Source organism: Rosa chinensis, chromosome 3 (genome assembly GCF_002994745.2).
Source record: "Rosa chinensis cultivar Old Blush chromosome 3, RchiOBHm-V2, whole genome shotgun sequence".
NCBI classification, from domain to species: Eukaryota; Viridiplantae; Streptophyta; class Magnoliopsida; order Rosales; family Rosaceae; genus Rosa; species Rosa chinensis.
This window is the reverse complement of record NC_037090.1, coordinates 1,465,868-1,536,823: the sequence shown is the minus strand read 5'-3', so window position 1 is coordinate 1,536,823 and position 70,956 is coordinate 1,465,868. Positions and strand designations below refer to the sequence as shown.

Here is a 70,956-nt window from a genome sequence, read left to right as displayed (position 1 = left end):
TGGAGATTTTATAAATTACTGTAAACTAGGGAATCTGTTGGAGTTGGAGAAGAAAAATAGGCTAAAGGTTTGACTTTTACTTCTCTATAATATAAAAATTATGGGGAAGCTGTTGGAGTTGCTCTTAGAGGGCTCCGATCAAAAAGTTAAATTAAAAGAGAGGTTAGCCGCCATTAATTACTCTATTAATGGAGTGTGCATCCCACAAGCCTAGTAATTACTCTATATTCTTTTGTTTTGTCTTTTAGCCTTGTCTTACGTCATTACTCCACAAGGCAGTGAAGATGGTGCAAATCCCAAATTTTGTGGGTCCCCCGTATCTGAGGAGAGCAGTAGATTCAGGTAGAAGAAGATTAAAAATTGGAAATTATATTAAAAATAAAGTTAACTACCACCGTAACCATTTTATTACAATAATTACTGCAGAAACCCTTAAAACTATTTGCTTATTAAATAGAGAGTAATTTTTTTTTTTTTAAAGCTTGGATAGGTGAGGAAGAGATCCTTCCTATCCTCTTAAATTAAGAAAAGGAAAACAAAGTACAAAGGAGGGGGACCAAAACAAAAACCTCCTAAATAAATCAAAAAAAAGAAACATGAAACTAACGAAAACGAAAGTTCGGAAGACCCAAGTGGTCTCTGTTACAATGTGCAAGAATAATTTCCACCGTAACTATAAGCAAAAAGTTTAAATTAAAAAAGATAGGCGTGTGCTTCCCACAAGCCTATTAATTACTCCATATTATTTTTCTTTGTCTTGTAGCCTTTTCTTACGTCATCACTCCGGAATGCAGAGAAGATTGTGCAAATCCCCAAATTTTGTGGGTCCCCCGTATCTAGGAGAGCAGCAAATTCAGGTAGAAGAAGATAAAATAAAACTGCCCCCGTAACAACATTATTACAATAGTTACTGCAGAAACTCTTAAAACTATTTGCTTATTAATTAGAGAGTAATTTAAAACTACTCCTGGCCTGTTCCAAATATTCATCCTCTCTAGCTCACTATTCTCTTGGTAGTGTCGGCTAAACCTTTTTTATTTTGAATTTTTTTATCAGAACTCCAAATCTAACGGTGTTGACGAGTTCTTGTAATTAATGATAATCCTAATATTTTTTTTTTAGATATAGTAAATTTTTTGTGAGTTAATTTGGTAAAGCTCAGCCGGAACTTGCTTGTCTCTTCACAACAAACTTTGCTTGCTTTCAACTCGACACCCTTATGTAGAAAGGGGAAAAAAAGAGAAGAAAATTAAAAAAAAAACCTCGATGGCCATTGGCCTAGACGTCATTACTACTGCTAACAGGAGATTGATCTTCGAAGTGCTAATTTGGTAATATTAAACCTGACGAAGGTTTGGTCTATTTTAGGCCTCATTATAATCCATATATACCCCAATAACCCAATTATGTGTGGTCTTATTAAGTACGGACGTGACACAATTAAATTGACATGGTTTGTTAACTATAATGCAGGCAATAGATGCTGCATGCTTGTAATCAGAACATATGGCACCTTGTGAATTTGCAATCCACTGAGGAGTTGAGCTCACACATGGTACTAACATTTCATTTTCTTTGCGGTCTTTTATATCACTTTTTGCAGGAGTATATCTATGAGCTTAATCGAGACACATGGACAAATGAAGATGTCTCTCACATTATTATTATTATTATTAGAGGTGTATGACAATACAAATGAAGGCATTTTGGTCACATACCACCGGCCAGTTCTAATCTATACCTGGAGACTCAAACATGAACCCCCTCACTGTCCAATTAAAGTGCTTATTGTATGGAATGGCTGGACAGAAGGATAAGAAGAACTTCTTCTTGGTAGCTTGTGTTCTAGTGCATCACCTTGTTTTGCGATTTATGCATAATCCTGATCATTGGTATCTATCAACTGGAGGAAGTTAGCAACTTAGGATGTTGCTCTTTCGTCCTTAATCGTGATCAGTTTACTCGTATCCTACTTTATCCTAATGTTGATAGGGAGGGTGTGCATTATTTGTATTTGTATTCTAAAAAAGAAAAAAACAAAAACAAAAACCCAATTATGTGTAGTTGGTACTAATCTAGTAATCTTCAACAAAACAAGGTAGGTACAAAAATAGAAAAAACAGAACTTGTTTCTACAAAGATGGAAAATTAGTCCCAAAGAATATGAGATTTTCACTTTCTCTCTCTCTCTTTTTCCCCCTCTAGCTCTTTGTTCCAAGATCTATTTATAGGCCTCAAACTCGTGCGCTATATAAAGGGTGGGATCTGACTAATTTAGGCGTCTAATTGATTATTGATGGTGTATTTTAACTGTTAAAAAAAAAAAAAAAACTTTGGTCTTAAGTTGCTGAAATTCTTTTGATCATTCATATTTATGGAATGAAGTAATTACTAAATCACGCGGCAAATGATTTTTCCCACCAAGAGTGTTGTCAACCCTTTGGTCCAACTACCTATCTTTTCGGTAAGAATATCAACTAACTGTCCTCACACGTGTAAGGATTAAGGAAGAAGATGTACTTCCTACTTGAAATCCATGAGGTCTTTTGCCCCATTAGGAGTCATCATGGCCGAATCAGGGCCGACCTTACCTTCATTTTAGAGCTTAAGAGCTAAATGATGACCTCTAGCACCATGATGAGATCGAAAAGATTTGTTTTGAGAACATCTAGATCCAAGGGTGAACTCCGTAGCTGTAGCTGGTGTTTCTTTACAAAATGTGATTTAGGTTTGTTTTAGATAAATTAATAACTATTTTGAATAGGGAAAGAACTTGTGAGTTTCTTAAAAATAGAGTTTAGGAATTACGTCACAATCTCGATCTACTTCCGTCGAGGGCCACCACTAGGGCTTCCCCTCACTATCCTATCCGCCTGCATTGGGATAACTCTTTTGCTGCGTAACCAAAGAAATGTATCATTTCAAATCGTTTCTCAAATTGGTATTTTATTGCTAAGATTATTCTCTAATTCCTGCAACTATTTGCATTCAGAGGGAATGTAAATTTCCATGACTGTTGATACATATATGAGTTACGAACTCATCAGCTTAATGTACATGATGCAACAATCAGTTAGCATCTACCTGATATGGAAATTAGGAAGTATATATATTACATATGTAACCTAATATGTGCTGCAGCTATCCATGAATCCACAACTCTGGTGTGTGACAACGAGAAGTATAAAATTATATATAAGCCTAATTTTCTAAAGAGGTATAGGGTTTATACATCAACACTCAACAAGAAAGGTTAAAAAAAACTCATATATATTTTTTTTAATCAATCTACACCCAATCTACGTATGTAGACATCATATTTTGTAGAGTGTTGATGTATAATTAATATTTACCCTTAGGCAAATTTTTTTTTTTTGAGAGTTTGGGCAACCTTCTTTGTAGGGTGTTGATATATAATTATAGTGTTTTGAAAGTATGTGATTTACGGCTTAATCCGTGCATGCTTTAGATTCAAATTTTCATTGAGGACAACTTTTATATATAACACTATGATTTCAAGCTATCCAGTATCTGTTTTAGTTCTTATAGACCGTAAGAAAGAAGCTCAAATTTGTTGTTGTGGACTTGTATATCACCTATGCATTCGTGATCGTATTCCATATTCTCTTTCTAATTTTTGGTTTTCAAAAGTATGGTATCTACCAATAAGATATGTTATTCTTGAGATTTAGTTTTTCAAATCTTTTCTTCGTCATCATGGTGTCATGAATTTTCTTATGTAAAGTATCTTGTTCTAGGTATATTCTCATACCTAGAAACTAGATAATTTTTTAAGGGTGCGGCTATTGCCACCCTACCATTTTCTTTGTTCACCTTACTAGCTTATTACACCCTATATTTTAATTTCAATTATTAAATTTTCTTATCTAACCCATTTCTCTTTCCAAGTATATCCTTATATGACATATCCAATTGAAAAAAGTGTTTTTAACGAAAATCTTTCTTTTAATTTATACTAATAAAAAAATAAAAAATATTAAAATTTCCTAATAAAATCATAATCTATTTCAAAAAATTAAATCATAATCTAATTTACCTTCATTTTTCTAATTTTTTTTTTCAATTTCATCATTCTCTATTTCAATCCATGTAAAAAGATTTGTACGTTTCTTAAAAAAAAAAAATTTAGTAAGTCTAGAACTATGAGCAATGAAGATGAGATTGATTATTTTATTTTTTTTAATTTTTACTTTCGGTGTTCACAAATAGTATTACAAAGATTTTGATAAAGTTAACACTAATGGCTTTGTGAATTGAATAACGAATTAACGATGAGGAGGCAAAAAAAAGACAAACAAAAGAAGTAATAAATTCAAATTTGGGTGGAGAAAATAAAGATTAATGTTAACCAATGAGAAATTAAGTAATCTTTGTATTTAATTAATTACTTATATATTTATTTTTCCTCACATTTTTGGATTTTAGAAAATTAGTGTACTTATTAGTCAATTTGCACTTGGGTAATATAGTCTTTCAATAATTTAAATATTTATAGGGTGAACTAAGAAAATTGTAGGGACGCAATAGCCACGCCCTTTTTTTTTTTGAACTTTTGCTTTTGTATATTGTCATATTAATTTGATGGTTGTTCATTCTCAACTGTTACCTAATAGATAGGTATATCCCAGGCCCAATAACCATTAGCCCAGCAAGGAACAAACAGGATTCCAGCCCAATCCAGAGACACCACAGCCCCACTAACTCCGCCACCACCACGCCTCTGCCTTGTCCCGACTCTATCCAGAGCCCAGCCACCCTAATAGGAAGATCGCCAACCGATCTGAACCCAAGAAGCGAAAACACAAACAAAGAAGAAGAAACACCAGAACCACAGATCGACGTCGTAGTTGCAACAACGCTAAACCACAACCTTATCCCTTCAAACCGCCTGGCCCCATCCATCCCATGCCAAGCACTGCAACCTATCCGGCCATCCAACCTACTCAACTTGGGATCCGATTGGGATTGAGTGATTCAGCCTCTACAGCGGCCTAAACCCGGCCACCACTATCCTCGTCATCTGATAGAAACATCACCATGAAGGCCAGAGCCCGTCCGGCTGCACTCGCCATGCACCGAAGAGGCCAAAGGCCCACGCCGAAGAGGGTGCGTCGTCGGATGAGGAAATTTTTGATGGGGAAACCTTAGTTTTTATAGAGAAAACAAGAGAGATTGTTAGGCTTAGAAGAATTGGAAATGGAAATCAATCCCAAAAAAAAAAAAGAGCTGGAAATGATCTTTAAACATATCTATACTATTATTAAGAGAGGAAAGTTTGTTAACAAAAATCTAAAATTTGGACAGAATTGACCCTAGAAGATTAATAAACTTTGAGAATTAATTAAATCACAAGAATAATTAAGACATTTACAAAATGTATTTTTATTAAAAAAATTATAAAAAAAAAGTAACCACAAGTCCACAACCCACTTTTCTCTCTCCCATTTTTTTATATTTGCAATAACCAATTCTTTTCTTTTTTATTTTCTGAAGAAAAAAAATAATAATAACTCGTACACATGTAAAACATGTGTGAAGAAATGCTAGTTTATCTTTATAGAATGCGTAGAGTATCAGATCAAAAACTTTAAATTTTCAGCCGCTGCTACCAAGGCACGTGGTCTGATAAAGAGTGTGCTTCCCACAAGCCTATTAGCCGTTCTTGCGTCATTATAGAAGTCAACATTCCTCACCAAATCCGAATACGTGGGTCCCCCATATTTGCGGCAGGCGTGAATTCAGGGTAGAAGAAGAAAAAAAACAAAGTCAACCGCCCCCTTAACAATTTATTACAATAGTTACTCCAGATTTTTTTTAAAATTTATTTACTTATTTATTTATTTTTTTTGAGAATACATAAACTCTTAACACAATTTGCAGTCATCGTGAAACCTAGCATAAGGTATTCGCATCTCTCTCTCTCTCTCTCTCTCTCTCTCTCTCTCTCTCTCTCTCTCTCTCTCTCTCTCTCTCTCTCTCTCTCTCTCTCTCTCTCTCTCTCTCTCTCTCTCTCTCGCAAATTGATAGTCCTAGTTCAAGTCAAAATACCTTTTATTTCATAGTCCTAGTCGTAGTAGAGGTCGAATTGTCCTAAAATTCGTAGTCTCGACGGAGTTGACATGATTATTATTATTGTTATTTTTTTTTGTCAAAGACATGATTATTATTGAGGCAGACGAGAAATATCATGATTATTATTCAGGGAGACGAGAAATATCTTTGCAAACAAGTTCTGCAAGTCATGTACTCTCCTTCTCAGTTTGAAATGATGGATCGAGATTGGAAAAATTTGCCTAAACACCTTTTAAATTCGGATGTACAGCGATGAGTGTCACCATCCGACTATTTACGATTCATTGTTGTGTGTAAGTCATGGCATGGTGTAGCAAAAGATAATCAAACCCAATTCTCAAAAAGGGTCGTTCCAATGCTCTTGATTGCCGCTGACCAAGAAGATACATGGGAAGTGTACAATGTGATAGAGAATAAGGTCCTTAATATGCAAATTAGGATGCCCAAAAAACGATATTCTGGGTGTTCAAAGGGGTGGTTAGTAACGGTGGAGAAAGATTTTTCAGTAACCCTGATAAATCCGTTCTATAGTGTTCAAGGGAGTAGCAAGAAAGAAAATTCGATCATTCGCCTTCCTCCATTGCCAGTTTCAAAACCGTGGAGATGGTCATGGAAATATGACTATTATGTGTTCAAATCTATAATTTCATCAGACCCAATATTAGATGCAAATGACTACATTGTTGTCCTCGTGTACGAGGAATTTCGTGGAATGGCTTTTATTAGGCTTGGCAAAGACGAAACATGGTTTAATTGATAACAAGCGGCTGGTAAATGAAGAAGTCATTCACTTTGAAGGCAGATTTTACGCTGTTGATATCTTGAATAAGCTTTCATGTTTTGAGATTACTTCGCAATGCAGCCCAGAGATAAAATTGTTTGAACACAATATTGGAATGGCCAAAGAGAAGAAATAACTTGTGATTTCAAATGACAAGAAAGTATTGATGGTTAAAAGGTACTGTGAATATGTAGATGAAGATGAAGATTCAGAAGAATTTATACGTGTGACAACTGGATTCAAAATTTTTGGAATTAATTTTGACAAATGTGAGTGGATAGAGAAAAGCTCTTTAGGTGATGTTGCACTTTTCATTGGGGACAACTCTTCAGTATCTATGCCGGTTTCAATCTTTTCTGATTTTCAGTCGGATTGCATATATTTCAACCATGATATTACCCATGATTCTGCACTAGATGAGCGGCCAGGCATAGAAAATCATCATTCTTCAGATTTTGGTGTTTATAATGTCAAGACTCAAGGCACTTCACAGCCTTACAGGGGGCATGCTACCAGTCTGGTGAAGAATACTAAATGCCCTCCCGATGTGGATTGTGCCAACTTTTCAACTACATTGGTGTATTTGAGATCGATCAATTTGCTCGGAGCTTAGAGAGAGAGAGGTCGACTGATTGGGGCTTCGCAATTTGGTGATGAGAGAGAGAGAGAGAGAGAGAGAGAGAGAGTTTGAATCAGATTAGAATATCAGACTATAGAGATCGTTTGTTAGTTGAGGCGGTAAAATCGTCATAGATGAAATATTTGAAGATAAAAGTGACTTTATGTGTAAAAAAAAAAATTTAAGTGGTCTTGTGGCTAATTAAAGTTTCAAAATAACACTTGTGAGTAATTTTATATAAATACTATAGGAATTGAGTCTATAATGAATTTTCTTTCCCATAAATAAACTGATGCGTTCCAAGTTATCAATTAAAACATCTGAAGTTGCATAGATTTTATAGGAATTGAGTCTATAATGATTTTTTTCATAAAATAAACTAAGCTATCAGTTAGAACATCTGAAGCTGCATGTGCCTACCCAAATAAACCATTTCAGGCAGTGATTAGAAAAACTAGTGAGGCTCTGACACAAGCCACTCTTTTGAACAATGTTCGCCAATGTAAATCTTAGATTTGTCCTTGATTCCATAATCTGCAAGCCACTTGTCATCATCTTCTAAAACTCGCCCATCAAAATGTAGTTCATGCTGCCCAGGCCCTTTCTTCTCTTCAATTTTTTGTTTCAATTGCTTAACATTACTTAAGCAACCTACCTTAATAGTAAAGATGTCTACACTAATCACAGTGATATTTAGGTACTCCTCGTGGTAGTTTAGTCTTTTTGGAATTGGTGTTGGCCACCATGGGATCACATTGTGGAAAATCTGCTCAGGGGCCCAAGCGTATCCAGGACTATTCTCAAATGGAATTTTTGTAGCTATCTCTAATGTTCTTTCGCGAACATTGCACGTGACTATGTATCTTGGCTCACTATATATATCGTTATTTTGTAAGTACACTATATCCCCATGAACTGGGTGGAAATCTACGATTGCAAAATGTAAAGTGATGAAAGGTTGTTTTGCAACCATCTCTGACAGGGAAGATATTTGATGAAGTAAACACCATTCTGGTTTCCCATCCACTTGGTTTTCTTTCAACTCCCAAATAGTTATAGGATAACTAGCAGAACAATAAAAGAAAAACGGGCACATCCGCAAACGCCCTTGACAAAGACCCATATGCCAACATAAATTATGTGCATCTGGGGTCGGTGCATCAATGAAACGACATTTATCAATAACATCGCCAGTACAAATATTGAACGGATCCAACTCAAAAACAGAGCCTTGGTCATTCAGCCAATACAGCTTTCCATTGCAAGCAACGCTTGGACACCCAAAAGTAGTATAGGATCGTTGTTGGCATAATATCTTAGACGATGGATACTCCCTCCATTCACCAGTCTCGGAAGAATATATCTCCACATCAAATCCCTTGTAATCTTGGTTAGGAAGTATTCGCACAATCCTGCACCTATACTCGGCATTAACCTTGATGATAGCGCTGTTGCTACTAGTATCGTCTTCCTTAATATTGCAGTAGGGATCACAAATGAATCCTGCCGATACTGCTAAATCATCAGAATAATGTCTATAACGGGGGGAGGAAGACGAATCCATTCCTTGGTGTAGGAGTTGCATATGTAGTAATCAAGTTGAGCAGTTTTAGTTGGCGAGCACAAGACCAAGTCATTATAAGTCCCTGTCACATATAGCTTATCGCCCTTCTCGGCATATTCATGGCCTTGAAAACAAGGGAGGAAAGAGAAAATGCTTGATATGCTGGCTTCTAACAGAGGAGGAGGAGGAGGCTCGGATGACATGGTGAGGACCAAAGTCTTATGCTTTGCATACCTATAGGGAATCATATAACTAACATAATCATTCAGAAAGGGGTTATGCTGATCATGTTGGATGCATAGAAAGCGGTTAACAAAATAAGGATCAGAGAGGAGGGAGCGCCAACGCTTGGACACGAGCTTGCATCGAAAAATAAGTTTTTTGTGAGGGAGTCGACAAAGGATTTCGACCAATACAAGGTCAGGGAGATTATTAATCGAGGATTTTGATGGCGGTGGTTGTGCCATGCGGCTTCTTTTGATCATAGTGCTGGAAACTTTTTGTTTCACACAATCGATATTCGGTCAGTGGAGACCTTTTGCCTTTGCCCTAGCCTGTGCATTGTTACATATGTACTAGTACAGATATATATACACCAATTTCAATTTCATGGCCAACCAGGAAAAGTATAATAGTAGGGAAACCGATACTGATTAGGAATAAATGCGTAATCAAAACTTAATAATAATAATAATAATAAGAATTATTTAACAAACAATAAAATTAAAAATTACAAAATTGGTCAGGGCCAACTGCCCAAGCCATAACGATACTCAAGATGAAATGATGATTGACAATTTGCCATTAACCATCATCAACCAAGATAACTGTTTGGGTTTGTTTTTACTGTCCGCGTTATGACCCAAGCTCCGGTTTGGAGAAATCATTGGTCGGGTAATTATGCGTAAGTCGGTATATCACGTGTTATCCACATGCCAATGATTTGCAGTTGATCTTCCATTTAGGCATTTACACATGCATAGTTTTTTCAATTCTTTTGCACTTTATATTCGATCACCCACGTGAATGAAAATATTCCATTGATAACAGACTGTAGACAAAAAATTTAATGAAAATAAAATTTATTAAATGAATTGGTCAATTTTTGAAATTGTGACTAATTGAGTTTGGCTGACATGTGGTCTCACAAATGATAACACGTAACTCATGGCGTCATCAAATATATGTACACTCGGAGAGTGATACATGTCGAGATATGAAAAGGTTCAACAAGCAGAATCCAACAGAGAGTGACCTACCTAAACTTTTGACTAGAAAGTGACACGTGGAACTACAACAAGCTTTAATTAGCTTGTCTTAGTCTGTTTTTCTTCTCTTCCTTCACGCCTCTTTCTCTCCCCTCTGCTCTTTTTCATGAGTCTATCTGAGACTGAACAAGAAGAAAAAAATAGCTTGAAATATTGAGTATTTGCAGGCTAATATGCTGGGAACTGATGAGTTTCAATATACAAGATGAAGATAGCATCATTCATGGACTTTCTCTTTCTCCCCCCTCTGTCCTTCTTTTAGGCCTCGTTTGGTTCATGAAAATAAGCATCTGGAAAGAAGAATTGTTCATTTCTTGCTTTTAGAATACAAAAGGAAAGGAAATACTTTCCTGCAGCAAGGAAAAATAGGAGAGAAAATGCTTTCCTGAGTCATTATCTAAACTCTCATGCCCGCCAAAACATTAGAAAAAACTCCCACCGGTAGGGGCCTGACCTATGCTGGTTATGTAATGAAGTTTGATTAGTCTAATTTACATAATTTAATATTAATGTAGTGTGAATTACTCAATTCCTTTTATGAAATTGTTGGCAAGGTATTAAATTTTTCATATTGTTTTTATTGTGTTCAAGTAAAACCCTAATTTGTGTTTTGCCAAAACTCTAGGTTACTTGACCTAGTGGTAATAGAGATTATCTTTCTTTGTATGATTCAGACTCTATGCATTGTAATCCTTTATATAAAGAGGCCCCTATTATCAATGAGAACACAACGATTTCCTCTCAAATATCGTTTCCCTAAAACACGTTATCAGCACGAAGCCTTAACCCTGAAATCCTAAATTCGTAGCCTTCAAATCCGCAGCCCACCTTGAAGCTCTCACCTTTAGGAGCCCAGAACAGGCAGTTCTGCCCCCAGAACCGGTCGGAATAGACCTAAACCTGCTGCCGGAAGTAATCAAACCGGCCTCCCAAGAAGAATCCGAAGATCTGCTGCCTGGTTCGCCATATTCCCGTCCTCCCTTCACTGCCACCTTTTGTCAGTAGTTGCAACTCATCCCCAGCTTCCAGGAACCTGAAAAATCATCACTAGAACCGGCCTAGAAATACCCAAACCGCCTGCCTGAAGCACCTGCACCCTAAACCAGCCGGCAACCCTTCCTATTTCATGCCCCCATTCTGTTCCGAGCCCAATCTAGCCCAAGCCCAGAAGCAAGGTGCCGGGCCCAAGTGCAGCAGCCTACAGTTAGACCCACGACCAGCCTCGGCCCAGAAGAAAGCAAAGACTCAGGCCCAGAAGCAAAGAAGCAGATCGGCCCAATAGCAGAAGGAGCAGGCTCGGCCCAGTGACACAGCCCACTGACATCAGCCTGAGCCACGTCATCGTCTAGTCATCATCCAGTCAGCATCAGAAGTGACCGACAACCACGTTAGCACCGGTCACTGTTTCGGTCGCCGCCGACCACTTTTCCGGTGACTTTCCGAGGATTTTTTCAGGCCATTTCTGCCACTTTCCGACGACTTTTTTGAGTCAAATTTTCTTGCGACCTATTTCTAGGTATTTTTTTACTAAACATTCCCCTTTTTTTTTAGAGTTTTTAAATTCAATTTCTCTTCTTTTCTCGAGGACTTGCAACCTCCCATCTTCGACCCCCCTTTCTTCATCATAGGGGAGACCAAATTAAGCCGAACTATGGGGGTTCGTGTTCAATCCAAGCTTAGAGTTTGTTGAGATCTCCAAACTCAGAGTTTGTAGAGAATTTATGATCGACCACTTACGTCATTGTTTCTATCTAATCCAATACCTCTTGGAATTTAATTTCTTGTAAGCGATTACGCTAAGAAATTCCTAATTTCTTAGAAGCAATTACGCTCGGAAATTTTATATGTTTTCGTGGTAGCCTTTTATGCTCCGAAACTAACCCTTTTTCTTGCTCTCTTTCAGTATGAGTAACCTGAACAAATTGGACTTTGCTCCATTAGGAACAACTGGCTCTGGATATCACTGGTGGGTTCGTCATGTTCGCCAGCATCTCAAGGACGATGGAATTCTAGATACGATTCTCGAGCCTAGCCAGGACGTGTTAACTGTTGAGCAAGTTCAAGCTTTGGAAGTAAATAGAGCAGCCTTAGAGGCAAATAAAGCAAAAGCTATTATCCTAATGACTCGTCATATGGATGATTCGCTCAAGTACGAAAGTATGAATGAAGAAGACCCCAGAAGGCTGTGGGTCTCACTCGAAGAAAAATTTAGCAACGTCCATGACTCACTGCTTCCTGACCTAGAAGTGAGATGACATAGCCTACTCTTCTGTGATTTCAAGTTAGTTCTTGACTACAACTCGGAAGCACTTCGCATTAAATCCTTAATAGAATCTTTGGTAAAGAGATCACAAATGCGATGTTGATTGAGAAGACACTCTCTACCTTCCCCGTCTCTGCATTGATGGTTGCTAAGAACTATCGAATTGATGTTACTGCAGGATGGATCATAAGGTTTCATGAGCTCATTGGAGCTATGAATGTCGATGAAAAGCATGAAAACATCCTTGTGAAGAACTATAATTCGAGATCCGTGGAAATAGAGCATATTCCGGAATCCAATTATAGTCGTGCCCCTAAGAGAAGGCGGTAAGAGAAAAACCCTAACCTTAGGGATACTTCTGGACCTTCTGGTCTATATAATAGCTCTACTTGGGAAGGTAATCGCCAAAATAGGCGAACATGGAACAGAAGAGGTCAACGTGGAAAGAGAGAGGGAGGCAACTGATGCGCTTTGAGCAAGCGCATAATTTAACCCTGAAATGTCGTTAGTAATATAAGTAAATAGGGATCGTTCTATTCCGGGGATTGAGGGTACACCTGTAATTGTGTAACAAATAAAGAAAAGTATTATTTACAAAAATAAAATAAAGAATATAAATATATACAATTGTATAAACAAATAAAGAATTAAAATAATAAAGTATTATTTACAAAAATAAAATAAAGAATAGAAATATATACAAGTAACAAAATAAAAAGGGAGGGGGGTTTAAGAATTATAGAATTGAAAATTAAGATAAATAAAATAAAGAAAATGTAAAAACATATATACAAGGGTGGATCGCAAGGAACAAAGATCAAAACCACATCCATATGCAATAAATCCAATTACAATTCTTATAGTTGATTTTAAATGTCATGAGAGAGGAGTTGATCATGTGAAACATTCGAAAGCAAATGATTTCCCATATTTTACTTTTCAATGCTAATTAACCTAAGCGAAAGCACCTAGATTAATCCTATCAAACATGCAATCAAGCCCTAGAAAGCTAGTCAATCATGACATGTTCAACGCATTAGACATAGAGAAAGGCTATCAACTCAAGTGTACAACTTAGTATGGAAAAGTCCACCTAATTGCAATCCTCTTTAATTAAATTCGGTCTTTGCACAAAACCTTTACTACTTTGATTCAAGTTTACACAAAACGAAAAGTCGATTTCATGTTCTTAAACCTAGCACCAATTATATCAAAACCCTAAGTGTTTGCAACCACATAAGATTAAAATACAAAAGTTTTCTATCATGCAAATTTAATTAAACAAACCCACATAAGCAACATAAAAATCAACATATAGAAATCACAACTTTATCTCAAAACATATAAACGGGCTTTAAACTTTGCCCTTAACATTATTTGTTAACTAGAATTCATAGTTTTACAAAATCAAACAAAGAAAACAAGAGAAAGGATATAATACACCTTGAAAGATGAATGATAAAGCCTTGAGACGAAGAACTTGAAGATCCTTGAAAGCAAGCAATCTTCTAGGGACGACACAAGGGTGGATGGCGGTTGGGAAATTGATGTATTGCATGGCTTCTCTTTCTCTTGGCTTGAAAATGAAGAACAAGAAAACTAGAGAATGGAAAAGAAATATGGAGAGGAAATGGAGAGACAAGGAGATGGAATGGATGAAGGAATGTGTTTTAGAATGAGAGGAGAAGGTGTTTATATAGGGAAGAAAAACAAGAGTGAAATGATGAGTGGAAGAAAAATAATGAAAGTGGAGTATGAAAGTGATTTGTAAAATATGGAAAAGAAAGAGAAATGATGAAATGAAAGCAAAGCATGAAGGTGCAGCAACATGGAAGTGATGATGATCTATTAAAGAGATTGTAGAAAAAATATATCCAAGGAAAAAGAGAAAAGCATCTAGCTTTCTTCATGTGGGTGGGAAACATGAATATGTGGTGTTGAGCTGTTTTCAGGTCAGTTTCTTCCCCTTTATTCCTTCAATTATTTCTCCAACAAGGCTTCATTATATTCCTTCGACTTCTTCATATGAAATGTTCCACTATGAGTGTAGATCATCATGACAAAATTTCAGAGCTTCAATCCATGTGGTTGGGCCGGAAATGCTGCTGGACCTCTTACAGGTCCAGTTTTCCGGTTTTGCTTCTGTAGAAAATTGGGCTGATTGTTTGAAGGCCTTCCACTCATATTTTTCTCTGGCACTCTTCATAAGAAATGATCCTTTGGGTGTCTAGAATGGATCTGGAAGGTTTCAGCTCATTTGAAGTTCATTTGGTCAGGCGGCCGCTCCTTCTTCTTTGCTTGGCTTGGTTTCTCCTAGCGGGAGTAGGAATATGTGTAAAATTGATCTTTTAGTATATTTCCATTTTTCTTCATCATTTCCAGGTAATTATGGACCTAACGCTCATTTCACCTTCATTTACTCCAATGTACCTAAATATAGAAATTGAATTAAAAATCGATTCAGTTAAGGAATTAACTAAGCAAAATGTGAGGAATTAACTATTAAAATATCACATTAAAATGCTCCTATCAAATTCCCCCACACTTAGCTTTTGCTAGTCCCTTAGCAAAACAAAACAAAAAAAATCCAAAACAGAACAAACACTTGACAAAAAGCAAGTAAATGACTCTATTGCTCCTAACTGTTGTCTCAGAGACTCCAAACTCATGGCTTTCACGTTAAACACTTAATCAAAATCACAAAGATAATTCCATGGTTAATAAACCTGTGACATTCATATGACTAAGCAAGATATGGAGAACTTAAGTTATACAGTGAATGATAGCATGTTTTGAACAAGTCCAATCCAAACTCACAGGGCATACTCTCGATTTTTCTCTCAGAAATGGCTATGCTTAACAGCTTCACACTCAAGTATATGCAAGAGAACAAATTGTAAGGCAACAAACAGCTTGCATATTTCATCAATAAACACATTTTGTGAAGAATTTTTAAAGACCTCATGAAATGACTGAGTGCACAAATGGACCTAAACCATAAGCTCGACTGCGTAACTGACTCCACTAACCAAAGACTGCCCATCTCAAGGATCAAGTCAGCACTTAAAACAGGTTGTAATGGGGCTAAGCTAGGGTTTTCGAAATGAAGATTAAGGATACAAAAAAATCCTAAGGACCTAGCAGAGCATATAAGGACCACCTTATGTCATTATTTTTGTAGACCAAATATCATTGTTTTGGGCCAAACCTTCACTCTAACCAACATGAGAATGGACAAAGGCATAATTTTCAACTTTGAGCCTTCTACAAATTTGCAAGTCCAAAACCACACTTCAACATTTTCCCAAGAGTTTTCTTTTCAATTTTTCTTCTCTTTTGCCGCTTTTCTTTCTTTCTTTCTTTATTTTTTTATTTTTTTTTCAAAGCAAATTTTTTTTTTCTTGGATTTTTCCCACCCCATACTTGTCTTTCATCGTCACCCCTACATACTATGTCATGCTCTACTAAGTCCTTAAGACAAGGGTAGAGATATCCTGTACTAAGCTCATGGTAGGGTAGTGAGGGTGATGAAACAAAGGTTTTCAACGTAGGCTCAAAGGGGTTCATTCTAAGGAGTCCCACGACGGGCACAATTGGGGACACATGCTTGTTTGGCTTTGGTGGTTACCCTAATGCCTTCTATCCTATCCATGATCAGTGCATATTATGGCATATAAGTTTTGACAGTCACAACAGTCGAGTTCTAGTATTCTCTAGTCCATTAAAATCTATGGCACATGATCATTGGATTTTCAAAGAAAGATGAGGTTTTGCAAATACAGCCATGAAATTCTGAAATTATCAGTAAGCACTCAAAAAAAGAAAGTATTTTAGCTCAACAGCTCACTTGGGTCAAATGAATCAGACTTAATCCTAGCATGCTTAATGAACCAAGTTACAATCCTATCTCAAATCTTCATACAAGCATCACAATGTCGATTAACCACAGAATTCAATTAAGTCCTATTTTGATTGTGAAAACCTTCAGCCATGAACTCGGAGACATGTTCATCCTAGACGTTAGGAGCATCCTAAGACTCAAACACTCTAAAACCAACATTTTTTTTTTTTTTTTTTTTTTACAATTTAATTTAATTTCAACACTTAGGTACGGGAACATGGAGTCTCGATGTGCAATGGGACTGAAACAGCTACCCTTTTTCAAGACTATGTTTAATCCAATATACCTTAGTGTATCACAACATCAATTAAAAACACAAAAAACACAATCCAACATCAACTATTTTTCATTTTTTTTTTTTTTTATATACTAACTACTAAAAACACAATAAAGCAATAACCCTTCCCCCATACTTAATTCATGCATTGTCCTCAATGTATAAACAAATATAAATCATGCAAAGCATAAATCAAGCATAGAAGAGAAAATGAACACAACGAAACCTAAAACAACTTAAAATTTAAGAAAATAAAATAGAAGGAAGAGTTCAAGAAAGCAAATCTGCGTTTGATGGCTCCTCCACAGCTACAGTTGAAATGGGTTGCCTCCCATGCAGCGCTTAATGTTTAAAGTCTTTCAGCCTAGACTTGTACCTCCATTTACTCCTTTGGAGGAGCGGTATGCTGGCGAGTGGCAGCCCTTTTGCTGGTTTCAGCCTCCTGAGGAGGGTTCTCATGGTGTGATGCAGTAGTGTCCTTGCGAGGAAACCCAGGAGGATAACTCTGCAAGTTATTGACTTCCTGAGCAAGCTTGTTTATTGCAGTGTGACAGCGGATCAAAGAGCAGTTCATCTCAGAGATGTAATCGATCATGCAATTGACTCTCCAATCTGTCACCATAATACCATCGCGGAGAGAGGAGCGCAAATCATCAATCGAATCCGACAAGCTTTCCAGGGTGGCCATAGGGCGAGGAGCACGAGCAGCTGGTGAGGAAGAAGACTCTCCGGGATGCAGTCTGGGAGAGCGACGAGGCAGAGGAGGGGACTGCGGGTACGCTCACGGATAGGACGATGGTCCCATGGACGAGTAAGCCCAGCTCTAGTGGCCGCTTGACGACCTTCTTCTTCCAAAGAGAGAACACGGCGTTGATTGACGCCCCTGCGAGGGGTAACCTTGGTTCGAGCCATGAGGAAGTAGAAGGAATTTGAAACTGCACGCTTAGACAAACCTTAGTAAAATCTGGAGGAGACAAAAAATGATGTATATGTAAAGCACAAAATAGGGTAGAAATCTCAACAAGCACAGGGTTTTAACAAAGCTTCTCCGGGAAGGAGAAGAGTTATGACAGTTCACGGCCCAAGAAACTCCCCCACGTGTAAATATTCCTTTCTTTTCCTGGATTTATGGCATGCTTTCGGCTATAGCTTGTCTGTCACGGATCCTCGAGATTCGTTTGATTCCCCCACGCGTCCTTTCTTTTCCTTGATTCACGGCAATTAAACCTGCTTTCGGCTGTAGCTTATCTGTCACAGCTCCTCGAGATCAGTTTGGTTCCCCCACGTGTCCTTCACGAGCCAACAGCTTTTCCGTGTTTTCGGGTGACTTTAATCCAACGCGTAGATTTAATCTCAGAGATCGTCGATCCAACGGTGGAGATCTGCTCACTCGTTCTATAAATAGGTGCATTCTGAGCGACTGTTCACTCCAAAAGAAAATTCTTCCGAGTTCCAGTCTTTCTCTCTCAACCTTTCAGCCTTTCTTTCGAAACTCAAATCCTTTCTTCATCAACATGGATCCACGAACTCTGCAACTAATGGAGTTACAAACCCAGCAACAAATGGAATTACAAGCCCAGCAACCAACCGAGGAGGGAGGAAGCATCCAAGCAGCCGGGAGTAGTAACCGGTGGGCTCCCACACCGCCTCAACTTAGAATCCTCAAGGGCCTTTACTATGATAAGGGTTTTAAGTACCCAACTCCAGAGCAGAATCAAGAGATCTGCCTTCATCTGAAACAGTATGGGCAGATCGAGGACAAGAACTTCTTCTTTTGGTTCCAGAACCTCAAGGCTCGTGAGAGGCAGAAGTTGAAGGAATTTCGGAACGTTCGGGTTGGTGGCTCTCTCGATCTCAATTTTGGATCCACTAGTTCTACTGATGATGGTAGGTCCATTGATCTAAACTTTGGTTCCACTGGTTCTACTAGTACTGACAGATCCATTGATCTAAATTTTGGGTCACGTGTCGGCTATGGTGTTGATGGATCGATCATGGAACAACGAGGAGAATATCACCAGGAGATTGAAACCCTTCCACTATTCCCCATGCATGGTGAGGACATCTTTGGCAACATGAAGACTACTTCTGAGGGAGGTAGCGGTTATGGTGGTGGCTCTCGCATTTCCCTTGAGCTCAGCCTCAACTCCTACGGAGATGCAGACATGGCTTAGTATAGTGTATTATTATTATTATTATTATTATTTTTTGTAAATAGCTTAATTTAATAAGACAGAATGAATGCAGTTTTTTTTTTTTTTTTAATTAATTTTTTTTTATATATAAAAAGGACTAAAAAATAAAAGACAAATATATATATAAGACTCAAAATGAAAGACAAAAATATAAATCCCTTCCCCCACACTTAAATATTGCATTATCCTCAATGTAATCAATTAAAAGCATGCAATGAAATAAGTAAGCATAGATAGAAGACATTTACGAAAACAAATCCTAAAATAAAAACTAAAGAGAAAAATTGAAAAATAAAAAGAAATTGGGAAAGAGAAAGCAAATCTGATTATAATCTGAATTGGGTTGCCTCCCAAGTAGCGCTTGTATTTTACGTCTTGCAGCCAGACAGTACCTACATTAAATAAAGTTAGTAACTATAATTAACAAAGAAATACAAAATAAAAACAAGTATAACTATTAATTACAAACTACAAGTATTAACAAGTATATTGTACATAAGACACAAGTTAAGTACACAAGTGAGTATAAAACGTGAAAAGTATTTTTACAAGTATAATGTGTGAAACAAAATAATTTACATGTATAGAGTATTCACAAGTATTTCTTTTGTTATAAACATTATTGATATCGAATCAAATTTCAAGCGGTAAATCAAGTGGACGTGCGGCCCAAGTATAATCGCCTAGACACAAACTCCCTTTCAAATCGTTTGGGCAACCTTACTGAAATGGCCAGGTGGGGGAGGACGAACACGAGAGGAAAAATCCATTTTGGCATGAGCTACTCCCACATAGTGGTTTAGGCCCATTTGCAAGCACTTCTGGATTCAAAAACCCGTCATGAACGTTGTCCCCTTCCTAGACACCATTCCACATAGGCTATACTTACTAAGATGAAAAAGTTCATAAGTGTGAAGACAGTTCAACAAGTGTTAATAAAGGCCGCCCTCAACCTTAAGGGACCTGAGCTAGGTACCAATAAGGGGTTTAGGCCAATATTAACAAAAGAGACTTCACCTATTCCTCTCAATTTACAACCTACAATTAAAATTCGTGTTCAATAATATAAATAACATCATAGTTAATTTAAACTAAGTTTCAAACAATTTTTAAACAACAAATATATACAATAAATGACACAATTTAACAAGTGATTTTTCAATCCCCGGCAACGGCGCCAAAAATTGATGCGCTTTGAGCAAGCGCATAATTTAACCCTGAAATGTCGTTAGTAATATAAGTAAATAGGGATCGTTCTATTCCGGGGATTGAGGGTACACCTGTAATTGTGTAACAAATAAAGAAAAGTATTATTTACAAAAATAAAATAAAGAATATAAATATATACAATTGTATAAACAAATAAAGAATTAAAATAATAAAGTATTATTTACAAAAATAAAATAAAGAGTAGAAATATATACAAGTAACAAAATAAAAAGGGAGGGGGGTTTAAGAATTATAGAATTGAAAATTAAGATAAATAAAATAAAGAAAATGTAAAAACATATATACAAGGGTGGATCGCAAGGAACAAAGATCAAAACCACATCCATATGCAATAAATCCAATTACAATTCTTATAGTTGATTTTAAATGTCATGAGAGAGGAGTTGATCATGTGAAACATTCGAAAGCAAATGATTTCCCATATTTTACTTTTCAATGCTAATTAACCTAAGCGAAAGCACCTAGATTAATCCTATCAAACATGCAATCAAGCCCTAGAAAGCTAGTCAATCATGACATGTTCAACGCATTAGACATAGAGAAAGGCTATCAACTCAAGTGTACAACTTAGTATGGAAAAGTCCACCTAATTGCAATCCTCTTTAATTAAATTCGGTCTTTGCACAAAACCTTTACTACTTTGATTCAAGTTTACACAAAACGAAAAGTCGATTTCATGTTCTTAAACCTAGCACCAATTATATCAAAACCCTAAGTGTTTGCAACCACATAAGATTAAAATACAAAAGTTTTCTATCATGCAAATTTAATTAAACAAACCCACATAAGCAACATAAAAATCAACATATAGAAATCACAACTTTATCTCAAAACATATAAACGGGCTTTAAACTTTGCCCTTAACATTATTTGTTAACTAGAATTCATAGTTTTACAAAATCAAACAAAGAAAACAAGAGAAAAGATATAATACACCTTGAAAGATGAATGATAAAGCCTTGAGACGAAGAACTTGAAGATCCTTGAAAGCAAGCAATCTTCTAGGGACGACACAAGGGTGGATGGCGGTTGGGAAATTGATGTATTGCATGGCTTCTCTTTCTCTTGGCTTGAAAATGAAGAACAAGAAAACTAGAGAATGGAAAAGAAATATGGAGAGGAAATGGAGAGACAAGGAGATGGAATGGATGAAGGAATGTGTTTTAGAATGAGAGGAGAAGGTGTTTATATAGGGAAGAAAAACAAGAGTGAAATGATGAGTGGAAGAAAAATAATGAAAGTGAAGTATGAAAGTGATTTGTAAAATATGGAAAAGAAAGAGAAATGATGAAATGAAAGCAAAGCATGAAGGTGCAGCAACATGGAAGTGATGATGATCTATTGAAGAGATTGTAGAAAAAATATATCCAAGGAAAAAGAGAAAAGCATCTAGCTTTCTTCATGTGGGTGGGAAACATGAATATGTGGTGTTGAGCTGTTTTCAGGTCAGTTTCTTCCCCTTTATTCCTTCAATTATTTCTCCAACAAGGCTTCATTATATTCCTTCGACTTCTTCATATGAAATGTTCCACTATGAGTGTAGATCATCATGACAAAATTTCAGAGCTTCAATCCATGTGGTTGGGCCGGAAATGCTGCTGGACCTCTTACAGGTCCAGTTTTCCGGTTTTGCTTCTGTAGAAAATTGGGCTGATTGTTTGAAGGCCTTCCACTCATATTTTTCTCTGGCACTCTTCATAAGAAATGATCCTTTGGGTGTCTAGAATGGATCTGGAAGGTTTCAGCTCATTTGAAGTTCATTTGGTCAGGCGGCCGCTCCTTCTTCTTTGCTTGGCTTGGTTTCTCCTAGCGGGAGTAGGAATATGTGTAAAATTGATCTTTTAGTACATTTCCATTTTTCGTCATCATTTCCAGGTAATTCTGGACCTAACGCTCATTTCACCTTCATTTACTCCAATGTACCTAAATATAGAAATTGAATTAAAAATCGATTCAGTTAAGGAATTAACTAAGCAAAATGTGAGGAATTAACTATTAAAATATCACATTAAAATGCTCCTATCAGCAACGCCTCTGGCCATGTTGGTGGCGCTACCAACACTATGAGCCATCTAAAGGACGCTTTCAAAACTCCTCAATCAATGGAGTATGAGCAAAGAGATGTATGTTCTCGATGTGGAGTGTCCGATCATTGGGCACACATTTGTGGAGCTCGTGAAGAACTTGTCACCGCCTACAAAACATATTGTGAAGCAAGAGAAGCTCACTATGTGGAACAAGATGATCTAGAGTGAAGGGTTGAAGACTACAAATCTGGCTGAGATCAATAGATCGCCAATTCTGTTTATATCTTTAGTTTTTCCAAGAGATGTAATAGGCAATTGCCATATATTTTTGTAGTAAATGCCAATGGTTTAGTATTTCTTCAAAGTAGGCTCACCCAAAGTAAGTGTGATGTCTAGGAAGGTTTTGAGATTAGTGGTACTTAAGCGAGCTTTGCTCCACAGACATCTCTCTACTCACCTAGTCACATTTATTTTGGAATTACCGAAAGAAGTTAGACGACTATTATTGTTTTGCATTAGCAAGTATTTTGGATTAGATTTTCTTTGATCAAAGAGACAATGTTGTAACTCTGTTGGCTTATGAATAAAATTTCGAGTTCTTTTCATTATGACTCAATTTTGATTCTGAGCATATTACTTTGTGACTACGATGGTTGGGCCATCAGTATTAATTCAAGGACATGGAATAGCCCAAGTTCCACTTGCCAAATGACATCTTGATTACTGTCACAGAAACTCTCTATGCTCTAAGGGCAAATCGTACCCTATGAATATCCAACGGATTCCATGCGAAAATGCATGTGGAGAACGAAAATGAGTTCCTTTGCAATACCTCTAATGATTGCGAACAAAGGCGCATCTTAGAGAAGTTTATGTGTCTCTCTAGTGGACTCTATGTCATTATTCAAGCTATTAATTCAATAAAAGTTATGAGAGAAGATCTCTTAGATTTAGACATATATTGACTTTGTCACGACATGATAGATCATCCTAGTCATGATATGATGATCCGTCTACAAAAGACTTCACATGGACATTCTATCTCTCGAGAGAAATGAAGCATGAATCAAAAGTTGATTCCTGGATTAAGTGCGACCGACGCTGCTGCCTAGGGCACCGCCTCAGTCCACCACCAGCCTAGGGCTGGCGTAGTTCTCATCCATGACGCCATAGATGGCGTCCATCATAGTGATGGCTCCCCAGGTGATGCTGCAATCACCAACTTGCTTCAAATAAAGTTTCAGACGCTCAGGCCTAACCAAAATTCTCATTGGTTGCTTCTAAAGCCTCTCGCTCATTCTACAAAGCCCGTTCCTTAGGAAAACTAGGACTGAGATCATCCTATGCAAATGATATGATGCCTTTGCAAACAAAAAATATTATCTTTGTTCTGCAAGTTCTGCAAGTCATGTACTCTCTTTCTCAGTTTGAAATGATGGATCGAGATTGGAAAAATTTGCCTAAACACCTTTTAAATTCGGTTGTACAACTATTAGGGTCACTGTCTGACTATTTACGATTTAGTGTTGTGTGTAAGTCGTGGCATGGTGTAGCAAAAGATAATCAAACCCAATTCTCAAAAAGGGTAGTTCCAATGCTCTTGATTGCCGCTGACCAAGAAGATACATGGAAAGTGTACAATGTAATAGAGAATAAGGCCCTTAATATGCAAATTAGGATGCCCAAAAAACGATATTCTGGGTGTTCAAAGGGGTGGTTAGTAACGGTGGAGAAAGATTTTTCAGTAACCTTGATAAATCCATTCTATAGTGTTGAAGGGAGTAGCAAGAAAGAAAATTCGATAATTCGCCTTCCTTCATTGCCAGTTTCAAAACCGTGGAGTTGGTCAGGGAAATATGACTATTATGTGCTCAAATCTATAATTTCATCGGACCCAATATTAGATGCAAATGAGTGCGTTGTTGTCCTCATATACTAGGAATTTCGTCAAATGGCTTTTATAAGGCTTGGCAAAGACAAAACATGGACTTTAACTGATTGCTGGGGGTAAATGAAGAAATCACTCACTTTCATGATAGATTTTACGCTATTGATATCCGGAATAAGCTTTCATGTTTTGAGATTACTTCACAATGCAGCCCAGAGATGAAATTGTTTGAACAGGATATTGGAATGGCCAGAGAGAAGAAATATCTTGTGATTTCAAATGACAAGGAAGTATTGATGGTTAAAAGGTACTATGAATATGTAGATGAAGATGAAGATTTAGAAGAATTTGTACGTGTAACAACTGGATTCAAAATTTTTGGAATTAATTTTGATAAATGTGAGTGGATAGAGAAAAGCTCTTTAGGTGATGTTGCACTTAATTTTCATTGGGGACAACTCTTCAGTATTTGTGCCGGTTTCAATCTTTTCTGATCTTCAGTCGGATTGCATATATTTCAACCATGATATTAGCCATGATGCTGCACTAGTGGCCAGGCATATAAAATCATCATTCTTCAGATTTTGGTGTTTATAATGTCAAGACTCAAAGCATTTCACAGCCTTACATTGGGCATGCTACCAATCTGGTGAAGAATACTAAATGCCCCCCGATGTGGATTGTGCCACCTTTTCAACTATGAAAGATAATGTTTTGCTCTAAACCTTTCAATTATTTTATCTTGAACAATAAGTACTATAATTCATTGACGTATTTGAGGTCCTGAAAGATCATACCTCTCAGAAAATTTTGTTGTTCGATTTGGAATCACATGGCGGTTAATTGCCGCCTCTTGTGAAGATCCAGTTCTGGCTCTCTAGCTAGGTTAGTTTCATCTGAAACCAAAGTGGTGTTGAACTAAACTAATTCAGTGCCCAACATAAACCCAGTCAATATATGTTTCATTGTTTCTAAGTAGCTAGCTGGTTCGATTGCAATTCTACCAAATACCGTGACTGTTAACTTCTTCTGAATTGACTCAAATTTCCCAAGTACTCCTTGTAATTGTAATTGTTTGTCAAACCATACATTGAATTTTGATAGAGCCGAGTGTTTCAACTTCAACTTCAAGTGTAACACCTAAATAGGTTTGCAGATTCAAGAACGCACCCCTATTGAATTTTAACTAGTGATCAATGCATAAATACATAATGACTTGATGATCTAGAGTACTGAAACTTATTTGTCTCGGTTTTTGTTATGAGTAATGATTGCACACTTGCATTAACCCCACTTCTAGAAAATCTAGAAGCAGAAACTTTCTATGCTCTTCTAGGAACTAATAGTAGGTATAAGTGTTAGAGTTCATCCCCGAGCAATAAGTATAGTAAAAAATTCACTTCAAATAAATATCTAAAATTGTGTCGAACAATAATTAGGAGAAAATATGATGAACCATCTGTTTATTTATAACATACGAAGGGCTAAACAACATCGACCATGAAGTGAATGCAAGAGAACCCTTGCTATGCAACCCTCGTCGGTTACAAAATTGTGAAATCATCCTAGCAATTCAAGTATGAGATATATATAGAACTTGATGTTGTGTAAACCATAAGTAGTCATACACGTGTCATGTGTGTATAGTGAATTTACGGGAATTCACTTCTACATTTTAATAATTGGTCTTTGGTGAGTCACATATGGAGTTATGGACTGGGCTTTTGTTCCCAAACATTGGATTCATATACCCGACCCGACCCATTTACCCGAAAGAGGCCCAGAGAACCCTAATACTTGAACCATTTCTCCTCCTCTTTCCTTCTTCTTCTTCAGTTTCTCACTCTCTCTCACCGTCGGAAAGTCTCACTCGCCGATCAAATCTCCGATCTTGGTTCGCCGATTAGCTCCGAACGGCCGAAAGGTACTTCTTCTAGCTTTTCTACTGCTCTAAGCTTTCTACACTTTGAGAATTTAGAACCAGTAAGAATTACGAAACGTCGCCGTTTCAATCCAAAGCTTGAAACTTTACTGCAATTTCTTCCAATCAAAGACAATCTCTGTGTTTTTAGCTTGAATTTGTTGTTGTACTTACAAATAGAGGAAGAATCCGTTGCTCTGTAATTTGATGCTGCTATTTGAAACTAGGTTAATACTTAGAAAACCCTAAATTGAACGGCTTTTTGGAACTATACTATTGATTTTGTTACAAATTTCAATTTTTTTTATCAGTTGTTTGATTCAGTTGAGATTGGTAGTTAGGTTTCTTGTGAAATTCGATTGTTTAGTGCAGAAAGTTTAATGCTTGATATGTGTTTAAAGCCGGTTCGTTTTCGTTAATTATTTAGTTAAACAACTGTTGTAGGGATAATAATTAGAGTTATGGCTATGAGTCACGCGAGATCGTTGAGGAGCGTTATCAATTCCATGGAATTGGAAGCAGTAGGGCGACGAGCATTTTCTGCGAAGGCAAAGAAGGGTGGCAAAGGTGGTGCTGGTGATGCACCGAAGGCGTCAATTTTAGACAAGGAAGTTAAGTCTACGACTGTGGTTGGAGCTAATATACTCAAGGATGGGACGGATCCTAAAATCTTACCAGATTCCGAGTACCCTGAATGGCTTTGGCATCTGATTGATAAGCGTCCTGCATTGAGTGAACTGAGAAGGAAGAACATTGAAACTCTCCCCTACGAAGATCTCAAGCGATTTGTTAAGCTGGATAACCGGGCAAGGATCAAGGAGAACAACTCGCTAAAGGCCAAGAACTAGTTGTATTCTCACATTTGTGACAATCAGTAGTCTGGCATTATGGGTAACACTGCTCCTAAGTTCCTATATGAGTCTCAGGTTTGCTTGAGTGACTGTTGACTTCTCTTCATACTTGGAAACATAATGGCTCTTGTATTTTCATTTTGGCAAGTCAATTCTTCTGCTTTGATTTCAATTTTGAATTCAACTGAATGAATCTTGTTGTGCTGGTTACCAAAACTTCAGAAGAGCTTGTCAAGTTATGATATATTGGTCATGGATGATTCAATCTTAGCATTATCTCTTCTTTCCCCTCTGTCTTCATAATTGCTAACATTATTAGTGGTATACTTGAATTATATCATTTCCCTATAGCTTCTTAGGAATATGATATTTGTGTCTGTTAATCGTGATGTGAAAGTGTTGCTCATATTGCATGGAACAAGTGCTTCAGAGGCTTGGTGCATAATTCACGCTAGATTCACAGCCCTATTTGCTAGCTAGTACTTGTCTGCGCCTTTATGTGCATATTTTGAGAAGCCAGGGCCGAAAGCATGCTTAGTAGTTCAGTAATCTAGTACGGTTTATGGCCAGGGAGCCAGATAATTAGAAGTTAACTAAGACATCTTGCTGGCAAGAGTGAAACACCAAAGAGAACTAACCAAAGTAAAGTTATGAGAAGATAAATAGTGGAGATCAGGATTTATAGAGAACTTTGGGAAAAAGATGGGATTGTCTAGTTCAATTCAGAATTCCCGATCTTTTGAGATTGATAAAGCATAAGTACAAATTACATATAATTCCTCTAGCTACTGAAACCTGTGATATAAGTTTATATAAGCGCTCTCACTGTAGAAACCACATGCCTGGTCTTGCTGCTTCAATCAAATTGCCATAATTCTTTAGGGAAACCATACTTCCTGTATAACTGAATATACTTTGTTCGTATTGCTCTGCGGTCCAAAGATTGTAATTCATGATGCTGGGAGGCAGTTTTACTCCTTTCATGGAACCACGTCTGAGATCCACAAAGTAGCAGACACCACTTTGAATGGTAAAAATGCCATTTTCCCATTCACCCCATTTCAATAACGTGCCCCTAGGCCGTCCTACAAACGTTTTCATGTTTATTGTGTAATCTAGCGCCCACTCTTTTTTGTCATAATTTTTCAGCACCCATATCTTAATATACTCTTCCGGATATGAACAATAATCCATGATGGCTAAAGATCCTTTGAGATTAAGCAAATGAAAATCATACCAAAATCTGTGAGAAGAAGAAGCCTGCAAGTCGGGATGGTGAGTCCAATAGAATTCATCTTTTCTGAAATCGAAGGAAACAATAAAATTATTGGGGCTTTTATCACCTTCAACCAACCAATGCCTGTCACCATACGCATATACACTCTTGTTGCTGAAATGACACAGAGGAACTGATTGTATCGGTCGCCATGATCTTGTTCCCATCGCATAAACTCGGGCGGCTATGTCGCTGGAAATTTCATAGGCATATTCGGAAATATGAACAATCTTGTAGGTACTACTTACATGATCAAATCCCATTCCGTACCGGTCATGAATGCATGGATCATATCCATTATAGTTTGGAGCTTTGACATCACTTCTCGGGAGCTCTAGGACTTCTCCCCTAAGAGGATTGACCAAGTAGCACAGCTCTCTATTAACACTCAGTCTCCTACTAATTCCAAACAAATTGCTGAAGACAAATTCTACCTCGTACCTATACCAATCGTTCATGAAAACGATATCAGCAAAATTGGTCTTCGTCGAGCAGCTAGTGCCATTGTACTTCAATGACTGCAAATTTATTGCACAATGCTGCAGATTAGAGTATCGTGCAAGAAGCATAAGTTGAGGCACTTCAACTGCAGAAGACGAGTTCAATAAACGTCGAGTGTGCTGTGCAGCAAACTGAGGGCTGCCCACTATGTTCAAAGAGGTCTTAGAGACACACTCGAGGCAACAAAGTGATTTTACCGGCAGTCTCATAAGGATGTCGATGGTGACATCTTCCGGTAAGTTCGTCAATGTTAAAGTCTTTCCCTCGTTCTCATTATCACGTCTTTTTATCGAAAACGTACAAGCCTTCAACAACCATAGAAGATTGCTGCATATGTTTGAAAAAAAATTTCCCAACACCATACCAAATCTTTTCTTACAGACCAGAGATTTGTTATCAAACCTCGTTTTGTCCGAAATCATAAAAAAAAAAACACATATTACCTAGTACATATATAATTTCGTATTCCTAGTCTACTTAAATTTCCTACTCCTAATTGGTTTAGGATTTGCTTTGTAGATAATAAAAGGTGGTTGGGTAACGGGTAAAAGCCCAAAGGCCCAAAGCAAACTAGATTAATACTAAGAGGGAAAGCACAAACCTCTCAATTTCTCCGACCTAAAATGAAGAACAGAGGATGCCGAACCTCTCAATTCCTCCCTAACAAGGTACACACTTGCTTTTACAATACGAAATTCTCAAATTTTGCATCTAAATTCTGTATAAAATGTCAAAACTATCATAAAGATTGCACCTTTTTTTGTTTTTAATCATGCCCAGATAACCAATCGGTAGAAAGATTACATCTTTTTTGTTCCCCAGATAACTAACTTGTAGAGAATTGGAAGGCTTTTATGTTATGTATGTGTTTTGGGTTTGCTTTGTTTGTTTTTTTGAATCATTGTTATGTTATTAATTTGTAACATAAATTTGATAAATTTAATGGAATCATAAAACTTAAGTGAGAAGATTACCCAGTAACAATCCCAATTATCAGCCCTTTACTCATTGTTTATCATGTTTGTTATTGACTTATTGGTGATGTTGGTCGATTAATCTATCAGAAGCATGAGAAAAGAAGCAAGACGAAGAAAAAAGAAAACTTGGGAAGGAAACAGAAAGATAAGGGTGAGTTCAGCTCTGGGGATCGAAATGGTGGGGTCGGCTATGTGGATAGAATCAGTGACTTGCCGGATGGCATTCTTGTTAGTATCTTGTCTTGCTTGCTTTTCAATGAAGCAGCAGCTACTAGTGTCCTTTCAAGGCGGTGGCGGGATCTGTGGGCATCTACTATGAATCTCAACTTTGAAGATGAGAAAAATTCGAGGGATTTCATGGAAGTGAAGCCAAATATACAACACAGGAAGCGCCGTAGTTTTGTCAGTTTGGTGGATCGCGCGGTGCAACAGCATATGGGTCCATTGATTGAACGGTTCAGGGCTTGCTTTTTTCTAGATCGTCGCTTTGCACGATCCATTGATGGATGGATTGAGTTTGCAATAAAAAAGAGGGTTCAAATACTTGAGCTGGAGTTTTCAGCAGCTAATGTTAAGGATAACTATATATTTCCCCATGAACTACTAGGTCTTGAAACAGGGTCTACTCGAAAGGACTTACATTCTAGCATCCCAAGTCGACACTTTTCTGAATGCAGTATGGGTTTCAAGTCACTAAAAATTCTTAATTTGCGACATGTTAATGTGGATGGAGAAGTTCTTGAGTACTTATTAATGAACTGTCCAGTCGAAAGAATATCAGTGGTGGCAGCCAAAAATCTGGTTGATTTAAGAGTTGTTAGTCCATCCATTGGATGGAAGTATTTGGCAATAGAAAATTGTCCTGACCTCAAAACCATTGAGATCTGTAACGCAGACATTGTTTCATTTACTTACATTGGAGTTGCTATAAACCTGCTTCTGAGTAATGTACCTTTGCTTGCTGAGGTATCCATTACTGAGCTCGAGATTGAGAGCAACAACTTTTTCGATTCTATAACTATATCCGTAGAGCTTCCCTTCACCCAACTCTCATGCTATCTTTCTCAGCTGAAGTATCTCACCATGGATATCAGTGAAGCGGTAAGTATATATGTAATTACTATGTGCTATGATTTTTTTTTTTCCCTTCTTTCTGGAATATCATGTTCCTTACTGTTGTTTGACTTTCAGGTCTACAATCAGGATTATGTGTTTCCTATATTAGCAAATCTCAAGTATTTGGAATTAATATGTGAACCACATTATGCGTCCTCTCTTCGTTATTTGACTTCTTTCATGAAGGCATCTCCTTACTTGCAGAGACTTGTGTTGAAGGTATTTCTATCGCTGCTATTCATACTTTGTAGATTTTGTTCTTCTTTTGTTCACACCAATTTTGAAGAAACATAAGTATAAACACAAAACAAAATGGTCAACTTTGGGATGCAATTGATAATGCTAATGGTCAACTTTTCTGTACATTAATTTGTTTCCTTGATGCAGATGAATATCATCACATCGTGGTTGGAGGAGATGGGAATAGGAAAAACAGACATGGAGGAGATTGTGACAACAGAGCAAATGGAGACTCTTGCCAAATGCCCTCATCATGAGCTCAGAGTAATAGAAATAGTTGGGTATCGTGCTCGTAGATTTGCTGCTAAACATGTCATGCTTTTATTAAAGAATGCTGTTGCACTGGAGAAATTTGTTATTGATCCTGTCCGGTATCGGTCTCGTGGGCCGAGTATGGTGAAGGAAGATATTGATGAGGAAATGAAGGCGAGAAATCATGCTATGAAACACCTTAAGAAAATTGTTCCTTCAACTGTAAACTTTGTATGCCTGTAGTAATTAAGTGTATTGTCTAAATGGTGTTTGTATTCCAAACATTATGGTTTGTGCAAACAAGCTCGAGTTGAGAATATATGGTCTTTCATTAGAAAATAAAATGGATCTATTCTCTGTCTCATGCTTATTTTTCTTTTTCTTTTGTTGAATATGAGATTCTAAACATTTATAAAATCTGGATCAAGTACATTCTTCTGCTGTGATTTGTTCTCTTGTGTGAGAAAGGGGAACCAGCAGTTTGATGAATCTGCTTTATGTTTGTAATGTCCAACTTAAAATCAATGGTGTCCTCATATGCTTTATAATCAAGCATAAAAATTGTACTACCTGAGGCTTTGAGAGCTTGGACATGCATGAAACGTACGTTAGAATCCGAAAAAGAGCATGGAAGGCAAATCGAAATCGAAACGGCGTTTGAAAGTAGATGGAGTTTCCTTACACCAGATGGTAAGCAATTCGAGAGAACCTTCAATCGTTGGACTCTAAGGGTTATAAACCACGCAAATTGACGCATTGTTATGTGCAACCTTCGTACAAGTGCGCTAGGGATACTCAAAAAGCTGCCGGATAGTCTCCATTTTCCAATTGTGGAGAGGACATTTATCAATTTATGCTCCCATGCATGGTTGCGCACACCAGTTCCAGGATCTAATCACTATCTAACCAATGTCAACATGCCTAGGTAGGGCAATCATCTTATTGTTAATTTTCTTTTTCTTACAATGAGCGATATTGAGGAAAGCAATTCAAAATTGACCTCAAATAAATGTATAGATTTCTTTTACCACCTTTAATTGAGTAATAATTAATTTTTCGGATTCGAATTTTTATCTTGAATGCCTTTAACTGACTTTGGTCATGCATCTCAACATTTTGATGGTATTAGTTTGATTAAAGCTAAACGAATTGTAACAACTGACCAGAAACCTACTTAATAACAAATTTATTTACAGGAATTGATTCAAGTACTCTTCTGAGTGTGAGGGAATCACAGTAGTACAACAGAGCTCGGCTTTAATCTCTTATGAAAATCGAGCGGAAATGTGTCTACGAAAGCTTAGAGATTAAACGTTACATATTCGATCTAAAACGGCGTATAGGAACTATTGTTGATGGTCATGTCATATTACATCGAGTTATTCGTAAACTAGGTCTACAATTATTACAAAATCTATATATCTTCATTGATGTATCTTGTAATTGTCTCCGGATGCTTCAATTGCATCAAGATAACCAGGTCGAACAGACAGTGAAATAAAGAATTTCTCGGCGGGAACACACATCTTGAAGATGTTCGATTATCGAATAGCCACTATTAAGGACAACTGCCCGTGCTCGCACTAAATCTCAGAATAGATCAGTATCATATAATAACCTTTTTTGTTGATTACTAACCCCCAAAAAAAACACAAAAAAAATGATGGTAACTGTTTGGCTCCAAAACCAGCTGGTGTGCAAACAGTCTCTTTTGAGCGAGTGATTGCGCAGGCGTGCCAGCACCGCGGGGTGCAGTCGTTGGGGGAGTCCCATGACCTGACTTCTTCTTCAAGCGCTGTGGACGGGGAGAGCACCAACCTCGTCACAGGGTTCTTTTCTTGCCTTTCGGAAAAGGTCTTCTTTACCTTACGCGGGTAAGGGCTTTGGTTGTGATCTCTTTGCGTTCACCGAATCGATACTTAGTGTTGTAAACTAAGCAGAGCAATCACTGGGAAGTTGAGAGAAGCACGGGTTTGCTAAAGCGTGACTTTAGCTTCGCTGGGTTGCGAGGGCGTTACCCTTGCTTCGCTGGAAGTAACAGTGGTGGTTGTGCTCGCAGTCGGCTCCTGGGGAGACTGGGACTGGAAGTACGGTCGCCGGGTTGATCTGGTGAGGCTGACAGTCGGCTCGCGAGGAGACTAGGACTGGCGGGCGGTCACCGGGTTTCAACAAGGTTGAGGGTTTGCTCCGAGGAGGCTTTGTAATCGCTGGGATTGATTGATTCGAGAGAGGTCATTTTCTGTGTCGTCTTTAGCCTCTATATATAGGCTACTGTAGATTCACTTTCCTAATATGAATGAAATACTATATCTTAGGCCACAGTTATTGGCCTTGAATCAAATCAAAACTCTTAATAGTTTTGATATTATCGTAGGCGATAATTAATAATTATCCGCCTCTGTCGCCGCTATAATGTAGGCAAGGGTTACTTGCCTCTGAGAACAACTTCTGGACATGCACGTACATCTCCTTAAGGATAATTGCCATCCGTTCACGTCCAACATGCCGTACCACAGTAATCATTGATTACTTGTTTGCATGCATATGTATATATAGCCCACGTGCATGAGCTCGCATAATTGACTTATATATATATATATATATATATATATATATATATATCCTTTGTTGACCTTCGCGAGCAAGCCTTAATTACAATATATGTGTAGGCTTGATTCTTGTGCCATGCATGCATCACGTCCTCCTCTTTCCTTAATTGATTAAAGCCATGATCTTGTTGATCTTTCCTAACCAACTACAACCACGATGCCATCTTTAATACAAAGATCTTCCCATATGACCGGTCTTCGCAATCAAGTAAACCACTATTAATTATCAAATATCTTGATTATTAATAGTAAACCGATAAGGTTACGATTTACCTTAATATTACTTGGTCTTCAAGTAGGCTTTATTTAGCCTCTAAATAATATATTCCGAGCTTATCGCAAATATATGGCTTGGGCCACAGATATTGGCCCGGTCTTCTTCAAGTCCCCCATGTCGGGAAAAACATTTATATTGGGCTCAAACAGTAACATAATCCCACTATCTGTATCATGGAAGCCAAGTGACTTCAGTCGGTCTCGAATACTCTTGGAAGTGGCGTGGGCAACCATGGGAGCGTAAATGGGTAGATATGCTCACTCCTCGTAAACCAGATATCAGATGGCAACTTTGCAAATAAATGTAACTTTCTTGTACAAAGGTTACACATGGCAATATTGCTAGAAAACTCGATGTACAAGATATCCTCATTCTGTGGGTGGAAACGTCGAGGTTTGCCATGGATTGTTGGGTGTTGGAAATTGGAATTGCGAAAAATCTCAACTAGGGAAACTTTGTCAACTATCAAACGCCATTTCGATTTGCCTTTACTCTCTTCTTCCAATTCCCAAACCCTTATGTTATCGGTAATCTTTGATTGACAAGCCCGCAGGCGCCCTTGACAAACACCAAAAACTAGATGTCCCTAACCAGGAAGGTCTCGCGGAAACAGATGCCTCCAATCAGGTTGGTCTTCGTCAAACTCTGACGGAGGGTCGATCAAATGGCATTTATCAACAAAATCATTACTGGTAGTGCACTGAGCGCATCCAACTCAAAAGTAGAGGGAGTCTGCTCCCAATATAGCCTTCCATTCAAAATCACTAGTAATACTTGGGTAGCCGACTCTATCCATTCACCCTTCTCGGAAGAGAACAGCTCCACGTGCAAGTTCGGAGGTAATAGCACAACCCCTAAACCTGAACTCACTATATATTAAGAACGATAGAACTAGTAGACTTAGGGCTGGGTTCGGTACGGTATCGGGCCTTCAAGTCTAAAACCACCTACCGTATCAGAGCTTATTGGTACACAAAATGAAGTACCATTACTGATACCAAGACTTCGGTTACCAACTTCTCGGTATCGGTTGGTATCGGTTGGTTGGGCCTCCAACCGAGTTTAAGATTGGGCCACGATCTGGCCAGAGCCCAAGAATTGAGCCTGCTAGGCAAGGCAAGCCCAGATCTTGCAGAGTCAACCCCAACCCGACGCCGCCACCACCACTGCCATCCCTCCACCACCACCCAGATCGCACCGACTCCACTGCCATCCCTCCAGCACCGCCCATATCGCGCCGACTCCCCCAAACTGCAGGTCGAGATCTGTTTCAATATCCTCGAAACAAATTGATGGTAAGTACTACTGACTACTGAGCAAACAACTAGAGTTGTAGAGAAGCTAGCTATCAGCTTTCTTATATCGTAGAGTTTGTAGAACAAAAGCTTTCTTATACCACATAGAGTTTGCAGGACAAAGTTGTAGTACATGAAACTTTGCTACTAAAAAGAAATGGCCAAATAGAAAAACATTACAATATTTGAAGATAAATAGGAAAATGTTTAACTAACAAGGTGTCAAGCTGCATAATAGAACTTCAAGTCTTTAACTTTCATGAAGTTTTGGACGACACAATTAAGAAGCTCTCTGAAGGTAGGATTATCTCAAACTGGTTCAAGACCTTGATCTGGCGCACCTTCGGTTTATTGATTTTAGGAACTGGTGTAGGCCACCCTGGAAGCACATATGGATAAATATTTGTAGGGCGATCAAATGAAAACCACTCTTCGTCAACATTGCGACTGAAATCAAATTGAATGTTTGTATGGGGATCAATTGGACTCTTCTCTAACGTCTTTTTGCGAAGATTGCACATGATTATATGCCCAGGAAATTTCAAATACACGACATCCTCATTGCTTGGGTGGAAACCGAGCACGTCCAATTTGCCCGATTTTTCTTTAGTGATCTTAGGATCTTGGGAAACCATATCCAACATAGGAACTCTGTCAAATTTCAAACACCATTCCAAGTTGCCTAAATTTTCTTTCAGTTCCCAAATACTAATAGTTTCTATTATGGAAAATGGGTACATCCGCAAACGCCCTTGGCACACACCTAGATGGAAGCACTTTCTCGGCGTTTTAGTGAAACGACATTTGTCAATAATAGCACCAGAAGTAAAACCGCTAGTACTAATATTGAACGGATCCAACTCAAAAGTAAAGCCACCGTCATTGTACCAATATAACTTGCCATTGCAAGCAACACCAGGCCTCCAAGCAATGAACCAGCCAAACTTTTTTATTAGATTAGGCAACTGATACTCTCTCCATTCACCTGTCTCAGAAGAGAAGATCTCCACATAGAAACCCAGTTCTGGTTGACATATTGTATTTGGGAGTATTCGCACAACCCTGCACCTATACCCGGGATTAAGCGTCATGATAGAGCTGCTACTACTTCCGGCATTATTTTGTTCCTCTCTTCCATGATCACAGTAGGGTTCACAAATGAACCCCACTGGTACTTTCAACTCGATGACTTGAGGGACGGGGGGAAGAGAAACCCATTGCTTAGTGAGTGGATTGCAGATATAGTAATAGTATTGATAATTCTTGGTTGCGCAGCACAAGACCAAGTCATCAAAAATTGCTTCCACAATTGGCTCATTATCTTGGTTAGGAGATTCAAAACAAGGGAGGAAACTCAATGACAAAGAGCTTGGAAGAATGGAAGACGAGGTAAGGGGTACAATTTTGTTATCCTTGTAAGGGAACATAACATAATTAGTAGTCGCGAAAAACTTTTGTTGCCTATGATGCTGACATAAAAATCGGGTAATGAAGTATGAATTAGAGATGAGAGTAAACCAGCGCCTAGACACACACTTGCATTGAAAAACAAGCTTAACATTGTAAAGAAGTCGACAAAGGATTTCGACCAGTACAAAGTCAGGGAGATCATCAATCGTGGTTTCCAATGATGGTGGTGAATTAGTTACAGAGTCTGATGATCTCCTGGATTTTTTAAGGGGTTTTGTCCATTTACCCCATTTCTATGGATTTTTTTCTCCCTTAGCCCATTAAGTTTTTTTTATTCTCTCTTACCCAATACACTCTAAGAGAGTCTTCCCTAATACCCCATTAAGATTTTTTTTTTGTTTTTAATTTTTTTTTAATACCATTTTACCCCTCACCCCTTTGTTACTTAGAGAGAGAGAGAGAAAATGGAAGAGAGAGAAACTATAGGAGACTTCGCCGGAGCCCGTCACCGGCCGCCAGAATCCGGTCACCGGCCGCCGGAATCCGGTCACCGATTGCCGGAATCCTGCCAACTTTCGCTGGAATCCGGTCACCGGATTCCGGTCACTGGTTGCCGCCCACCGGAAATTGCTGAAAATCTCACCGGAAAGTTTTTTTGCCCCCAATAGACATCTATTGCCCCCCAATAGATGACTATCAGCCATGTATTGCCCCCCAATAGACGACTATCAGCCGTGTTTTGCCCCCCAGTAGACATCTATTGCCCCCCAATAGACATATATTGCCTCTCAATAGACGTCTTGATTACCGAAATGGGAACCAATCTTTTTAAAATTATACAAATAAAACTTTGATTAAAGAAAAAAAATGAGGAGATTACATCAATTCAAAACGTCTATTGCCCCCCAATAGACATATATTACCCCCCGATAGACGTTTCGGTTACCGAAATGAGAACTAATTTTCCTAAAATTACACAAATAAAACTTTGATTAAAGAAAAAAAATCAGAGATTGCATCAATTTAAACGTCTATTGCCTCCCAATAGACATGTATTGCCCTCCAATAGACTTTTATCAGACATCTATTGGGGGGCAATACACGTCTATTGAAAGTACAGGATGCTATGGAATAGTTCGAAATAGTTCACTACACATAACATAAAGCATCTCTACATGTCAAAGTTACCTTGTTTTCTTAGGAGCATCTTCACTAATTCATGCCCAATCTGATACTATACCCTTTTCCTTTCCAAGTCTACATTGAGAATCAATATAAATCAGCCAAGTCGCAGAAAAGCTACTGAAGTAACACACAGCAAGCCCCTCCTTTTAAGTTGTTATACATTGAGACACAAGTAGTCAACACAAAAACCAAAAGAAAGGCAAACCATGAATAGAACATAAACCATAAATGTCCAGAGGAAGAAGATAACACCCAAAACAAAACCATTACAATGGCAAATGCACCATTTCAAAAATCAAAGACAAAATTCTGATCGGTGGCTATTTCTATTTCATACCCAATTAACCTTCACTCATTTCGACTCTTCATCTTTGATAAGAAATCAAAGCGCCGAGTCAACTCAGACCTAGTTCACCGAAGAGAACGCCTGCGAGCTCTTAGGCGTTTCAGAGACGAGCTCATTCGCCGAAATCAAAGCGTCGTTCCACAAAATTGGCGAAACAGACTCACCCGAACCTCGTTCAGTCCAATAACGATTCCGATGCTTCTCGCCGATTCGTTCAAATCCTTGCCGACGCTTCTCCCCGGCTGGATAAAAAACATCGTCCTTCTGTACGGGCACAAAACTCCGATCTGATCTCGGCAAGAACTCGCCGTTGAAGTAAATCGATGTCACGCCGGAGGTGGTGATTGGGGAGAGAGAGAGAGACGCACAGAGGAGAGAGTGATCGGTCTGCATAGAGATAGAGGAGAGAGAGTCTGAAGCTGTAATTTTTTAATTAATTGAAGGTTAAAATTGTCATTTCGATTTATATTGGGTAAGTGAGAATAAAAATCTCTTGCTAGGGTAAGTGAGATAACTTTGGCTCATTTTGGGGCTTTTGGTCAAGGACCCATTTTTTAAAGACAGACTGATATATACTAGTAGTAGTACCTCTTTTTTGTCTTCTTGTGGTAGCATTCCCACCACTAGGCACGGCGGAGGAGGCGGCGGCGGAAACTTTCTGGTGAGACATGAGGGCAGAAACAAAGGTAATGTTAAAAAAAAAAGGTAATGAATAGTAGTCTCTTGGTAATTGGTTTGCGAAAGATGGCGGAAGGCTAGAAGCTATGAACTATTTATATATTATAGCATATAAGACTTATATTCTGTGATGCGAAGTAGTTGAGCTCATATTGACTTGACGAATCAATTTGGAGAGACATTCGGTTATCATGAGGTTGAGCCACACAGGATACTTCTTCATCTATATCCGTACCCTACACCAATAAGGTAAAGGAAACTAAATTTCCCATTTAGATTAGAATAACGCGTAGAATAACGCGTCAAAGCATTTTTCAATTTTATTTTTAGGTCAAAGCACAAAAATTGGACAAAATTATCTCACTTACTCCAGCAATATATTTTTATTCCCACTGACGCAAATAAAACAAGGCAATGCAACAAGGCTTAATGTGTGTCCAGAAAAAAGATGGCTAACTTGAGGGCAACAAGGCTTTATGCAAACAGACCTTCAAGAGGAAGGCCTCCAAAATCTAGTAGTGCAAATACAGGACCAAGGCATCCAACTACCCCAAATACCTCTACAACATCAAGACCCATACAAGTTACATCTGCCAGCATCAGTTCAAAGCCTATACAGCCTTCTGGGGCATCAAGAGACAAGGTTGCAACACCATCAAGGTCTTCACAAAGGATCAAGAACAATTCAGGTAAACGAGATGGAAATTAGTTATTGAAATGGAAGATTAGTTGAGTTGCCCAGCAAATGAATTAGACATCCTCTTGTTTTGGGCAACCTTGTGTTGTGTCACTTGGTTGCTAGCTCTAATATTTTGATAAGATGATTAGAGCTATGTTAGTTTTCTGAACCATTGAGGATGTAATGCTCTTATTTTTGTTTTTGGTAAATTAGAGCTTTGTTTTAGGGCTAGATTATGTTGCAAAACCTTTGTATTTTTGGGACCATTATGAATGAAGGAAAGTTGCTGGTTTCATTGTACTTTTTGACTATTTTTGGTATCGTTTTGATTTTAATCAATATTTCTGTTACAATGTGTCCAGATTTTTCTTTGGGATCAAACTTTGGTTTCTTTTTGGCTGCTTCCTATATGTTTTGGTGGGAATTTGGGATCAAGAAGGGTGAAACTAGGCCATGGGTAATTTGGACATTTTATACTAATGTGGCAAGCATCCAGCAGAGCTGGCAACGCAGTATTTGCCATGTTGGCAACTTAACAGACTTTACAGTTTTTCAGTGAAAAGTATGAGGAGTAACAAGTATTTAATCATCATCATCATCATCATCATCATCATCATCATCATCATCATCATCATCATCATCATCATCATCATCATCATCATCATCATCATCATCATCATCATCATCATCATCATCATCATCATCATCATCATCATCATCATCATCATCATCATCATCATCATCATCATCATCATCAAGCTGGTATTGCCAAAATAGTGATAGAGAGATGAAAATCATGTACAAGAATGCACCCTGTATAAGCAATAGAAATAGTTGCTACTTTGAAGGGCATTTTATAATTGGTTAAATGGTTTGAGATTTATTCTTCTACAAACAACATTAGTAAAGGAACAGTGTGGCAAGTGATTCAGAGTGCGCAACTATTTTATTTCTTTTATAGGAAGCAATGTCATTCGACTACTAACCTAGCCTGAAGAAATCGTATAAGAAATCATCCTGAAGTTGCCCATAAAATCTTTACTCCGACGCACCACAACGTGCAAGTCTTGGGTTTCCCTGATCAAAAGTTCTAGTTTCATTGGCATCCACCTCCACAACCAAAACGACCTTCCCTACCTCCCCCGATCTATTCGCTTCATGCAAGGAATGCGTGTATTGCTATCAGCATTTCTCATTGCACTAGGATAACGAAGATTGAGGTTTCCTTAGCACATAAGTATGCGTGCATTTGATGAGCACGACCTTATACATCTAACGGAAGCTAACAGCTTTGTCTGTGGAAAGGGCACAGTATGTTGGTTTGATGTGGTTGGAAGTTGTAATGAGCTAGTATGCCTTACTGGCATTGGATTTGGTGAGGATCATTGGGAGGATATTATAGCAATAATAAGTTGGAACCTTCTATTAAAAGGTTTGTGATCTTACCTTATCTTAGTGTGTCCTTCAAGAAGGGTTTTGGCTTTGCAGCCTTTGGTTATGATCCTTCTACCAATAACTACAAACTTTTGAGAAGCGTGGTTCATTATTCTAATCAAATCCCATGTGAAGTTGAGGTTTGGTCATTAGCCCGATCGAGGCTCACGGAAAAGTCTTAGTCCTGATATTATTCCTGCAAACTTTAGACCTAGAGAGCCTGATTTGCATGATCGTGGAAGACATGATTATGGAAAGCATGTTTTTGTCAGTGGTGCATGCCTTGCATTGGAGAGATCCTAAACCTTGAACCTGTAACATAAACGGGCACAAATCCATTGTGTTGTTTACTATGTCCTCCAAATCATTTGGAGAGATTGCAATGCCTGAAGTTCTGAGGAAAGATTTGCACGATTGCTATACGTCAAGAATCAAGATACAGTGAGCCACTTGCCTTCTTGTTTAAGGATTTCGACAGTTACAATTGTGTTCGATCACTTGTGGGTGCTGAAGGAGTATGGTGTGGCAGAATCGTGGACTAAGCTAACAACGCTAGGGGTGCATTTGGAACTTTTTGTCAAGCCATATTGTTTTCAAAAGAATGGTGAACTATTGTTCAAGGTTTCATCTTATGGAGGTTGGAGATGCTGGGGCTTTAACTTCGGGCTAGAAAAATGTATTAAAAATGATGACTGCGATTACAACTTTATGGATTCTTTTATAGAAACCATTGTTTTACTTGACCTATGTACCCAACTTTATTTCTTACTAAATACAGAATAGGTTGGAAACAAATTATTGCTACTAGTACTCTGGTCACTCATTCTCCAATACTCGCTATTGGTCCCAAAATTTTCACTTGATGCTTTCTTTCGATGGCTATTCAGTTAGATTACCTACGAGGCGTTGCTATGTAGTTTTTTTTTTTTGGGTACAATTGGGGCCAAAGTGCTCTTGTGGTGCACTATTTCAAGTCTCCTGACTTGGTTCCTTGGAAGTAGAAAGTAGCGTGGTTAAATTGCATGGTTTTCATCTCTTTTATACATTTTAAGGTAACGATCATATCTACAGAAAATGTAATGCTTTTGTTGACAAGCTTGCGGATTGTGGTGCTACTAACATTGGTTTTATTTGGTGGCAAGAGTTGCCTAGCTTTGTTATTGGGATTTATAGGAGAGAGATTTGTATGCTTACTACTTATCGCTTTAATTTGTATTTTTATTTTTTTTAGCAAAATTGTTGATTATAGTTGGGCTCTGTATTTGTTCTCCCTTTGTTTTTTTTTTGTTTTTCCCATGGAAGTGGTTTTGACCTAGTCCCCCAATTCCTTTTGTACTTATTTTTCTTCTATCAATAAAATTTAAAATAAGGGCGATGAATTAGCCCTTATTTCGCTTTAACAAAGAAAAAAAAAACTAATAGAACTTGCAGGTTGAGTAACTCCAATTATGTTATCCCGAAGAATATCAGTCAGGAAGGTTGGAGGCCTTCAAAGAGTGCATATCCCAGGTGAATTTGAGACACTAGCCTTGGCAAGGACATCAGCAACCACGTTCCTTTTGCTGAAAGAAATGTCGGCAATTTCTAAACAAAATTTTGAGACGATGTAGGTCAATCTCACCGCATTGAATTAACTTAAAAAACAGAAGAATCACTCTCCACAACCAATTTAGTTATTTAGTGATTGAAAGATCAAGGGCAACCTTTAAACCATAATGTAAACCCCAAGCTGGCTTTGCTAAATATGTTGTTAGTTCTAGTTTTTCACTAAAAAAAATAAAAAATAAAAACTTGCAAGTTGCAACTCTCAGTTTATAGTATTTAGTATTTCGCCCCGTTAGGTTTCGCGGCATTGTAATTTCCACTCTGTTATCCAAATAACGAACTCCAACCCCAATATTCCCATCTTTGATCTCAAAGCTCAAACCTTTATAAACCCTAAACCCAGTAATCCAAAACCCACCTCAATTCTCTACAAAGCCAATGGCTTTAGCAATTTCCCATGCTCTTCTCTGCCCCAAATTACAGTTTCCCCAAAGGAATTTCCGCCCTAAAGCTCCAGCCCTGAGTTTCTCACCTCCCAATTTCAGGTACTCTAATCACTTTTGCAAAGTTGAGTTTTTTATGTTCTGGGTTTTTTTCAAAATTGTCAAATTCTGGGGCTTTATGTCAAAATGTGGTTGTTGTTAGAGTTTGAGTTGATGGGTTTGTGAGTTACGAGTTTACTACAATCATACAACTACTTTGAATGTTAACCTATGTGGTTGTTAATGGTAATCTGTATGTAATAAGAGTTGTTGGTAGAGGTAGAGTTAATGGGTTTGTGAGGTAAATGTTAGTACTATTACACAAGAGCTTTGTTCAGCTTATTGGTTTGTTTATGCTTATAATGGTTAAGTATAGCAACAGGGTGTTAAACTTATCATGTTTCCTAGAGCAATTCCACAGAATAGAAGGATAGTGTTGGCCGCTGCATCTGCAGCTGGAAGTTCTAATTCAGACAGTGGTTTGAATCCGTATGAGGTGATTTGAGTTTGTATATTGTAGACCCTTGAAATTGATTTTGCAAGTGAGTGAGGGAATTGGATTGATCCTTGTGTATTTGTGATTTCTTATGTTTACCAGGTTCTCGGTGTGAACCCGATTGAGGGGTTTGACATGGTCAAGGCAGCGTATAAGAAAAAACACAAGGAGGCTGTAAGCAATGGTGATGAAGAAGCTGCTGCTAGAGTAGGTTTCAACTCTCTCTCTCTCTCTCTCTCTCTCTCTCTCTCTCTCTATCTGTATACATATCACAATATTTTGCGAACATCACAATAACATATTCATTATGCAGCTGGAGAAAGCATATGACAAACTTATGATGGCACAACTAACAAACAGGAAGAAAGGCTTGACATTTGGTTCTTTTAAGGTACATGCAGTGAAGTCAAATTTTCTAGTTCTGATTCTGTTGCGGTTGAATTTAATTATCAATACAGAAATCAAGTGGATGTTACTGCATACATTTGAATTTTCACAACTGGCCTAGTATTCTATAATATGGGCAGTGGCTATCACTTTCTAGGATTAGCTATCATAACATGTTGGAGTTTCTCTAGTTCTTCATTTTAAGATATTTGCCTTACCAAAGGTACCAGCATATCGGAATAGATAGGGAACTGGATCTGGAAGAGATATTGAATACCAATCACTGATACACACACACACACACACAAAGTTGGTAGTGGAATGCTAATAAAGATTTATAAACGTGGGCAACTTTATCTTATGCAGAAACATGTATGGTATTCATTTTAAATCTGATTTGGGTCAGTTAGAAATAAGATACAATGGTGAAGTAAGAGCTCAACGTTATCATTGTTTTGTTTTTGCTTGGTAAGATCAAACTAGGAACTAATTAGTTACCATAGTACCCTAATAGTCAAAACGCTCTACTAAATTTATATTGAAAAACTTTTAAGAACTACATTTTGCTTGTTTCAGATATCACTTGTTTTAGAAAGAGCACATTTTTGATGTTCTTTCCATTTGGATGCATTTAGAATATGCTCTGTAAATGGCTTTCAATTCTTTCTTCAAATATCCATATTATCGTAATAAATGAAAGTTGCGGTTATCATGTTAGCCACAATGTATGAGAAAAAGATTGTTATATCTGCCTTAGATTGAATACTTATATCATTTTGCCTTTAAATTGCAGGTTTCAAAGGATATAAAATATGCCGATAAGCAACCGATTGTACCATGGGGGCCTAGGTTCGTCTATTCTTCATCACGTAATTGCTAATAAAGTAATAAGTAGCATAACCAAAGTGTGCTGCTGAGTATATGGATCGTTAATGTCTTCTGATTCTTGTTCTTCTGTTAAGCTTGTATTCTATTGAATGAAGCATAGACTTAGGTGGCTTACCTTCAATCTAGTGGCAGTAGAAAGTGGATGGACCTGGGGCACACTACATCCATCTCATAGCTTGATAGATTAGTCCTCTGTTGCCCATTTGTTTTGGATACTGCACCTTTTATGTGCTGTCTTCAGATTCCGTCCAGTTCTCACTGTACTGGACTGGATTCAGATCCTTCCTCACTAACCAGACCAGATGAAGTTGACAAGACTGATTTGCATAGTTGCTTTTGGAGACCTTGGGTTCTGCCTTATACAGGCTGGCGCTTTTGCATTGTAAATGTTAATGTGCCAATACAAGTCACTAGTTAGATACTTAGAATATGTTAATGCTGGTTATCTTTCCAGACCAAAAAATGAATTAATAAGGATGACTTCAATGCATATGTTATGAACATAAAGGCTTCCTTTTCATTCTGCATTGGCATTTGTCTAAGCATGACTGGCTGCAGTTTATTTCTCCGTTAAAATCTGAAAATCAGCGCTCTTGCGTTTCCTCCATCTATGATGCACCGACTGTTTTAAAAGGATATATGTAGTCTTGTGGTGGCTTTGTGTGCTAATACTTCGACTTCTTATATGTTTACAGGTTCACCAAATCCAGTGTACAAGATATGCGTATCAATCTGGCAATCTCTGCCGTATTTGTAAGTTTTCAACCAACGTCTGTGTGTCTGCATTCTTCTCTCTTTTATCTTTTTGTTGGAATATTCTGCAGTGAATTAGATGGTGGCAATGCTTTATGTACCAACTCACATAAGATGCATAGTTCCCTCAATAACTAATGTAATTGTACTCTCTGTTCAACAGAACAGAATCATGCTTTCACTAGGTTCAACCTTTGTTTACTTTTATCTCTTACCAATAAATGTACATGGGACCTTTTTCGCAATTACTCTATCCATAACTAATGTTACTGTGGTAAGCTTTGATTAGCACAAAAAGAATGTGTGGTGGCATGCATCTACAAACCATGGATGGTTTGAAACTTTATTCATGTGATTTTGCAGACGCGTATGAGAACTCTCATGATTGGAGTTTCCAGTTAATAGACCATCTCATCTAGGGAAATTAATCTACACTATGTTAGAATAGGATCCGAGTTCAAATCCTGTGGATGAAATTCTGATTTTATGTAGTGGTTTAATCTTGTTATGCAACATTGAGGTCAGGAGCTGAGGGTTACCTATTGCATATGGTTTGATACGTATGGTCGTATTTCTGCGTTGATAGGCAGAATTATATGGTCTAAGCACAAGTTATATAATGCAATAATCTAATTGTTCATGTTTTTGTCATTCTTTTACTTCATTCTACATTTTTTTTTCTTGCCCCTCATCTTTTGCTTATTTTCTATTTTCCAGGTAGCTTGGCTTGTTATTGTGCAAAACGCTGACTATAAACCCCTCCAATTTTTATCCTTTGCATTCGTTTATCGCATTTTTGAGAAGTTGAAGACCTTTGAAAAACCTGTAACTCCAACATACACAGTGAGTCATGTTGCAAAACATAGATTGCCTTTCCCCATTTTCATTTTTCTGACACCATTTGCAGAAGTTATGAGAAGCTATATCTTGAAAGTCTTACAAATTACTTCATGGTGCAGGAAGATGGTGAGGAAGTGGGGAAGGGACTGCAGATGGGAAAACGGCTGCTACGTGCTCTTGGACTAGTCTTTGGCTGTATTGCTGTGGCTTCTCTGGTACATTATCTTGTTTCAATTTTTGGTGCCTTTAGAATTAGTTGATAGGTTAAAAACATCAGAAGCCTTAATAATGTTGATGTTATCATTAAGCGCTCAACAATCTGTGGTATCATACCGAGCTGCTGAACCAAATTATTTGACAGTCTTTAGTAATATCCATAGGAAAACTTCTAGGTAGAATGTTATAGAATATGTTGATATACACAATTATAGCATGCAGTCACAATTCCAATAGGGTAAGGCCATGTCAGTAAAACATGGCTCCTCTCCCCTGCAATGGTCACCTGCAGGAATTGATCCTATGATTCCACGATACGGATGCTCAGCTATTAGCATAGTGCTCAAAATCAAAGATCTCTGAGCAACACCATTTGTAAATGAAAGGGAAAAAAATAGGGGGTGGAGGAAGGGTTTGAAAATAATGCCTTTTCTTTGCCTGCTGGTTACATGAATTTTCATCATGCCTTTTCTTTGATAACTGTATCATGTCAGTTTAGAAGGGCAGTTATGGATTATTATGTGACTTGATGGCTACCACATATCCATAAAGAAAACTATGCATGCCAATCAGGCATCACTCTTTTCCATATCCATAAGTAGCTGGCTTGATGATTACCACATCTTCCTGGAGAAATTCTAAAGAAGCATACCGTTGTCAATATTCAATGTTTTTAACTTAACTCTACATGAAAATAGCTTTCACTCTTCGTGCATCTGATAAAATTTCTTTTCTGCTTCGAGTTTCTTTGTGGTCAATGAATGTTAAGCAACAGACTGGAACAATTCTATAAGGATTAGTGACACACACACACACACACACAAGTCTGTTCTCTTCTGTTTTGTTCTGATCTCTTAATTTGGCTCCACATCCTGATATTCAATAATGTTGTTATTTCACTTCCTCTTATTTATGTTCTTCTCTGGACCTGGTTCTTGTTTATGTCCATTTCACCAGCAGTGTTGGTTAATTTCTTGCAGGCATACACTGGTTCTCTGAATGTGATCGAGTATATAGCTAGTTACGTTCCTGCTATTCTTTACAATAACCAGGTATTGACAACTAACATGTCGGCATTGCTTTTTGAGGCTTCCTCTTTCTGGCAGATTGTATGTTTAAACTCTTGGTTTACCCTTAATCAAATCTGCCTGTTCATGCAGGAATTGATAATCACCTCAGTAACTGCAGTCATGCTCTACGTTATGGCATCATATTACAGGTGATGAAACCTCTCTATAAATCCTGGGGGACATGCAGTGAGTTATCATGAGCAAACTACGAATGATATTCTCTATTAGCTTAGTTGTCAAAGTATTTTGAAACGAGGAATCAATCTTGTAAGCTGAAATTTTGGGAGGAAAATGTTTTGAATTCAATTCCATTATTATGTAAATACCAACTAATTAGTATGGGTTGGTTTTCTGAGTTGTCAGTGACTGATGTAGAGCGAAGTAATATGAACTAATAAGCATAATCTTTTCTCAGATGGCATCGTTTCATGTTACCCTTGATTTTACGCCTTCCATAGTTTGGATCAGCGGTAAAGTTCTGAAATTGAAATGTTCTTAAGCTGATTCTTCTTTCTCGTAAGGAAAGAACGTGATGTCCAAAAGGGACGAGGGTTAAGTTCTTGTATGATAGGAAGGTGTTGTTACCACTGCAGTTATCAGCTTCTAAAATTGTAGAGGATGAGTTCATTGCTTATGGCGCTATGAGAAACAGGGAGCTCAGAATTGTTCAGTTTACTTAAACAATGAAATTGAGAGGGATTAAGTTATATATCGGTAGCCTCTCGTAATACTCAAGTCACCCGTAATAATTAACCCCATCTTGACACAATGCAGAATTATCTTTCATATGTGATGAAATCTGTCATTTGCTAATATGTTTGTATCTTTCAAATTAAACAGGATGATGAATTACTACAATGACACATCTACTTACTTGAAATGTGTTACAATAAGGAAATCAATTAAATAACATGTTTTTTCTCGCGTTTACTAACACGATTCCTTTACATCCCGGAGTTCAAAATCCAAGAGGAGTTGGGTTTAGGAATCAATTCCGATTCATGAGCTTCTCCATTCCGATTAAGTAAATGTGTTCTATATCTTTGGTATATGATGATACCGCCAAATCTCATCTCAAAGTTTATATTGGTCTACAACAAACTTAAGCAACTTCTTCAACCGCACATTATAAACTCGATTCTTATGATTTTGACAAGATCGAGTGTGCAAGACACATGACATGTCACTAACAAAACCACAAAAGTTGATACTAAAAAAAAGAAAATGTTTGCAAAAATCAACCAAATGATTTCGGATACGGAAATCTATATCCGATCCGTATCCGAAGTCTGAAAAAAAAATATATATATATCGGATACAGATCGGGTCGGTTTCCAAATAGCAATGTGAACCAACTTGACCCATAATAAATATTAAATATAAAAAGAAAAACCAAAACTAGTAGCAGCTATTGGGTCATTGGCTATTGCCAATCCTCCAAATCATTCATTCATACACGAACCAACAAGTAGCGCACTCTCTCTTAGGGTTTAATCAAATCCCCACCCCACCCCCAAATTTTCAATCCCTCTCCCAGATTTTCTTAAACCCTAGCCAAATTGAGGGTTTAATTCCCCCGGCGGCGAAGTCAAGATGAGGATCATGATAAAGGGCGGCGTGTGGAAGAACACGGAGGATGAGATCCTCAAGGCCGCCGTTATGAAGTACGGCAAGAACCAGTGGGCTCGAATCTCCTCCCTCCTCGTTCGCAAATCCGCCAAGCAGTGCAAGGCTCGCTGGTACGAGTGGCTCGATCCCTCCATCAAAAAGGTCCCGCCTTTCTTCATCTTTTTTTCGTTGCTTTGCTTGCAATGTGTGGCTTGTTAGGGTTTCGGTGGGGCTTGTGGAAGCTTGGGGTTTGGTTGGGGATTGAATGTTCCAATCTGATTGGTGTTTTCGTTTCGATTTCGTAGTAATTTCAGTAATTTTCTTCAGGAAAGCGCTGTTATTGTCCTCTGTTTTTTTTTTTTTTTTAATTACTGGAGAGGATGGAGTGAACAAATTGTAATTTGGAGTTAAAACCGAGGATTTGATTAGAAAGCTTGCAATGTGAAGCTAATTAGGGGATGGGCGGTGCTTGTGGAGACTTGGGGTTTGGTTAGGGATTGGAATCTGATTGGTGTTGTTGTTTCGATTGTGCAGTAATCTCATTGTTTTTTTCCGAAGGGAAGTACTATTGTATTGGTGTTCTTGTTTAGTTTTGGTATATGGTTAGTGTTGAAGATGAAAGGAGCGATGAACAAATTCAATCTACTGTTAATTAGGCTCTGGCTGGTGCTACTTAAAACTGAGGATTTGATTAGAAATTGAATGTTTGAATTCGATTAGTGTTTTTGCTTCAGTTGTTTTGCTGTGTGTATACTAATTTTCTCAGTTTAGTTTAGTTAATGTATGGGTACTGGAGAAAACAGAGGTAACAATGAAAGTTTTCGGTCCCTAGTTTATTAGGCTATAGGTAGTGCTTGTCCAGTACTGAGGTAGAAATTGAATTGAATCGAGTGGGTGCTTTTGTTTCAGTTATTTTCTTCATATACTTGTCTTTGTAATGGGAAATAGGAGGTTGAAAATTGTTTATTTTTTCTGTAATTATAGTGGATTTTCCCCTCCCCTTATCTGGGTCTGTTTCTCATTCTTGGAGTTCCCTTAATGTGTTGGATTTTTGCTTGATGAATTTCTAACGGTGATTCCATAACTCTGATTCTTGTAGACCGAGTGGACTAGAGAAGAGGATGAGAAACTTCTTCATCTTGCTAAGCTCATGCCTACGCAGTGGAGAACAATTGCCCCAATCGTTGGTCGTACTCCATCTCAATGCCTTGAAAGGTACGAGAAGCTCCTTGATGCAGCCTGTGTCAAGGATGAGAACTATGAACCAGGTGATGATCCCCGAAAATTGCGGCCTGGAGAGATTGACCCCAATCCTGAGTCTAAGCCTGCTCGTCCGGATCCTGTTGATATGGATGAGGATGAGAAGGAAATGCTTTCTGAGGCACGAGCTCGGTTAGCCAACACCAGGGGAAAGAAGGCCAAAAGAAAGGCTAGAGAGAAACAGCTGGAGGAAGCCAGAAGGCTTGCTTCCCTACAGAAAAGGAGAGAATTAAAGGCCGCTGGGATTGATAATAGGCAGCGGAAGAGGAAAAGGAAGGGGATAGACTACAACGCTGAAATTCCGTTTGAGAAGAAGCCTCCTCCAGGCTTTTATGATGTTGCTGATGAAGACAGACCAGTTGACCAGCCCCAGTTCCCTACGACTATTGAGGAGCTTGAAGGAAAGAGAAGGGTTGATGTGGAAGCTCAGTTGAGGAAACAAGATATTGCAAAGAATAAAATTGCTCAGAGGCAGGATGCTCCATCAGCGATATTGCAAGCTAACAAGTTGAATGATCCAGAAACAGTTAGGAAGAGATCAAAGCTTATGCTTCCTGCACCTCAGATTTCAGATCATGAGTTGGAGGAAATTGCAAAGATGGGCTATGCAAATGATCTTGCTGGGAGTGAACTCACAGAAGGAAGTGGTGCAACTCGAGCCCTTCTTGCAAATTATGCCCAGACACCAAGGCTGGGAATGACTCCTTCACGTACGCCCCAAAGAACACCTGCTGGTAAAGGTGATGCTATCATGATGGAAGCTTCAAATTTGGCCATGTTGAGAGAGTCTCAGACACCGTTGTTAGGAGGAGAGAATCCACAGTTGCACCCATCAGATTTTTCTGGTGTCACTCCTAGGAAAAAGGAAATCCAGACACCAAATTTGATGCTTACTCCTTCAACTCCTGGAGGTGCAGGTCTTACTCCTAGGATTGGCTTGACCCCGGCAAGGGATTCTTTTGGCATGACACCAAAGGGGACTCCAATGAGGGACGAGCTTCGTATCAATGAAGATGTTGATATGCATGATAGTGCAAAGATGGAGCATAGGAGACAGGCTGAGTTAAGGAAAAACTTGCAGATGGGTCTAAGCAAGTTACCACAGCCCAAAAATGAGTACCAGATAGTCATGCAGCCAGTTCCAGAAGATAATGAAGAACCTGAGGAGAAGATTGAAGAAGATATGTCTGATAGGATTGCTAGAGAAAGGGCTGAGGAAGAAGCACGACAGCAGGCATTACTTAGGAAGAGATCAAAAGTACTGCAGAGGGAGCTCCCTAGGCCTCCTGCTCCTTCAGTGGAATCTCTGAGAAAGTCCTTGTTGAGAGCAGATGAAGATAAGAGTAAAGTTGTTCCTCCTACTTCAATTGAGCAGGCCAATGAAATGATTGCGAAGGAGCTTCTTAGTTTACTAGAGCACGATAATGTGAAATACCCACTTGATGAGAAAGTAGATAAGCGGAAAAAGAAAGGTACCAAGCGCAGTGCAAATGGCTCTACTCCTACTGTCCCTGAGATAGAAGACTTTGAAGAAGATGAACTGAAGGAGGTATGCTAATTTCTCGCATGTTCTTTATTTCTTTCTATAATTTCTCGTATGTTCTTTCTTTCCATGCACACACATGCATGGTCATCACTGAGTTATTTTCCTAAGAGAATCATAGATGTCACACATATGCATTATTTTGTTGCTCGAGTCTGAGTATATTTCATGCTTAAGCCTACTTGATGCAACACATAGGATCATAATTCATGGTCTGGGTCTTGGAAGGAATATGTTGGGAGGTTGTGCTATGATGGTACTCTTTTGTGAGAGATGGGGCGGTGGATGGAATAAGGAGATAGATAACTTGTGGGAGAGAGTTCACTAGGCTTTGCTGTGTTCATCATTTTCTACCAAGTTTAGAGAGAGTTCTTTGTATGCTATAGTACTGGATTAGAAAGCTTTTGCTTTAGTTCTGTGTCCTTTCGTTCATTTTATTACTAGTGTGCTCTTTCTGTTTTTAAAATCTTTTTCCTTAAATGTTGCTAAGGTAGTTAGTTAATCGGTGGAGACATTGACCCCTACTTTGTTTTAATAAAAGTTTGTTTACATATAAAATCTGGGACTTTGAACTTCTTATTGTGTTCACTTTGGACACTTGGGATTTATATCTTTAATTTTCTGAGACTAGCTTTGAGTATGTATAATGTTTATTTGTCTCTAACTTTTTCATGATGACCATTTTGTGAGCAGGCTGATTCAATGATAAAGGAAGAGGTTGAGTATCTTCGTGTTGCAATGGGACATGAAGATAAATCCCTCGATGAATTTGTTGAAGTACACAAGACATGCATGAATGATTTCATGTTTTTTCCTAGGCGCAATGCTTATGGTGCATCAAGTATTGCTGGAAATGAGGAGAAACTTGAGGCTTTGCAGAATGAGTTTGAGAATGTGAAGAAGAAGTTGGATGATGATCTTGGGAAGGCAGCGAGCCTTGAAAAAAAGGTTAAAGTTCGAACACATGGTTATGAGGTATGCTTCTGTCTTATACTTTTTAATTGTTAGACAAAATGCCTATGGATGAATTCTATGACTAATCTTTTGCTCATTAATTGCTTCAAAGGCAAAAATATGGTCATGAGTCCAGCTGTTCTATGTCTTCTGTCATCATAATTATCTATGACTATGCAGGCACACAAAAGTGCTTAGATAAATAATTTCTATAGGCAGTGAAGATGAGTTACTATCTACTTGTAGTTTGTCTTTCACTTTTTGGAATCTTAAGCTAAGATGCTTGTAGTTGACAGGTTATATATAATGAATAGTATGCTACATTTGTGGATCCTTGACCTCAAGTGTAGTTATCCTATGAATTCATAGGCCTCCTCTTGTTATCCAAAGTTATTAACCATCCACTATTCCTATATCTTAAACTAATTATTAAAATGGGTCACCATGCTAATATCTTTGGCATCAAGAAGATTCATCTTCAGCCGTATGTCTTATCTGTTGCCCATGACTAAAACTTATGATAGGTTTTTAGAGATGGAAGATGAAAAACGGTTATATGTCATCTCAATCATTACTAGTACGATCATGTTCTGGATAAAATGTCTTTTTTAACACTTGCGTGTCTACATATTGCTTGTGTAATTCTATTTGATATATGAAAGCTCCATTGCTTTTTAGTTCTGAACGTTGTTTGGCATCAATCGCATATTAATTATGTATCTGAACCCCTTTTCTCTTTAATTCTCCAGATGCGAGCTAAAGAAGTTCATTGGCCAAAAATTGAGGAAACTTTCAAGCAGTTGGACACTGCTGAAAAAGAACTCGAGTGTTTCCGTGCTCTGCAGAAGCAAGAACAACTTGCAGCCTCACACCGGATAAACAATCTTTGGGAAGAAGTTCAAAAACAAAAGGAGCTTGAGCGAACTTTACAAAAGCGGTATGGGGGTCTTATAGCGGAGGTGGAAAGGGTACAACACCTTAGAGAAAAATACATAGCGCAAGAACAAGAACAAAAAGAAGTTGCAGCCAGAAATGATCTTGAGTTGGCTGATGCTGCAGCAGATGTGGCCGTTGCGCAGTCAACTGTTAATACAAGTGACTCAGATGAGCTTGCTGCATCTCATGGTGAAACTACTGATCCACAAGTGGATGGTATAGATGTTGATGCAGAAAAGAAGGATGATATGACAGTTACCACGGATGTAAATGTACCTAACAGCACGCCTTCTGCTGCAGAGGGTGAGAATGACATACCATTACAAGGTACAAGTGGTGAAGGTTCTGATACTCACCTTTCTACCTCAGATGGGATCTACCCCAGTGGTGTTGCAGCTCAAGACTCTGTTAGCAATGGAGATGCTGTTTCAGGCACTGTGGATAATGTGCTTCCTACTGAAAAGCTAACAAGTACCGATGTGGCCAATGACCAAGTTGTTGGGGCAGAAGTAGCCGGAGATGATGGTCTTGTCAGTGCAGATGCCACCACTGTTTCTGCTGAGGTGGTCGATTTGGCTGAAAATGCACCAACCCAATTATGAACTTAAGAGCCTAGTTTACTTGATCAACTTTTGCCATCAAATATGGGAAGTTCCAAGTTTATATTGTTGAGTTGATGATATTGTATCTCTTTGAATCCTTTACCTTCGTGCACTGTCCGAATTTTATGGGACTATAAAAATTTTCTGGTGCTAAAACATTTTTTTGTCCACTAAGGATAGCCAACTAAGCAGATCAGAATCATCAGATGTAGATTGCTTTTTATCCTCGACTTATGTTTTGCGGTGCTTTATGTATGCTCTGGTAGTGATAAAAAGTATAGGCACTAGTTGATGCTACAGTGCTACACTGAATACAGATATGGGTTATTTTCATGGATAACCTTTCCAACTAAGCAGAAGGCAAGATGGACCTACTTTCTTGCTGGAGGGATAAGCTTCACTGCTTGTGCAGCCAGTCAGGCTATATAACATATAAAGCAATTATATATGGATCCACCAAGTACAACTCTTACCATCTCCATCACCTACTCTGCTAGAGGCTTCCCAATGTGAGGTAACCCGAAAACCATCTCTGTCTTATAAGTGCTCATCCTTTTTTTTGTGACAGAATTTGGTGCAATTTCAAAAAAATTCAACATTTAGTCCAAAACTCGAACTTTTCAGCTAACCACTTTACAATTTTCCTACAATTTGTGCGATAGTTTTATCATTTATGTCATAATCACTTTACAATTTGTGCGATAGTGGTATCATTTGTGTCATATCATCTACAGATGCCAACTTTAGTACATCAAATAGAAAAGACATTCATGTATTGTCATTTTCATATATGGTAACAGACCAGAAAAATCATTTTAGCTACACAAGCGGCACGCAAATCTCGATTAATTACCTCAAGTGGCACCCAGAATATAGATTGTGTCCCAATCAAATAGGAAGCCGAACTCGATCGCGAGCTATCATTTAGTCCGGTATTAAAAAAAAATTGTGCGATAAAGTGTTGGTACATGTCTCGACTACCCCTCCCTCTTCCATGATTAGAGGAATAGGAAGCAAAATCCAATTTCATTGTGGAAAAGTATAGTCCACAATCTTAGAAAGAAAACCATAACATTGGTCCACTTAGATTCCATACCAAACCTGAGGGCAATAGGTTAACTCCAAAAAGAAAGAACAGGGTACATGAAAATTATGATTCTTTTTTGAAAGGACACTACTAGAAAAAGTACTCATCACACACGGATGAGAATCCGTGTGAAATCATAGTATTCCATACAGAAATTCATGTGAATACGTCAATACATACAGTACAACGACAGATTATATATATATATACATATTACCGGCGTTGCTAATACTACTTACACACAAAATTGTTTGTCCCGGCGTTGCTAATACTACTTACACACAAAATTGTTTGTCCGCGTGAATGTATTTGGTGGGTCCCACTCCCTATCCCATCCTCTAATTAGTAATTTCCAAAATATGTAAACTCTAATTCATACCGAGATCCATGTGAGTTTCTGACACATGTGCATAATTCTTTGAAACATAAATAAATTTTCACACTGATGTCTGTGTATCACCAAATTTTTATATGAAAATTTGTGTGAATTTCATACGAAAATCCTTGTGAATTTTCACGGCCCCACTTTTAGGATATATTTCACACAGATATCTGTGTGAATATAGTTTTAACACAAACATCTGTGTGTATCGCAATGTTTTTCACACAGAATCCTATATGTGTAAATATCCATGTGAATGTTATTTGTGTGCATTTGGGGGGTTTTTCTAGTAGTGGGACATGAAAATTATGACATTGAAAGTGAGTTGTCAATAGTATACGCCACATCAGTTGCATGAACGCTTCAGTTGGATGCATGTCACTTTACCTACCACTATTTCGTTTCTGGTGAGTGACTCCTGTGAATCATTTTAACTCTTTCTAGAGTGTCTGGGCACGAATTACGACCCTTCATTCACATTAGGTCTGGTCTTCTGGAATCTTATTCAACAATTTGTAGCTTCTCCTTGATCTTATTTTATCATTCATTCAACAACTTTAAGTCTTTGAAATATATTATTTTCAGGGCTTTTTATAGTTCATGTTTGATCATTTTGGTTCATAGTTTTCTGGGCAGTGAGAGTTTTGCTGAAATCAAAGTTGGGACTGAGACTATATTGGTCTTAACATCATCTTTCTTGAACTGGTAAGCGCATTTCTCTCTCTCTCTCTCTCTCTCTCTCTCTCTCTCTCTCATATGCATGGTCTTTATTATAAGCTTAGGTGTCTTAAATTCCCTAAAGACTAGTTCTGAGTGTGTTGGAATTGTCTAGTCACTTACAAATGGATTCAAGTGCCGAATTTTTAGTTGGATCCTCACAAATTCTGTTTTGTTTTGACCATAACAACTCTGCTAACAAGATTGAGATACCCTTTAATTTAGGATCAATATAAAAGAAAATACATGAATATCAAAGAGGGTTTATGATCAAAATTGAACCCTAAATGCTTTTTAGTTTTTTGCCCACATTGAAGTGATTCATTTTTATTTGGAATTAGCTTTTTTGTGATTCTCTGCCACATTTGCAAAAGACAGAAACTTTTGTCTTTTCCTCTCAAATTCTTTCGTACTACCAATTGATCATTTTGGTTAAGTACCAGCCATGGTTGCTGAAAGGCAATTCTGTAAGCATCAGTTTATCTCTATTCAGTGATTAGAATTCATGATTTGTTTCTAGTTGTAGTAGATTTTGTATCTAGGAAACAGACTATGAACTCATTCTATCTCCTTTTGTTTTGTCGGTACTAGTTTCTTGTTCAGCAAATATGGTAACTCAAACGGTTGACCTCCGTTCCGACACTGTCACGAAACCAACCGAGACAATGCGGGCAGCCATGGCAGCTGCTGAGGTTGATGATGATGTACTTGGCTATGATCCAACAGCATTCCGCTTGGAAACAGAAATGGCAAAGATCATGGGGAAGGAAGCAGCAGTTTTTGTACCATCAGGCACTATGGGAAACCTCATTAGTGTGCTTGTTCACTGTGACATTAGAGGAAGTGAAGTCATTCTTGGGCATAATTCCCACATTCATATCTATGAGAATGGAGGCATCTCAACAATTGGAGGTGTACATCCAAGAACAGTGAAAAACAACAATGACGGGACAATGGACCTTGATTTAATTGAAGCCACCATTAGGGATCCAAGAGGAGAGCTTGTGTTTCCAACCACGAGACTTATCTGCTTAGAGAACTCACATGCAAAGTAAGGATAATCTTATTTGCATAGTAAGATGCTTAGGTACATAACCTTGTGTTGTTTATTGTTAGATTATGATATGGTAGCCACTTGATTAAGTATTTTATATGATATCTAGTAGACTCCAAGTCTTCGACTTTGTTTTTAGTACTGCAGATTGTTGGTCTGAGAAAAGTTGGTTATCAGCTTTTATTATAATGTTGTTGGCTTCATTCTTCTCTGAAGAATCTGTTGCTAATTTGTTTGACTGACCAACAACCACGGCTATGGTCAACTAGCATGTTTTTTGTTAACCAAAATCTAAGGCTTGACTTGACTTCCTTATATTATTAGAAGTTATCTTTCTCATAACTGAGAGAAAAGGACTATTTGGCTGATTGGCTCAAGCGACGCCTCTTTGCTTTGGCTATGAAAAAAATGTCTTGTAGCTGAGTGTTTGCAGTCCATAATTGACCGAGTTTTTTTTTTTTTTTTTTCATTTTTCTATTCTTTTCTGAAATGCAGCTGTGGTGGTAGATGCTTAACTGTGGAGTACACAGACAGAGTGGGAGAGATAGCCAAGAAGCATGACTTAAAGCTTCATATTGATGGTGCCCGCATTTTCAATGCATCTGTTGTAAGTAAATCTGTTTTATGCTTTTAGTTATGAGCTCTATGGCTAATGCACCGAACTTGTATGATAGTCTGCATAACAATTTATAATAAGGATATAATCTGCCATTGACATAATTAGATGGATTGAAGTTTAGACTGCAAATAAACTAGTTATACTTTGTCAAGTAAAATGTTGAATTTAGATGTTGACCAGGGCATATATATATATATATATACACAAATGATTGGTTGCTATCTTTTTTAACACTAACATTGAAAAGAGGAAGCAGAGTATTGCAACATGTGGTGGACATATTAGGTTTCAATCATTGAGATCTGCAATACCAAAATTGTATATTATCAATTTCTTGGAACTACATTTAAATTCATATTATTCCTCTGGTCTGTGTTTTACCGAGAGCATATTTGTGCTGATACATGGCTGCATGCCTACTTTAATAGAGCAATTTGGGTCTTATCTCTGCTTCTAAATGCCAACTTGTTTGCTAAAAGTAGAGTTTACTGAATTTGAATATTTTATTTCATTTAATATCTGATGCTGAGGAAAGAGACTAAGCTTTGTCCTGATTTGAGTATCTAATGTACATCTTCAGTATCTAATTCAAAATATTGGTTTACAGGCACTTGGTGTTCCAGTTGATAGACTTGTGCAAGCTGCTGATTCAGTTTCGGTATGGTTCCTGTCATTGGTACTTCTAGAATCATTTCTCATTATTGTGTGTTTAACTAAACTAAAGTTCACAGTGGAAAATAAAAACCCCATCTTCTGGTAATTTATCTCAATGATTCCTTTATAATGTGATACAGTATTCACTTAATCACCCTCTCTTTCAAAATAATGGACTAGGTTTGTCTCTCAAAAGGTATTGGTGCTCCTGTTGGATCTGTCATTGTTGGATCCGAAAGCTTCATTACTAAGGTAATATTGAGATCTTATGTGTGGTATATGAAAGGCAAACCTATCTTTTTCTTAAATTTTTATTTATTGATATTGTTTTGCTTCTTAGGCTAGAAGGCTCAGGAAAACTTTAGGTGGTGGAATGAGACAGGTCGGCATCCTTTGTGCAGGTGCTTTGGTGGCTTTACATGAAAATGTTGCAAAGCTTGAGGGTGATCACAAGAAAGCTAAGACTTTAGCAGGTATATTCTCAATCTACTTGGTTCACCATACCAAACTCTTATTTGAAATTTGAAGGAGAGCCATCACATCTTTTCTCAAGCAATCAAGCATTTTGATGTTTCTTACTTGCCAATTTTTCGTACATTCAGAGGGACTAAATCAAATCAAAGGATTAAGGGTGGATACTGAGACGGTTGAGACAAATATTGTAAGTAATTTAATTATACCAATGTTCAAAACCTATATACATACTCAACTTAATTTGATTACAATGCCAATCATTTTTAACGTGAGTCTGCAATTGAAAGTTAACAACTTTGAATTTGTTTCTACCACAAGATACACTTTTATCAGATAGTTGTAATGTCACATGAGTGCTTTTAATATACTATGATAACCCCTGAACAAATTTTGTGTGTGACCAGCTGTACGTTCATATTCTTGAGGGATCAACAATCACCACAGAAAAGTTGTATAAGAAATTGGAAGAATATGGTATACTTACGATGAAAGAAAGCTCATCAAGGTCCGATTCACCTCTCAAATGTCTTTTAAGATCCATGCTTTAGTACTTTAAACGCTCTATTTTATTGTTCAGTCCATTGCCAAAAATTTCTTTTGCCTTCACTCGAAAACTTGAACACATTGTGTTTATTGACATCTCTATGGTTTAGACAATTTTGTATGCATCTCAATTATTACAGTGTGAATGCAGCATATAGATGTGAGGCTAATCTTGAAAGTTTCATTTTTTATTTTTTTTTCAGCATTAGGATTGTTCTCCACCACCAAATTTCAGCAAGTGATGTGCAGTACACTTTGTCCTGCTTTCAGGTAAACTAGATCACATTGATCTCCAACTACTTTTTTCTTCTCGCCCAAATTTATGTTTCTTTTTATGTAAATGTTGCAGAAAGCTCTGACCGGAGCCCCTGAAGAAAATGGACACCAGTGAGAGAAACTTCAGCACTGTCCTTCCATCCTTGTTTGAGAATGTTGTTTAACATCTGGGATAGTAATAAATTAGATCTATCTGGATTTGAAAGTCATGAATGTGTACATAAGAAAAAGTTTGTTGAAAGTTGTTTGTGTAAACTTCATGTATCGGCACTTACCATTTGGATGTTTTGAACTTAATTTGTATGAATTCTGTGACCCACTGATGGGTTCCCTGCTCCTCCTCGCTTATTTCCTTCTTTGACAGACTTTTTGGCTGAACAATTAGGAACATGACATACAAGAAAGGGGGGCTTACAACTTTGGTGTTGAAGTTCACTCTTCATTTCCTATAGAAACAACGGCTCCATAATTTCAAAGACACAGATGTCAAATCATATGGTACCAAAAGTAATCACACTGTTTAATGATCTTATTCTTCTTCATCTAGGAGGTATTGATAGGCAACACATTGAAGTAAACATTTCAACTAGGATTAAAAGCATAGTGATCCAATCACGAACAAAAAGACCTAATCAAACTAGAATGTACAGCCTCTATGGCTCTATATGTATAGTGTGTGTGTTTGTGTGTGTAGTTATTGTAGTCAGTCATAGATCCTCAACTTCGAGACTCAAGACTATTTCTGGGTTTAGTTATCCTCATGTGGGTTGAGAACTTGTATGTGCATCTCTTTCTCCCATGGTCTTTTATTGCTTAGATGCCTCCAGTTATTTCCTTCCAAGCTTTGCTCTGTTTTGAGTTTTGACCATAGCCATTCTACTCGTAGATAAGAGTTGTTACTCTTGAATTTATTAGGATCAACATAGAAGAGAATTGAGAATTCGTTTATTTGGATACATAAATCCGATTAGTACTACTTCTTTTCCCTTCAAATAATCTCATACTACTAATTTATCAGTCTGATATCTGTATGTGCATTTCTCTCTCATGGTGTAAGCCTCAAGTTTTGGTCACATTCTATGTGACCAAAACAACTGTACCTATGGATTAAGAAGGTTAAGTTACTCTTGAATTTAGGATCAACCTACATGTTGACTGATTTTGCATATGTAATATGTTGACAGATTTATTTTATCTGCATATCAAAATCCAATTAGTACTACTTTTGGCATTCTATTACCAGTTTCAAAAGCAGAGAATTTTTGTTCTTTTTTCCTCCAAATACTGGCATACTACGAATTCATCGGTTTGTTATCTTTATGATTTGAAGTAATGATTTTCAAGAGTTGTATTATATTTTCTATTCAGGAAACAGGTTATGAACTTATCCTTTTCTTTGTCTGTCTTTTTGTTTTTCATTTGGGGTTAGTTTCTTCTTTAGGAAATATGGTAGCCTGTACTGTGGATATTCGGTCAGACAACGTCACACAGCCAGCTGAAGCTTGCGAGCTGCCATGGCAGCTGCTGAGATTGATGATGATATAATTGGACGAGACCCAACTGCATTTCGCTTAAAAACAAATTGGCAAAGATCATGGGAAAGGAAGCAGCACTTTGGCACAATGGGGAACCTCATCAGCATGGTTTTTCATTGTGACATTAGATGAAGTGAAGTCATTCTTGGAGATAATTCTCACATTCATCTTCATGAGCTTGGAGGCATCTCAATACTTGGGGGTGTACAACCCAAGACAGTCAAAAACAACAAAGATGGAACAATGGATTTCAACCCAACCACAAGACTAATCTGCTTGGTACGTGCATGCACATGCAAAGTAAGTCAAGCAGGAGTTGAGTTTAGTTGTGCCGTAGAATAAATTTTGTGGGTTCATCACACTGAAGCTCCTGTGTTATTAGCCAGAGTAAATGAATTTCCCTTTGCTTCGGTGACAAAAGAAAAAAAAATGTTCTATGACCATGTTGCAAACAAATGATCAACTGGTTTTGTTTCCTTAATGCAGCTGCGGTGGTAGATGCCTAACTATTGAGTACACAGAATGGTGGGAGAAATAGCCAAGAAGCATCGCTTGAAGCTTCATATTGATGGCGCTGGAATTTTCAATGCATCTGTTGAGAGTTGAAATTTAATTCATACTTCAGTTATGAGTCTAGCTTGGGACTAATGTATAAAACTTTTATGCTATTCTGTTTTGCTAGCTATACATAGCAAGGCAATGATCCAAAAGTATCTAATCCATTAGTATTGGTCTACAGACACTTGGTGTTCGTGTTGATAGACTTGTACAAGCTGTTGATTCCATTTCCGTATACAAATATATGCTTAGTACGTCATCCAAATTTAATTAATGTTAATGTGCAGTTTAGTGATTTTTCACTAATCACGTTTATTCTAAAAGATAATGGGCTAGGTATATATCTATGGCCAAAAGTATTGGAGCACCTGTTGGCACTGTTCTTGCTGGTTCCAAAAGCTTTTTTACTAAGTTACACTACTGAGACTTAAAAGATCAAAAACATGGTTACTGTTTTTGTTCTTTGAAATTTGATTTTCTACTGTTTTTGTTTGTTATGCTAAAAGGGTCAGGAAAATTTTAGGTGGTGGCATGAGACTGGAATTGGTAACCTTTGTTCTGCTGCTTTGGTCTGTTTACATGAGAAACGAGCAAAGCTTGGGACCGACACAAGAATGCTAAAGCTTTAGCAGGTTTAGATTCTCAATCTGCTTAATTCTGTATCCTTAACTCTTGTTTGTGGCACATCCATAACGCATGCTTCTCAAACCTTATCTCGCTTTGATGTTTCTCTTTGTACATTCAGAGGGACTGAAGCAAATTCAAGGATCAAGTGTGATGCCCCTGTTGAGACCAATATTGTGATTATTTTAACATGAATTTTGCAATTCAAATTTTGGTATTTTTGAACAACTACGTACTTTTGTTTACTACCAGGTGCTTGTTAATGTCAAAGAGCGCTAAAAAATTACAGCTGAGAAACTATACAAGAACTTCGAAGATTATGGCATACTTGTGTTGCAAGTGAGCTCAACAAGGTTTTCTTCACTTCTCTCAAACATCTACATATATCCATGCAATCTGCTAAATTTTAATGAAGTAATCTATTGAAATTCATAACACAGAATTTCTGGGTAACTAATTGTACTCATCGGTGTTCTGCTAAACAAGCAAGAGCACTATTACGTCGTATGATAATAAATGGTTTTGGAAATTTCATTGCTAAAAACTGTAAAGAGACTTTGCCTTTTCCAATGTGCAATCACTAGGACATCTGGACAGGAATGTCTAATAAAAACATTCTGCAAATAACTCCAATTGAAAGAGAGGAGTATTCAGAAATGAAGTTTATTTGGCACATTAGAGAACTTACAAAATTCAGTTGGAGCATTTGTGTATTACGAATCATGCAATAAGAATAGTGTATATCACTGAAAAGGTCTTAGTGGTTTCCAGTGCATCGGATAATATGTGTTGAACTTGCAGATACTGATATGAAGCTAACGTTGGAATTCCTATTGTTGTCCACCACCAAATCTCAGCTAGTGATGTGCAGCACACCATCTCATGATTTCAGATCAGCGATATACTGATCTCTGATGACTTCTTTTTTCCCAAATTTATGTTTTCCTTTCATGTGAATCTTGCAGCGGGTTGTGACTTGTGAGTGGAGTCCCTCACAAAAATGGTAATTGAAGGGAAAAATTACATGCACCTATGTGTCCAATTGATTTCCATCTACTTTATTAAGATGCATAAACAATCGGACAGTAATATGTTCCAAAAGAACAATTATAGTAAGTTGATCTTGTCAAACTTTGAATGCATGAATGTGTACTTGAGAATAAGTTTCTTAAAATTTCTACTGGGCTTTTTTTTTTTTTTTTTTCGTTTTTTCTCATATGTTGTACTAGGTGGTGTTTAGCAATTTGACACATGAGCAAAAGCCTCGTATGAATCATAATGAGTTATATGCCTAACTGTACTCAGACGAAGTTTACAGCTCTCAAAGTGCCTCTGGTCACAACACCGAAAGAATGAGGCAATGGACGAGCATAAATAAAAATCTTCCATATTTAAAACAAATAAATATGGAATAAAAGGAAAAGAATCCTGATAATTGCATAGTCTCCTTTTTGAAAGTGAGAGGTTGTGAGTTCGATTCATAAAAAATTAATTGTAGCATTTAAGTTGTTTATCTGATAAAAAAAAAATCTTGATAATTAATGATACTTTTCCTCTGTAATCAGACCACAAAAAAAAAAAAAAATCTTTTCCTTTCTAAAACTGGGGCAGGTGGCCTAACCTTTATAAACCTAGGTGGCTACAGGCTAGGTCCCGTGAAAAAACTAAAAAACTCAGAAAAAGTGCCTCAATGAGAAATTTCTACGTCAAAGAGTTTCTTCTCATCATCTGTCTATCTGTCTCTCCCCTACTTTGTCATCTGGGAACAAGACTCAAACCTAGAATCAATAATGATAACTTCTTTTCTGACGAAGTAATTGGTCGGTGAGTGAGGCCTTGTCAATATAATTTGATGATCTTGGTTTTTCAATTCGGTGAATTGTATTAAGCACATTGCTAAACTCTATGTTAAGATAACTATTTCTTGTGCAATAAAAGTGGATAACAAAATATATTTTCTACATAATATAATGATGTCGAGTGAATTCATTGAGAATGCATAATTTACCCCATGTGAGTACATTTAGCGATAGGATCAAATAGGAAATGTGTCAAATTGACGCAAATAGGGTACACTGGCAGTATTTAGGGTACACTTGCTAAAGGGAATCCTGGGGCGGCGGCATGTGGTGGCATATTTAGAATTTCTGGTGGGCGTTATATTGGAGGCTACTGTCAGAACTTGGGTTTCCAGAATGCTTTTTATTCGGAGTTAATGGCAGTGATTATTGGAGTGGAGTTTGCTTATCAGTTTGGTTGGCATACTCTCTGGTTAGAGTGTGATTCTATGGGTGTGATTGAAGGGTTGAGGTCTTCTACCTTCAAGCCCCCTTGGCCTCTGCGTGTTCATTGGCACAATTGCTTAGCTCGTCTTAATTCGATGCAATTTTATTGCAGTCATATTCATAGGGAAGGCAATTCAGTGGCAGATTGCTTGGCGAATTTGGGATTGGCCTTTCCTTCTCTTCGCTGGCTCCCTACGCCTCCAATGGAGATTTTTTCTAAGCTTCGTAATGATGCCTTAGGAGTCCTCCATTATCGTTGATTTGGTTGGATTTTTCTCTTTTGTTATCTTTTTGTGGGAGAGGTTTTGGTCTAGTCCCCCTTTCCCTTTTGTAATTTTTCTCTTTTTCATTAATTAAATTCGGGCGTGGGGCTGAGCCTCCCAGTTAGGCTGGGTTCCAAACCCCTTCAAAAAAAAAAAAAAAAAAAGGGTACACTGGCAGTATTGATCGGAAAAACTTTGCTGTGCAATGGAATCAAACTAACAAGTTTGTGTGGAATTTAAAAAGGGAGTGAAATTCACACACCATATTTTACAATCCACACTCCATATTTCTTTTTTTAGTATCTTAATTTTTTTTTATCGAGTAGTATCTAAATTTTGTATTTTTATAGTATGGATTATTATAAAATATGTGATGTTAAAATACTATAAAAAACATAGAGTATAAATTGTAAAATAGAGAGTGTAAAATTCATTTCTCTTTTATAATTAAGAGAAAAGTTGTTGGTTTTTTTTTTCCTTGCCAACAAGCATTCCCATCACTCAAACATATATATAAAGCAAATGAAAACATTCTGGTTGTTTGCTAAAAGTAGGAGAAAATATTCGTCGGTGTATTGGCGATGGAGTTGTCAATTCTCTTATGGGACATGAGCACAAGATTTTGGATGAAAGCATAAGGAATTTTCTGTGAAGGTTCCTCATTAATTGATTTGTTGCTTTCTTCTGAATCTTTATTGTTTGATGACTATCTCTTCCGCGCGCAAGCACTTGCGAATCGAAACATATATAGGTACTCGTCAGTCGTCACTCATCTAATGTATTCCTCTAGGAAAACAAAGTAGTTATTACCGTGAAACTCCTTTTGTTTTTTTTGTTTTTAGGATTAAATACTGTTTAGTCCTTGAGTTTTTGACTAAAAAATATTTCAGTCTCTGGCCTTTAAATTTCACACGTTTAGTTCTTGTACTTCAAAATTTTGGACCAATAAGTCATTTCCGTTAGTCTCCGTTTAAAAACTCCGTTAATAGCTGACGTGGCAATCCATTTCTTGCTAAAATATCTATTATACTCTCATTTCATTTTTTTTAAATTTATATATATATATATACACACACACTTTTTTTTCTTTCTCTGTTTATCTTTTCTTCTTCGTCCTCTCCCTCTCCTCCTTCACTGACTCAATGTCGTGCCCTCTTCTTCCTCCTTTCTCTTCTTGTTGTCCTCTACGCCTAGATCAAAACCCTCGCTCCGCCTCACACCCGTATCTCTAATCCTAAGCTTCTTTACTTGTCTGATCTCTATTTTCTCTCTCCCAAACCTTATCAAAGCCTTTCATGACGACAGCGATGACGAGCATAGCGGCCATTGCGTGCGGTGGATGAGGCAAGGATCGAGTGCTCACGGCGGCGCAACATATAATGAAGAGCTTGGGCAACACATCGAAGGAGGTGGGGGAGGATATGTTGCTGATCTTCTCCAGCTTTGATAACCGGCTGTCGAATTTGACCAATATGATCAACGATGAATCGAAGGCGGAGGACGACCGATTCGAGGAGGATAATAAGGTGATTTTCCTGTGGGAAGCTAATCACGACGCGATGAGGAGTGCCGTACCTTCCGAGGAGTTACTGAACGAGTCGATGAAGTATTTGTTAGTCGTGGATGAGATCCTTAGACCACCATGGCCGTGGTGCTTATTTTTCTGTTCTAATCTGATTTTAAAATTGGGATTGTGAAGTTATGATTGTGTAGATTCATATGGATGAGGAGATATTGAATTTGGTGTTTGTTTGGGCCGATGAGGACTCCTAGTTGAAGGGGGATGTTTTAGCTACTTTCATAGGCAGCCTCATGGCGGCAGAGTATTTGGTGGGCTAGAAGATCGGAGAATGAGTAGCAAATGGCAAAGTCAGAGAACGAGTAGTGTATGGGCGGAGGCGGAGGCGGCCTCATGGTGGAGAAATCGAAGAAGTAGAAGTAAATAGAGTTTGGGGATGATCATTTGAGAGAGGAGGGAGATAAACAGAAGGAGAGCGGAGGGATAAGCAGAAGGAGGAGAAAGATGGGGAAGAAAAAGAGATAAACAGAAAATAAATAAAAACAAAAGAAAGTGAGGGTAGAATAGACATTTTAGTACGGAAGAATTGCCATGTCATCGATTTAACATAGTTTTTAGACGGAGACTAATGGAAATGACCTATTGGTCCAAAATTTTGAATTACAATGACTAAACGTGTGAAATTTAAAGGCCAGGGACTGAAGTATTTTTTGGTCAAAAGCTCAAGTACTAAACAGTATTTAATCCTTTTTTTTAATATCATCAAACTTTTTTTTATATTTTTTTTATCAAATAAGAACTTCATCAATAATGAACTGCTTACAATGAGTTTTAGGCGTCATCTCTTACCCATAAATGGCTACTAGACTTCACACTGGAACTCTATAATGACTGACTCTAAACTTGCACTACAACTATATGACAAAGACAATAAGTGCAGGAGCAGAGAATCTTTAACATCTCACCTTTCGTCCAGCCAATAAGAAATCTAAATCTAGACAACTCACTTGTGTCGACACTAACTCACCAACCAGAGTCCTCCTAACCAGCTTTTGATTGACCAAGCTAACACTCGTTGTAACCTAAACTCAACCAAAAGGATTGCCAGACATTCAGACCTGGGGCTAAAGAAAATCCAACACCATCACCACCCTATTGTCAACACCATCCATCCACAACTGCTCTAAATCGCCATCGCCTCCGACTCAAACCCAGAAAAGAAAGACCCACTAGAAGGCCAAGGCTGATTTTCTATGCCACAACCAAACATTTTCGCCGCCGCTGCTGACCTAACTCCAGAACAGGAACGACCCTCTAGACTGAGAAAGAGAAGATTTTCTCTGTCACACCCTTAGTAGTGTCTTATTACCAACAACACACCAATTGCCAAGCAAACAACAAAACTAAAAGCTTTAAAACAAAAAAACAACACCTAATGAACCTAGAGAAATACCCCAGGCCCAGACCGGGCCCACATTCGGATTAAGGCCCAAACCGCCACCACCTTTAGACCGCGACTTCCGTCAACCAAGCATCGTCGGTCAAGCTCCGACAGAACACATCCCCCACTACCTCCACCTCTATCTTCGAGAGCCTAAGCTAGAGAACAAACCCAGTGCTGAAACACTCGCCACCGCCCTTTATTGCGCAATCCGAAACACTCTTCACCGTGGTCACCGCCGGAATAATGCCAAACTGCATCGCGCCAGCACTACCGGAGATTGACCGCCGCCATCATCATACCATCCTCCCTTTCATCTTAAGCCAGATCAGGATCGAACCACCTGACCAGAACTGGAGTTTCCCATCCCTGCCAACCACCGGACCAGACCGGATTGGAGGACAGATCCCATTCGATCGGAGCCCGCCCAACATAACCACCAGAGATCAAAGCAACCCCACTCCGCCAACCACCCACATACCCTCCAAACCAGATCAATCCAGCCACCCCCTCCACCACGACCCCATACGGCTCCTCCGTCCAACTCTGACCAGTCGCTGCCATTCTGATCCTCCTACCAAGTCTCTGCCGGTTAAAACCTTGCAAACCCTCATTGTTTGAACCCTAAAACCTATCAACCAAAGGCCCAGGGCCATTACTTGCCGATAAACGGCGATATTAAGCCTAACCGTCGTGCAACAACGTCCATAAGACGCGTCGCCGGACGAGTGAGAAGAATTTTTAGAGAGACTCCTTTGCGGCTAGGGTTTTTTAGAGAGATGAACTAAAAATTGATATTCTACCTATGAAATGTTTAATATCATCAAACTTCATTGCGTCAATTTCTTCTTCTTCTTTTTATCAAAGGAAAATTAATTTTAAAAAATTATAATTACATCGAAATCACAGCATCCAATAAGGAATTACAACTAAAGACAAAAAATCAAAGACTCACACTACATATCTTCACTCTAAAGAAGAGAGACTGACATGTCAATGAATTCAATGACGAAAGCTTAATTGGGTAATTGATCGCGCTAAATTGACCAAAGAAGGTAGCAATAACTGGAATAGGATCTGACCACAATAGAAAACTATTGGGTGGGCTTCCCAGGATATCCTGGAAACCTCAACACAGACTGATAACGAGACGCACGACCTTAAACCAGCATAAGACTGGGATCTACTAGCAAAGAACCAGCTACCTGATAGGCGCATTTTAATGTGATATTTTAAATGTTAATTTCTCACATTTTGCTTAGTTATTCCTTAACGAATCGATTTTTAACTTAATTTCTATTTTTAGGTACATTGGAGTAGATGAAGAAGAAATGAGTGTTACGTCCATAATTACCTAGAAATGATGGAGAAGAATGAAAATGCACTAAAAAGTCAACCTTGAATATTTTCTTACTCCGGCTAGGAGAATCAAAGCCAAGCAAGGAAGAAGGAGCGGCCACCTGACCAAATGAACTCGAAATAAGCTGAAACTCTCCAGATCCATTCTAGACACCCAAAGGATCATTTCTTATGAAGAGTTCCAGAGAAAAATATGAGTGGAAGGCCTTCAAACAATCAGCCCAATTTTCTACAGAAGCAAAACCGGAAAACTGGACCTGTAAGAGGTCCAGCAGCATTTCCGGCCCAACCACATGGAATAAAGCTCTGAAAATTTGTGAGGATGATATACACTCATAGTGGAACATTTTTTATGAAGAAGTCGAAGGCTCATTCTGAAGTTTTGATGGAGAAATAATTGAAGGAATAAAGGGGAAGAAACTGACCTGAAAACAACTCAACACCACATATTCATGTTTCCCACCCATATGAAGAAAGCATTTCTTTTTCCTTGGATACAATTTTTCTACCCTAAAAGATCATCATCACTTCCACATTTCTTCACCTTCATGCTTTGCTTTCATCATTACCTCATCTTTTACATATTTTACAAACCACTCTCATACTCCACTTTCATTATTTTTCTTCATCTCATCATTTCACTCTTCTTTTTCTTCCCTATTTAAACACCTTCTCCTCTCACTCTCAATCATACATTCCTTCATCCATTCCATCTTCTTTGTCTCTCCATTTCCTTTCCATTTTTCTCTTCATACTCTAGTTTTAAGTTTCTGCATTTTTAAGCAAAGAGAAGAAGAGAAGAAGAAGCCATGAAGCCTCCTAGCCGTCATCAT

At 37.9% G+C, this 70,956-nt stretch overlaps 6 protein-coding genes and 1 pseudogene across 15 annotated transcripts; 6 read left to right on the top strand and 1 right to left on the bottom strand.

Moving 5' to 3' along the window:
* The first annotated feature begins 25,897 nt into the window (after positions 1 to 25,897).
* Positions 25,898 to 27,165, top strand: LOC112193064 (54S ribosomal protein L37, mitochondrial). 3 transcript variants are annotated; one of them, XM_024333087.2, is made up of 2 exons: positions 25,898 to 26,030; positions 26,472 to 27,165. In XM_024333087.2, the coding sequence occupies exon 2, from the start codon at positions 26,489 to 26,491 to the stop codon at positions 26,873 to 26,875; it is 387 nt and encodes a 128-aa protein (XP_024188855.1). In that variant the 5' UTR covers positions 25,898 to 26,030; positions 26,472 to 26,488; the 3' UTR covers positions 26,876 to 27,165. The 3 variants fall into 3 exon arrangements, with proteins under 3 accessions (XP_024188855.1, XP_024188856.1, XP_040372577.1); XM_024333088.2 differs by having other exon boundaries at positions 26,455 to 27,165; XM_040516643.1 differs by having other exon boundaries at positions 25,918 to 26,030; positions 26,485 to 27,165.
* A 535-nt stretch (positions 27,166 to 27,700) lies between these two features.
* On the bottom strand, positions 27,701 to 28,864 carry LOC112191332 (F-box/kelch-repeat protein At3g06240). The gene has a single exon (XM_024330645.2). The coding sequence runs from the start codon at positions 28,862 to 28,864 to the stop codon at positions 27,701 to 27,703; it is 1,164 nt and encodes a 387-aa protein (XP_024186413.2).
* Positions 28,865 to 29,175: 311 nt separating this feature from the next.
* LOC112191331 (F-box/LRR-repeat protein At3g26922) lies at positions 29,176 to 31,602 on the top strand. The gene is made up of 4 exons (XM_024330644.2): positions 29,176 to 29,323; positions 29,720 to 30,733; positions 30,824 to 30,967; positions 31,136 to 31,602. Exons 1-4 carry the CDS (start codon positions 29,279 to 29,281, stop codon positions 31,481 to 31,483), a joined length of 1,551 nt encoding a protein of 516 aa, XP_024186412.1. The 5' UTR covers positions 29,176 to 29,278; the 3' UTR covers positions 31,484 to 31,602.
* An 11,405-nt stretch (positions 31,603 to 43,007) lies between these two features.
* Positions 43,008 to 48,246, top strand: LOC112191435. Its single transcript, XM_024330784.2, has 10 exons — positions 43,008 to 43,243; positions 43,589 to 43,676; positions 43,779 to 43,883; positions 43,990 to 44,067; positions 44,857 to 44,912; positions 45,647 to 45,704; positions 46,422 to 46,547; positions 46,664 to 46,759; positions 47,741 to 47,812; positions 47,921 to 48,246. The coding sequence occupies exons 1-10, from the start codon at positions 43,137 to 43,139 to the stop codon at positions 47,981 to 47,983; spliced, it is 849 nt and encodes a 282-aa protein (XP_024186552.1). The 5' UTR covers positions 43,008 to 43,136; the 3' UTR covers positions 47,984 to 48,246.
* Positions 48,247 to 49,248: 1,002 nt separating this feature from the next.
* Positions 49,249 to 54,938, top strand: LOC112192995 (cell division cycle 5-like protein). The gene is made up of 4 exons (XM_024332977.2): positions 49,249 to 49,600; positions 50,538 to 52,247; positions 52,935 to 53,216; positions 53,945 to 54,938. Exons 1-4 carry the CDS (start codon positions 49,424 to 49,426, stop codon positions 54,731 to 54,733), a joined length of 2,958 nt encoding a protein of 985 aa, XP_024188745.1. The 5' UTR covers positions 49,249 to 49,423; the 3' UTR covers positions 54,734 to 54,938.
* A 228-nt stretch (positions 54,939 to 55,166) lies between these two features.
* On the top strand, positions 55,167 to 60,875 carry LOC112192997 (probable low-specificity L-threonine aldolase 1). Of its 8 annotated transcripts, none has more exons than XM_024332980.2 (11): positions 55,175 to 55,247; positions 56,827 to 56,907; positions 57,511 to 57,970; positions 58,469 to 58,580; positions 59,200 to 59,250; positions 59,427 to 59,498; positions 59,587 to 59,719; positions 59,849 to 59,907; positions 60,125 to 60,225; positions 60,467 to 60,533; positions 60,613 to 60,875. In XM_024332980.2, the coding sequence occupies exons 3-11, from the start codon at positions 57,528 to 57,530 to the stop codon at positions 60,652 to 60,654; spliced, it is 1,080 nt and encodes a 359-aa protein (XP_024188748.1). In that variant the 5' UTR covers positions 55,175 to 55,247; positions 56,827 to 56,907; positions 57,511 to 57,527; the 3' UTR covers positions 60,655 to 60,875. The 8 variants fall into 8 exon arrangements, with proteins under 8 accessions (XP_024188752.1, XP_024188748.1, XP_040372546.1 ...); XM_040516612.1 differs by having other exon boundaries at positions 55,204 to 55,247; positions 56,839 to 56,907; XM_024332981.2 differs by lacking the exon at positions 55,175 to 55,247 and adding an exon at positions 56,566 to 56,609.
* A 155-nt stretch (positions 60,876 to 61,030) lies between these two features.
* LOC112192454 lies at positions 61,031 to 64,267 on the top strand (annotated as a pseudogene).
* Positions 64,268 to 70,956: the final 6,689 nt, after the last annotated feature.

Coding starts and splice junctions, on each gene's coding strand:
- LOC112191332 (XM_024330645.2), bottom strand. CDS start 28,864: ATGAGACTGCCGGTAAAATCACTTTGTTGCCTCGAGTGTGTCTCTAAG.
- LOC112191435 (XM_024330784.2), top strand. CDS start 43,137: ATGGCTTTAGCAATTTCCCATGCTCTTCTCTGCCCCAAATTACAGTTT. Junction 43,884..43,989: donor ATGAAGAAGCTGCTGCTAGA/GTAGGTTTCAAC, acceptor TTCATTATGCAG/CTGGAGAAAGCATATGACAA. Junction 44,913..45,646: donor ATTGTACCATGGGGGCCTAG/GTTCGTCTATTC, acceptor ATATGTTTACAG/GTTCACCAAATCCAGTGTAC.
- LOC112191331 (XM_024330644.2), top strand. CDS start 29,279: ATGAAGAACAGAGGATGCCGAACCTCTCAATTCCTCCCTAACAAG. Junction 29,324..29,719: donor CTCAATTCCTCCCTAACAAG/GTACACACTTGC, acceptor TTAATCTATCAG/AAGCATGAGAAAAGAAGCAA. Junction 30,734..30,823: donor CCATGGATATCAGTGAAGCG/GTAAGTATATAT, acceptor TTTGACTTTCAG/GTCTACAATCAGGATTATGT.
- LOC112192995 (XM_024332977.2), top strand. CDS start 49,424: ATGAGGATCATGATAAAGGGCGGCGTGTGGAAGAACACGGAGGATGAG. Junction 52,248..52,934: donor AAGAAGATGAACTGAAGGAG/GTATGCTAATTT, acceptor TTTTGTGAGCAG/GCTGATTCAATGATAAAGGA. Junction 53,217..53,944: donor TTCGAACACATGGTTATGAG/GTATGCTTCTGT, acceptor TTAATTCTCCAG/ATGCGAGCTAAAGAAGTTCA.
- LOC112192997 (XM_040516611.1), top strand. CDS start 57,365: ATGGTTGCTGAAAGGCAATTCT. Junction 59,499..59,586: donor CCGAAAGCTTCATTACTAAG/GTAATATTGAGA, acceptor TTTGCTTCTTAG/GCTAGAAGGCTCAGGAAAAC. Junction 60,226..60,466: donor ATGAAAGAAAGCTCATCAAG/GTCCGATTCACC, acceptor TTTTTTTTTCAG/CATTAGGATTGTTCTCCACC.
- LOC112193064 (XM_024333087.2), top strand. CDS start 26,489: ATGGCTATGAGTCACGCGAGATCGTTGAGGAGCGTTATCAATTCCATG.